Here is a 60948-nt window from a genome sequence, read left to right as displayed (position 1 = left end):
ATAGTCAATCACTGTACGCACACCCACACACGTCAGTTGTGTAACGAAACATAACAGTCCCCACCCGCAGTAAGCACTCAGCGCGTGACCACATGACCAATCACAAGCTGAGCAGCACCACAAGCCGAGCAGCGCCATCACAACCAGTGTGAAGTACACATGCCACATGGACCAAACATCAAATTTTCAAAAGTTACTTTTAAAACTTGGAAAATCTGTCAAAAAAGGGTGCCAGAACTCCGTTCCAGTGCATTCTATGAAAAAAAAGCACTGCTCAGCACTAAACTAGACCACTTAGGTATGGACAGATTTGGATTCAGCAAGCTGAAAACATTGTAAATACTCAAGCAAACAAATTGTCTCAAAGAGTCTCAAACTGGGGAATCTGTTCAGGCTTTCCAATTCTGGGTATGCTATTATTATTGCCATTGTGATTATTATGTGATTACATTAGTATATTTCATGGGAGGAAAAGAAGGCACTAGCCATACCCCCTCTACTCTTACACATTTTTGTCTGCACTTATGGAGGTTGATTCTGTGAAGAAGGGAGCTGCCTCTAACCATGGTGAAGGCCTCCCTCTTCACCGAGTTGCCCTCCATGCACAAAAGGCAGGGGAAACAATGGGGGCTGGGCTGTCAGGACATCCCCACTCCTTGCAGGTTGATTCTCCTCATATGTAGAAGCTCTGTGGTTTCTGAGTACCTAATAGGTGGAGACCTTATTGTATGAGGTTGCATAGCCTGTTATGTTACAGTAGTAGGTCTGTAGGCAGTATATATTATTATTATAATGTTACCGGACTCAGCCAGTGAACAGCTGGGGCAAACCCGGGTGGACCCAGACCCAAACCAAAAGGAGCCTGAGACGAGACTTAGAGCCAAAGCCAGCTTTATTCTAGTGCACTGTAGAATAAAGGGAGACAGAAGGGGACATTCAGCCCAAAGCAGTGTCTCGAAAGTTGCACCCCAGTACATGCGTTTTATACCCTAGGTAACCAATTAGGTCACCTAATACACATCTAATACATCGATACATCAGTGTATGCACCCCCTCCCGTGCTGGAGAAAGAGTCCTTTCTTCTGTCAAGGATCAGACATTTCCCATGTCTATTTCTTATCTGCTCGAGATTCACACAGGCTTGCCATGTTCTTGCTCCCTGCACATTTGCAACTTTCATGGCGGCTAGAGCCAGTTTCCACCGCCCCTTTGATTACCGTATTCGAGGTCAGTCTAGTGTGTTAGCTGTGGGTTAAACGAAGTTCATTTTGTTCTTATTCCCCCTCCCTTCTGGGACAGTATAACTGTGGTGTTTTTACTATGTGGCCTCCCTCTGGCCAGCTATTATTGGGGCCTTTCTCTGGCCAATTACTCTTGGGGTGTTTTGAGGTACTGCAATTGGCAACAATTATATTTCCATACAGGCTGTAGCCAAAGCTCTTTGGGCAATTCACTACATAGAAACAGAGCGAGTCAGAAGGGGTCTCCTGGGCCATCTAGTCTGACCCCCGGCTCCAGCCAGCTCTGCTCATGACATTCGACATTTAAGACACCCATCCAGATTTCAAGCAAGCCTGACCCTGCTTAGCTTCCAAGATTAATCAGGATCAGACACTTTGTGCTATATGGAAGCTCTGTTGTAGATATGAGACCGAGGATCTTTATTTTCAAATGTGAGCTGTGCTGAATAAAAAGAAACAAGCAGATATGTGGTGGGTAAGAGAGGGCTGTGCACCCTTTGTGTCTCTTAAGAGCTTTTCTCTTATGTTGTCTTCAAGAATAGCAATAAACTCTGTCTGGAAGTGTTATCAGGAAGAATCCTGTAGAAGCCTGGCACCTCCAATTCCACTCTTGAAATTCCCCACCCTGTGTTTAAGTGTGTTAGGCAGCTATCCATGTTTGAAACATGAATATGCCACCATCACAACTAGTTTTGTGCTGCGATTTCTGCACTCAAGTTTCATAGATCAGTACAGTCCCAAACATGAAGAATTCTGTAGTCCTTTTGGCATTCCTGGACACCCTCTAGGCTTCAGAGAAATACTGAAGCTTTGTGTGATCCACGGATGCATCCCCAGACTTTCCCAGAATTCAGTGTGTACTGAATCCATGGCTGATGCACAATGGTTTCTCAGTGAACAAGTCACCCACATCCCTGTATTTCAAACCACAGGTACTGGAACTGCCAACTCCTTTCCCAGTGTGCTCCATTGATGAGTATGATCAGAAGTAAGAAGGGCCTGCAAAAAGTGCCAGGTTGTGCCCACAAGTGACCATCCCTTCACCCGTTTCCTCCCTGGCACATGCCTTTCAATTTAGAGGTGGGCCCTTTTGAGGTGAGGAGTACCCAGATAACAGGATAACCATACCAACGCGCACATGTGAATGCGCCATTACAGATGCTCCTCAGACAAAGTGTTCCAATCATGTTTCCAGTATGGCACTGACAGCTGAAAATTGGAAAAGGTTTGTGATGAGAATTCAGGATCTCTTACATTTCCCCATTCATTCTCATAACATTTACCTCAATTCAGCCTTCAGAATTATGACTACTCTGTCATAATTTACAGGAGTATACTTTCTTGCCATTTCGGGAATTCTAAGAATGGCAGGGCTTTTTTTCTGCCTAAGCATGAATAGGCTTGTACCCTTGATTGTAAAAGATAGGCAGCTAGCTTGTATGTCTGGTTGCCAGGCAGTTTTGCTCATGTATAATTAATACACATTTTAAAGTAGCTTTTAGCGCCCCCATGTGTTAAACAAAATATATAGAACTTTATCTTATTTTAAACTGGTTTGATTCTTGACTCTCAATTAGTTGAGCAGCTCTTTTGACCCAGTGTCAAAAATCGGTGTCTTCTTTCCTGCAAGACAGGGTAAAATCTTGATTTTATGCACACTCTACTTAATAAGTCCTGATCATGGTTCATTACTAGGTTGAGAGTTATTGTGAACTCAAGCTGTTACGGTTTAGGAAAAAATGGCAGTCAAGATGTATCTATTTATGTGACACATATGTATGGAGAAGGAAGCTCAGGAAGATGAGTGACTTACATGTGAATGTTTATTTCCCCTCTATTTTCCACTAAGCATAAATATATTGCAATAGCTGCATGCATTCATTGGTGTTGTATTAATTCTGCTCTTCTATTAATTAATAATTCTATTAATTAATTCTTTCTATTGCAGTGTGCAATCGAGATCCAGTTTGTCTTAATTTCCAATTACACTTTCTCCCTCAATTCCTTGGGAAAACTGAGGAGGTTAAGTTCCTTGGATCAGCAGCTGCAAGGCTAGAAATTCCTCACTTCCATGCTCGTGTTCTCACAAAGACGTACGAGCCCTGCTCGATCAGGCTAAAAGCTATCGCACTGAGGAACAACGAAGCTCTAAATCCTTTGGGCTGCAATTCTACACATACTTAGTTCGGAGTAAGTCCCGTTAAACAAAGCGAGGCTAACTCCTGACTAGACAGAGAAACGAATGCACTTCAGATATCCTACTCGTTTTACTCCGTTGATTCAGCGAAGGATTTTTTCAGGTCGAGAAGAGGCAAATCACGCGCGTTTTCAGCAGTCTATGAAATAACTGTGATTTGTTTTTTAAGGCTGCAAATCTATAGACGCTTACACTGGAACATCGACACAGAATTCAAAGTGATTCACTTTCTAGTCCACATGGATTAGCTCAGGGGTAAAAAAGAAGACGAGAGCAGGGGCTATTGTGACGTCATTAAGGAGCTGTCCTGATTGGCTGCTCCCCCCCCCCGCCGCATTGCCTGGAAAACTGCAGAAAGCAGCAACTTTTGGGATGTGATACATGCCGTGTATATTAAAACGCATGGTCTAGGGATTTAATCATGTGACTAAGGGAGATGCTCGTCTGTTTGTGTCGTTTCTCAACTGTAACATAGAAATTTTTTAAAAAATAAAATGACACTGGATTCTTGAAAGTTTTAGATTCTTGTATTTATAAACTCTGAAATCAGTCTCCTTGAATTGACTGGGATTTAACCTCAAGCAAGAGTTCAACTCTGCACTTTCAGCCTCCAACATACTGGAGCGAAAGTGAAAGTTATCCACAGAATGCAACGGGGAAAAAATGTTTTGCACGCCTGTGACGAGAACAGCGTCGTGTCGCTCGCCTCAGCTATTAAAACCTAGCAGCAAAGAAAGAAAGAAATTGTTTCAAACCTTATCTTACTTTGGATGAAGTAATAGCAGTATTCAGTTTGGTTTTTTTATCGCTAAAAACTTAACATTCCAATGCTGTCTGTTAACCTTATATTGCACGGGAGAAAAGTCGTTGCGGTTGAGAGCCCTGCAGTTGTAGTTTACTGTAAATAATATTGCAGGATAGCTGTAGTTCGAAGCTGTTTGGGGTTTTAAAGAAACACACCCTGAGATCGCGGCAAAGTTTGACGAACTTAAATTGCTTGCCGCTACTCAAACTAGCCAGCAGCTTGCCTTGTGCTGCACTGGCTTTCGGGCGGAACTTCTGCAAATTTAAGGGTGCAATCCTGTATGTTTAGACGGGAAAAAATATCCACGTTGGCTCGGGAACGCTGGGGCTGGTAGGATTTTTTTTCTGTCCAAACATGCATAGGATTGTGCCCTAAATTTAAGATTTATCAAAATCTTCAGACGAACTGTGCTCCTTCACACAAAAGACTTGACTCAGAAAAAGGAGGAGCCCCTATCTTCATTGCTCCTTTTTCCACGTGATGGTCATGCCGCTGCGCGATCAACAGCTACACAAAACTGTCGTCTTTCCCAATTGCTTTAGCCACCCCTAAGTCCTGCCTTAGAAGAAAAGACAAACCCTCAAAAGGTTCGGGGCTGCCCGGAAGTCAGGCGCCCCTGAGCGTCAACGCTGGAACTCTATGATAGGAAGAGCGTGGCGCTGACCCGGAAGTAGTTGTGCACGAGGGCGGAAAGAGCGTCTTGTTTGGGGGAGTCGAGCTGGGGAGTTTGTTGGGCTGTGCCGGAGCATCTGGTCCAACATGTCGATAGAAATCGAGTCTTCCGAGTGAGTGCGCGCACCGGGCAAAAGGGCCCCGTTTCCTGCCGTCCCCCGCTTGGGCGCCCCGCTTTGCCTGGTTCTTGCCCACGACGCCTTGTGCCAGCTTAAAACACCCACCTCCTCGCGAGGGCCGAGGGCCTTTGTGTGTGTGTGTGTCCTGAGACTTTGTTCGAGCACGGGTGTGTTAAGCCCGTCCCGAGAGCCGGCGAGGGCAGCCTGCGTTGCACCCTCGTGCGAGGGGGGACTCCTGGCGCCTGAAACCGTTACGTGCTGCCTGTTCTTGGTATCGTGCCCGCCTCCCCGCGAGGGCTCAGAACGCTTCCCGTGAAACCTGACTTTGTCCTCGGTCGTATAAAGGGTTCCCAACGGATTACGTAGTTAAACGGGAGGGAGAAATGAGAAAGCGAAAAGAGAACGTGGAACACAAGGGGGAAACTGTTTGACAGTAAAAAGAAGTCTCCTAGTCCAGCGGAATAACGAGTTCTTAGGGGACAGAGAGACACCAGGAGTAATTTAGAGGAGCATCATATTGTTTTGTCAATGAATTTTCTGTTTCCACTGGTTTTCTCTGATAATGATTAATTTTATCATTATTTGAGCCAGTGTTATAACTGCTTATTGCTTTGATTATTATCCCTTATTGTGGATGGAGGGCTGAGGTTCAGTGACAGTAGCTTATCTAAGGCCACCTGGTGAGTTTTTAGCTGAGACATGATAAAAGCTAGGAACTGCTAAAGTGTACATACCTCCCTGGTGTGCCAGTTCACTTATTTACTGCTTGTTTTCTCCTATAAGCTAGGGTTAGGAATGATAGTTAATCATAGTTAAAGTGGGTCCTTACTTGCCTCTAAGCTTGTATTAGTGGCTTAATTAAGTAATGCAATGCAGGACATCTTGGATACACTAATTTGTGGTAGTTTTGCTCTTTGTATGTGTTGTAATGTAATAATTCATTAGTGGAGGTACTGTACGTGTGTACATCCAAGGGAAAGAAACTAACCAAATCAATACATTAATTGCACCTGCTATTTATTTTGCTCAGTGTCATCCGACTAATCATGCAGTATCTGAAGGAGAACAGCCTTCATCGTGCCCTGGCCACTCTGCAGGAGGAAACCACAGTGTCTCTGAACACAGTGGACAGCATTGAGAGCTTTGTGGCAGACATTAACAGTGGCCATTGGGATACGGTACTGCAAGCAATACAGTCATTGAAACTGCCGGACAAAACACTCATTGATTTGTATGAACAGGTCAGCCCACTTGCAAGAAAATAAAATCTCTTTCTGTAGTTTTGCAACACAATTTACATTTTTAGCAATGTTATGGTGTAATTGGTCTCTGCGGAGAACAAAATATATTACTTCTGACAGCAGTTGAGCCAAATTTCTTTTGACATTTACTGTTTGATGTTCCTTTTTAACATTTTTATTCCACTTTTGGGCATATAACTTAAATAATTTACTACTACTACTCATTACAAATTCATTTGGCATTAAATGATAGATAAACTGTGCTTAACAAAGTATAGTAGGAACAGCATTAAAATGGCTGGCAGCCCTCAGATTTTAAAAGCTTGGCAAAATAAATGAGTCCTCACCTGTTTTCTAAAAGAGACCTAGCCAAGTGACTTATAAGGGCAAGTATTCCTCAGCCACAGTGGGAATTGCTCTAGTTCTATTAATGGATACCAATCTGTTGGGAGATGGAGGGTTTATCTAGTAAAGTTTTTAACTAAAATGTAATTAGAATATTCTTCAGCTATTTTCATTTACTCTAGGATAGGTTTCTGTTTGGACTCTTGTTTGAATGTCTCCTTGTGTTTACTTTATATGGGGATCTAAAAAGTGAGACTGGGATGTTGGGTAATTGAAGCTTGCTAGTTTGGTTCTTAATTTATGTAAATAAGGCCTTGAGGTATGTCTCGAACGTCATGTAATAATTACTTTAGTAAATGTCAATACTTTGAATTTCTGACCTTGTTTGAAAATATTGCCTGTATCATTAGCATTAATATAAATTTCCCTCGTTGGGTTTCAGAGCTTGACTCTGATTCAAAAATTCCTTTTAAGGGAGTCAAGGAAGTTCCATGCTGACATTGATTTCTCATGTAATTACATGCTCCAACAACAACAGCACTAGAAGCATCTGTTCTTTATTGTATTTATTATGTTTGATGTTTGTTATGCGTTCAATATTTGAAAAGAATGGGATTGATCCAGATTAATGTTAACATTGACAACAATGGAAGTTAAGCCACTGTCCAATTGACTGCAGTGGATCAAATTCACTCAACTTATTCTGGATCCAACTGGATTTTCTTCTCGAGCAAACTGTGGGTTCTATTCACTGGAATAAGTCCAACTGTGTTTAGTATGAACAGTAAGCATACTTAGTGTTGCAGCCTATACAGAATGAGGTGGTAGAATGCTGGACTTCATGACTTCAGAGTGCATTGATGAAGATTATATTGTTTCTTGCCTCCTTTTGTAAAAACAAGGAGAAAGATTTAGTGTAGCTTTTTCCCTGATGTGATAAATGCAGAATGCTTTTTATGTAAGCATTAAAACTATGAATCCCCTACCATCTGCAGTCAGACGTGGGACAGTCCAGAATCCTGCCATCTCATTCTCATAATGTATAGCTGGGAGTTAAATTTATCAGTAGATTAGCTTTTTGTTATACATTGTATCTGGCAATATAGTAGTATCACCATGTGGTGTAGTCTATGAGATGTTACAGCATGTTTTTCTTGATTCCACTGCTTGTTCCTCCCTTAAAATCATTTAGAGTTTTCAGAGCTCTGATCTATAGCCTTTAGTATCCCAGTTCTGAAACCTTAAGCAACCTAAAACCTAATTCCTCTATTTGTATAGCTCTCTTTTAACTGAATTTCCAAGCCTTCTTGCATGCTAGTTTTAGCAGAAAGATTCTGTAAAAATGTGTACACAGAAAGACTGAAGCTTTACTAAAATATTTGTGTGTGCCATGCTGTTTCCCTTCTGATATTTCAGGTTGTTTTGGAATTGATAGAGCTTCGTGAACTGGGGGCTGCCAGATCGCTCTTGAGACAAACTGACCCAATGATCATGTTAAAGCAGACACAGCCAGAGCGATATATTCACCTTGAAAACCTTTTGGCTAGGTCCTATTTTGATCCACGTGAGGTATGCATACGCTATCTAAGAACATAGTGTGTACCTATTTTATGGGCTATTTCTTAGTTTCTGCTTTATTTGGCAATCTCTTTTACCATTTTGCCTTGCTATTCCAGTCCTTCTGAATAATAGTGCACCTGGCACTACATTTGCAGATACTTGTACGAAAGGAGGCCGCTTGACATAACAAGCAGCTTATCCTTCCACTTTCTTATTTTGGTAAAATGTGTTCTCAAAGCAGAATTGGGAGCACACCTGTGTAGCACAACCTGGAGCCAATGTAGAACGGGGTGGTAGTGCTTTCAGCACAAGAAAAGAGAGAAGGAGAATGCATGCTCCTGGAAGTCCTGACAGTTGAAAAATTGTTCTAGTGCTATATTCAGGTCAGGCTTTAGAGAATGTCATTCATATTTTTTGGCTATTCCTCAAGATAATGCATTTTGTGCTTTCCAGTTCTAAAACTGCTGCCTTGATTTCTTGAGCTCATTCTCTTTTATGTTTGCTTTTGGGTTCAAGTTCTTTGTACTAATGAAACTTTTGAGAAATGTGTCTCAGATCCAAAAGTGTTAGCCGTTCCATCTGTTGCAAGTTGCTTGATGAGGGGCTTTGCTTATTTTAAGGCTCAGCAAATACTACTTCCATATGCAGAAAGCATGTTATTTAAGAATATGTATAAATAATATGGAAATCACACATCACAGCAAGCTTTTATTTGGGGATTCAGTCCTTCTGCAGTTCTCTCTTAGTAACAGATTTCCATGCTAATTAAAAATTATCTTAGAATGGTGCTTGATCATCCTTAAATGTGCTCCCAGCAATTTGCTTCCTCAAAGAAATGACATGTTGACTATTGGGCTTCCTGGTTTATTGCTGACCAGCTAACATTCTTGGAAGAGTGAATCACTCTTTGGAGATAGGTAGGCCGTTAACTGGGAAGGCTCTTCTCCTTGCTCTTCTGTGCTCCAGATGATGTCTTCATGCACCACCTTCTCCATCAGTTGTGGGAGATGGAAACAGCGCAAACACTGCTTTTTCCATGAGATTCAGGAGCGGGTGTTTTCCCTTAGCTAGGTTAAACTCAGGGTAAAGTTTATCACTTTTTTTAAACAACAGCTGCTCCTAACAAATTTATCCAACTCCCAAATACTTAAATTGGTATTACTTTGGTAAAAAAATCTGTTATTTAATATGAATTAATAGTTGTATATTTACATCACTGTATACTCAAACATGCTGCTATTTAATAACTCTTACTGACTTTTAAGTTAGAGCTATTCTAGTAAAAATGTTACTAGCCTCCATGTTGCTTCCTGCTAGGCATACCCAGATGGAAGCAGCAAAGAGAAGCGAAGAGCTGCCATTGCCCAAGCTTTGGCTGGAGAAGTCAGTGTTGTGCCGCCATCTCGTCTTATGGCATTGTTGGGGCAGGTAAAGTTTTTTCCCCCCTAGGCCTGTGAAATTGAAAATGGAGTACCTTATTCCTCAACTACTATAGAGTATGCTATTAAATACATTTTGTTTTAGTAATAACTGAGTCTTCCACATCACAGCACAAAAAGTCTTTTCATGGAATGGGTCTAATCAAATAAGTGTCAGTTAAGCAGAATTCCTCTGGTGCTATCCTATGCATATTTAGGCAGCAGAAAGTTCTACAACTTACTGCTGTGTAAACGTGTGCCCTTACCTGCAGTTAGTGACTCTCCTGCGGTGTGATATCAGCAGTCAAGTCTTTGTCACCAAGAAAATGGTTTTATGTGACATTTGAGCTGTAACTTTGCAGTGTGAAGAATATCATTTAGATTTAGAAATGATAAAAGGCTCTTTTAATTTCAATCTCTTTGATTTCACAGGCACTAAAATGGCAACAGCATCAGGGGTTGCTTCCTCCTGGTATGACCATTGATCTGTTCAGAGGCAAAGCAGCCGTCAAAGATGTTGAAGAGGAAAAGTTCCCCACACAACTGAGTAGGCATATTAAGGTGGGTCCATAATTACTGTTTATAAGTAATGGGCTAGAAACTTTGATGATTGAGGGGAAGTGGCCAAATAAAAGAACAGAATGGAAAGATAAGAATGTACTGAAACTTAGAATTTCTTGCTGGGATGTTCAGATAAAGCAGGTGCAATTGGCCTACTGCTGTGCAGGCATTTTGGGTATGCCTACCTTCAGGGCCAGAATGTGGAGAACCAGCACACATGTGTGCTCGCAGATTGTGGTAGTGGTCATTATATCAGGACAAAACAGCTTTAAATGATTTAGCGTGCAGCCCTGTCTGGCTAACATCCACTAGACTGAAGCCACTGATTTCAGAGTCTTTCCAATATTCTTTGTCTCTGATGGTCCTCTCAACCCATCTAGAGAGGCATGCTAGTGGAGCTTGGGGCTAGAGAAGATGTAAGGGGAAGAATCTGACCCTTGGAGTCCTCCTCCCAAAGACACAGTAGTGTCTGCTGCTTTAGATAAGGGAATTTGAAAAATCCCATGCACCCATAGGACACAGTCCTTTTCATGTTTCAGTTTTTAAAAAAAGTCCTTGGGTCTCCCAACATTCTGCAGCCAGCATGGTTGGCTAGTGGGAGAGCAGTTGTGGGATTTTTTTCTGTCGAAGCCTAGGACTTCACCTTTAATGTATTCTCAGTTTAAAAGGCATCTATGTGCTTGTCATTCCAGTACTTTGAACTCTTCTTACTGGAAGCAAGTTTAATTCTTTCTGAGAAACTGAGTAGGTGCCCACATCATTTTAATTAGGGCGAGTAAGTACTTTATAAAAGTTCAGGGAAGGGGCAGGAATACTTCTGAGGACCAAAGTCCTTGAAACATCTTTCCCCATCCCTTGTACTTGTAGCAATGGATATTATTATGGCTGTTATTTTCATTTCATTTCTGGGTGCTTCACAGCAGTTCCTAAACATGGGTACAATAACAGATGAGAATAAAAATGCAAATACAACAAATTACAGCTTAAAATTCCAATATACAAATGTAAAACAGTTGAAACAACTAAATCCATTTCAGTAAAAACATTTACTGAAACAACTAAAGACATTTCAGTACATGTCCCATCATGTACATGAGTGTAGATGAACCAGCGTTACATACTGACATATTGAACCTGACTACTCAAGCAGTTGTCGATTTTTACTATATATTTGTATTTTGTTCACTTAAAACAGTTTGGCCAAAAGTCTCATGTGGAATGTGCTCGATTTTCCCCGGATGGCCAGTATCTTGTTACAGGCTCTGTTGATGGGTTCATTGAAGTATGGAACTTCACCACTGGAAAAATCAGAAAGGTAAAACAGGATATTCTTAGCTGCCAAATGGGATAATACACCTCCTTGATCACAGTAAATTAAAGTAAATAAGAAATACTCAATTACCTTCTATGCTGTTTTTTTTCCCCAAATAGAGTGGAATTAGGAAATTAGGGCGTTGTGCTAAACTGAACGTTGCTTTTCCATCAGTTAAAGCAATATCAAGCCACTTCGAGTAGGTTTTTTCTTGGCAAAAAGGGGGGAAAACAAATCAGACAAATTAATTTGGCATTAACCATCATCCTTTTCAAAATTGGGGCAAATACTAAACGTTACAAGCACAACATTCCAAACCAAATGTTTTATGTCTTTCATGAATTTGGGATACAAGTGAAGGGTTGGGGGACCTGTGAGGCAAAAGTGGGAAGTGGGTGATTAATTCTTCCCATATTGCTATTTCCGCACCCCTAGCTGTGGTCTGGGACTGGGAGGGAGCCTAGTGGTGGGAAAATTGGCCTGTGAGGAAGGCTTGCAGAGGAAAGTATGTGATTTTCTCAGATTTATATCAGTGGCAAACACAGGGTTGGTAGTCTTGCACTTGCCAAGTAATATCTAGTACCACATTCAAAAGAAACTGGGCAGCCATCTGAGTGGGATGGTGTAACATGGTGTCCTTCAGCAGCAGGGGGTGGACCTGATGCCTTCATGGCCCCTTCCAGCTCTATTATTCTATGTTTCTATGATACTTTTATGCTTGGTTTGATTGCATTAAGAAGAGAGAGAATGGCTTGGGGTTGAAAGCATACTTCCTGTGCGTATCCTCCCCCAGCACCCTCCATTACAGAAAGCCTCGTGTGGCAGGCCACAAAAGGCCTCCCACTCGGAGATCCCTCCCAGTCCCTGAAGACTGCTGCAAAGATAGGCTAATGATGTGATTTAGAAAAAGGCGACTCCCTCCGGAGATTTTATGCACACCCACCTGTTGCTGTTCTGGTTTCTCTTCCTTCTGAGGCTGATGCTTTGTTTGTTTGTTTGTTTGTTTGTTTGTTTGTTTAGGATCTGAAGTACCAAGCACAGGATAACTTTATGATGATGGATGATGCAGTACTATGCATGTGTTTCAGCAGGGACACTGAAATGTTAGCAACGGGAGCACAAGATGGGAAGATCAAGGTATGCAGTGAAAGGAACTAGAGGCCAGTAGACAAATCCAGGAGGATTCTCTTAAGGACCCATTTCCTAAACATCTGAGGGCAGAGGCTTTTCCTTCCTGAATTTAAGTCAGACGCACCCTTCACTGTCATACCCTGAAACAGCAAGAATTACTGCCCCACAGCAGAGTCCACCCCCTTGTGCCTCTGTAGCATCCTTCCTAATCGTAACGAGCGCTGGTCCATGCACTGAGGCATTGCAGAGAGATGCCCCTGGGGTTGACTGCTTTCCAGTCACATCTGGTGGGGGGAGAACAGCAGAATCGCTCACTTTCTCTCTCCACAAGTCTGATTGGAAGGAAGTGGAGCCAGCCATGCAGAAACGGGCTTCCTGAGGTGGGTATGTGGGATCTGTGTTAGGCTGCTTTGTGTTTCTTCTAAACCACATTGCTTGGCTGTTGATGCCTAAGCTTCTCAGAGGTTAAAGCATTACTTGTCCCTTTGAAAATGTAAAAAAGTAAGATGATACTGAATCTGCTGCAGTTTCTCATGTTTGAAGAATCATGGTAGGATTGACCTCTTAGAAGACTCCGTGCTTGCCTTGGAAGCTTAGTAGTTAAACAGAAACTGTTTTTGATGAGAATCTTCACACTCTGTTTGCCATACAGACCTTTGCTAAAATTAATAATTCTAGGCCAACCTGAGGCCCACCAGAGGTTTTCGACTTAAAACGCCTGTCAGTTCCAATCAGCATGGCTAATGGTTAGGAATACCTGGAGTTTGTCTAAAACATCTGGAGTGCATCAGGCTAGAGAAATCAAACTTTTGTAAATACCTGCTTATTTCCAGTCTGAATGTAGCTGCTCACTTGTGATGAGGAAGTACAGTGTCCATGTGATCAGACAAGGAAGTTTTGCAAGCTGTTGTAGGCTGTTGGTGCATTACAAATTACCAATGTAGCTATCTGTGTACAGGCAAATTTTTTGAAAAATGGTTGCTTGTTAGTAAGCTTTGTGGACTTCCCTGCTACACTGATTTAAACACAGAAATGCAGAATAAGTGTCTCTAGCTGTCCATTTTCTTCAGCTTAGTTAGCCTGTCCACAGGATTCATCCATTTAACTAATATCAGGCACTTAATGACTCAGAGTCCTACACAACTAGGTTTTATATTTGATCATAACTTGACAATGAAACAATTTCTGAAAGCAAGCTAAGTTGGCAGTCAGGATGGCTGGCAAATAATAGGAAATTTCAATGAGACCAGATTTATAAAGGCAACTGTTTCTTATTTTCCTCCAAGGTGTGGAAGATTCAGAGTGGGCAGTGTCTGAGGCGGTTTGAAAGAGCACACAGTAAAGGGGTGACTTGCCTGAGTTTTTCAAAAGACAGCAGTCAAATTCTTAGTGCCTCTTTTGATCAGACAATCAGGTATGTCTCACTTTTCTAAGTTTTGCTGTGTGGCCTGTCCTGGATGAATAACACTAAGGTAGCTTTTATTCTGCAACAGGATCCATGGCTTGAAATCTGGGAAGACTCTCAAAGAATTTCGTGGTCATTCTTCATTCGTGAATGAAGCCACTTTTACACAGGATGGGCATTACATTATCAGTGCATCCTCTGATGGCACCGTGAAGGTGAGTTCAGGATACTGATCTTTTTGCTTGTTTAACTTTTGTAATATTCCCATCACCTTGCATCAGGTAAGTGAGGCAAATCTTGTGAATTGTCTTGGCAGAATGGTATAGAATCACTTAGGGGCACATCTGTGCATAAATTAATAAAGTTAATTTATTAATTAACCAATGAATTGCTTCCAGTTGCCTTTGTTACCTGCAAACAAGGCTGTGGACTCTTCATATATATGCTCTGCCTGTCACATTTAGGGGAATTTTATTAGTTTAAATAAGGATGAATCTCTGAAATCATAATCCAGAAAGCTGAGTTCAAACTTGAAGGTCAAGTCCATCAGTATTTAAAACAAAAATTATTATCTGCTAACCCGTAGCTTAAAGAAATTTTACAATAATAGCAAAAGAATTGGAAGGAGAAACAGGATCTTCAATTAATTCAATAATATAAAGAAGTTTGGAATATAGCTGTTGATGATAAATTGATGTGGTGGATTAGGATGAAAAAAGGATTGCTAAGAATAGTTTTAGTGATATATGGGGTTTGTTTATTGAATATGTTTATTCTTGTGTTGTTTCTTTTTCAGTGTATAGTGTGCTTTGTAATTTTATTCTTTAAAAAATAAAAATTAAAAAGTACAATGGTGGCTATCGCTCATGGAATTTTTTGGGCTGTTTTGTGTAAATTCACAGAGGGTTGCACCCTGAATGGTTTCTCTTTTTTTCTTCATATTTTTTTCCTGGCAATTGCAGCTCTTTCTGATGTATATTCCATTCAGAAACCATCTTAATTTGCACCTAGCTGTCTTCTAGGAACACTGTACCTTTTTTAAAGCTACTGTTTAGCAGCCTGTAATTTAATAGTTGATGCTGTTTTAAATATTGGTACAGAAGAATTTGACCCCCAATTTTGGATTCTTTTTTGGGGTTAATTAGTAACCTATGAGTTACAAGGACATATACCACATGTAAGCTGCTTCCAATTTCTAGCAACCATCTAGCCATGCTGCGGGAACAAGCCGTACATTAATTTAGGGTTGTTTCATCCACAACCAAACCAGAGAGCTCAGATTTGGATGTCAGAGTAACAAGCTATGCATACGGATGCATACGTTGCCCCTGGAAATTGGGTGAAGCACGCGTGTGGTGCTGAAGTGGCAGGTGTCCCTGCAATTCATGGATTATTTCATGAATTGTGAGCAAATGCTACTGTTACATGCCAGCTCTCCCTATATATTGTGGGGACCTGAGGGACATAATGCATTCTCCCCTCAGGCATCCATGCTTTTATCTACATAGCTTGAATTCCATGCAAATGGCACAACATGGGGACTTGCTCATATGTATCTGCAGTGATTGTCGTTCTTGCTTGTTTGGTTTTCCAGGTGTGGAACATGAAGACTACAGAGTGCTGTAACACCTTCAAATCACTTGGCAGCACCGCTGGGACAGACATCACTGTGAACAGTGTGATTCTGCTGCCTAAAAATCCAGAGCACTTCGTTGTTTGCAACAGATCAAATACAGTGGTCATTATGAACATGCAGGGACAAGTATGTGATGGGTGGCTAATAGTTTTGGCATGACTGAGAGCACAGTTAAAGTTGCTTTTGGGCTAAAGCTTTCTATGGTTTTGACTTTGCTTGGTGAAACCAGGTCATTATAATTCAGTCTTGCACTCGTCTGACATTAGGAAGCTGCATTTACATGCTGGGATTTGAAGTAATAATAGCAAACAATATTAATTTTCTCAGCAGTATCTTGGAAAGGAATGCATGGGTCAATATTTCTGTTTTCCTTTATGCCCAATTATCTATTGATCTGTGGGAATCTTGGTTGTATTGGTACTTGGAAGCAAAAACATAGCTGCTCAGAATGCTCTATATGTTCCTTACTCCCTCCCCCACCAAAAAAACCCAATAATTTGTTGTCTTATAGCCACTGATAAGGCTGCTTACCTTTTATATATATATATTTGAGCATTTCAAGTGCTCAAAACTTTTCTACATATATTTCATTTTGCAAGCACTTTCCCAGAATAGGGCAAAGACTCTTGGCCAGCCTTAACAGTTGGCCATTAGCAAGGTTACTAATTTTTGGTTTTCTGCACTTGAGGTTGGGCTCTCTCAGTTCTTACTCTGTATTCTCAGAAGGCATTACAGCGAGAATCCCATAGAATCCCATACAGTGGCAGCTGATGTGTGTGTATGTGTATGTATGTATGTATTTTTAATGTACTACATAGATTGTGAGAAGCTTCAGCTCCGGTAAGAGGGAAGGTGGTGACTTCGTCTGCTGCGCCCTTTCTCCCCGAGGCGAATGGATTTACTGTGTGGGTGAAGATTTCGTGCTCTACTGTTTCAGCACAGTGACTGGCAAGCTGGAGAGAACGCTGACAGTGAGTAGCAGAGAAAGGCTCTTGTGCAGGTGCTGTGATCTGAGATGTGATTTTTCCCCAGCTTGGATGCTGCAGTGTTCATGCAAGCAGTTGGAGCATTCTGTCCATAGACATTTGGCTTGGTTTACATAAATTGATGCATTATCTTTTAAAATAATTTTTAATGTTTCATCACAGTGTGTAAAATCCATACACTATCCAAAACCTTGGTCAGAACTATGTTCAGTTATATGACGTGGTTACAAATATTTTCCTGCCCAATTTTCCATGTTTTTGGAGTGACAGGAAGCTTCTTCTGATCATCAGTGTGCCCCTATTTGCATACCAAAGAACATCTGTAGGCTGGTAAGCCTGAGAAACTGAAAGTTTGGGATGCTGTGTAACATCCTCTTAAGCCCTATCCCCTGAATCTTCTCCTCAGCCCTTGCTTCCCTCTTGTAGACTTCCTTCAGCCATCATATTATTTCTTCTAAATCCTGATTTCATAACCTCTGCATCATCTCTACCTGATGTAGCCTACTCCACAGCTCTTAACTACAACCTGGTTGGAGGTGCCAGTTTACAGCCTGAGTCGTACACATATATTCCTCACTGTAAACTCTGAACATGATGATTCAAACACTTCCTACATACTCTCTGAAATCTATTTTTCAGGGAACAAGTAAGTATTTCACTTGGGTTTATATCTGGGAGAAAACTTTAACAATTTTTTTCCTGTTCTTATCTAGGTTCATGAAAAAGATGTAATTGGTATTGCTCACCATCCCCATCAGAACTTGATCGCTACCTATAGTGAAGATGGGCTGCTGAAGCTGTGGAAGCCATAAAACTGAATAATTCCGTTCAGTGCATGGATCTTGAATACAAGGAAGGTTTTTATGTTGTGGAGAAGTTTCTTTCTGTTCTTAATAGGTCCAAAAGTGTTGTTTAATTTGTATTATGTTTCATATTCATATGTCCCAAGAAAGAAGCATAGATTGCTTTTCAGCTAAACATAGTGCTAGTCAATGCAGAATTTGCCCAGGTAGCAAAAGCAGTTAAGCTGCAAAGAAAACTTTAATTATTGTAAGATGTTCCTCTTTGTTGCTTATTATGGAAATTAACCATAGTTCAGTTTTTAATTATACCTGAAATAAAGATACTTCTAGATATGGCAAAATTAGGGAAAACAAAAGCATAGAGCCTTAGTAATGTTTAAATTTCTGAGCTAGAGTTCTGTGTCTTAACATTCTCTGTCCTTAATACAGTAAAATATTAAGCTACATTATATTCCATCTTTGGCTGGAACATCTGTTTCAAACACTTTAAAATCCTGCCTATTTTAATGAGAATGTTTAGCAAATACTTAAATGTTACCCATTAGAAGGCATGGGCATTCAAAGAATTCAACTCTGGCTGGATGGACTCCTACAGTTTTTCAAACTGAGGTGTTATTCCTACTAAGTAAATCTTCTGAGCTTCCCAAAATGAATATGGCAACATTCCTGTAGCTGTTTTTCTGCTCTGGGCAAAATGTTTGACATTAGTCTTGAGTTAGAATATAGGATTATTCTTAATAGCATAGAAAATTGTTCATCATGAAATTTTACAGGCTTTTTAATATCCCAAAAGATATTTACTGTGCAAATGAAGAATCTTCATCCAGCTATTTTCAGAGAAATTTCTAGCTGTGATCTGAAGACTTATTGAATAATTATTAATTTTGCTGTTGAGTGACCATTTCCTGATACCTAGTTTTTATTAGGAGCCATTAGTTTGGTTGTTCCTTTATTTTTAAAGTCTTCTGCAATAAAATCTCATTTATTAGACATCAAGGGCTTTTTTTTAATCAGCTTGTAAAAGTTGTTCAAGAAAGACCACAGTTCTCAGGTAACTCTTTTAAGCTGCTGACAGTTATATACTGTAGAGCCACTAAAGCTCAGCAAGCCAGCAGCTACTGAAAACATGTCATATGGAATCTACCACTGTGAATTACCAGCTTAATGAAGCTAGCATTTGCAGCTTCCCTGTAGCTTTCAGCAGGGCTTGTTCTTTGTAAAATCAAATTCTACCTTGAGCATTTTATCTTTTCTTCCTCAAGTTAAGGGAACCATGTAGGTCAGTTGTGCAATATTTGTCCAAGGCCTAAATTGTGTTTCATAGAAGCTTTTAGAGACTACACTATAATGGTAGATGAGGCCATGATTATAATGCTTGCATTAGTAAATAAGGGATTTCCAGGTTAACTTCTCTGATAATTTATTACGCTTATAGTTTCTACTTTTTTTGAGGAACTCAAGGGGGCTTACATGATTCTCCTCAATCTTATCTTCAAAACCCCGAGTCTTGGGTTTTAATTGGAAATTGCCTTAGTACGCAAGTCAGGTGGTAAGGACAAATTCTTGCTTGACTCCTGGCTGTATCAGTTGCAGTTCAACAGATAAGTATAGGCTGATTAGTAGAAATGAAATCCAAAAGGGACAGCATAATTAGTTGGTTGAGTGGGGGAAAAGCTGGTCAAGGCTTTAAGGCAGACAGCCATGCTTAACCCTAAAAACAGTAACAGTGGACAATAATGAAACCATCCAATAGCTTGAGAGAACCCATAGGTGTTGCCTAAAATGTAGGTACCTTACTTTACATGACTAAGCCTGGGGCATGAGCACTCACCCTGGCACAACTGAAGATGTGAGGCATTTGCTTTTGCTGATCAGTTCATTATCCTGCCCTAACCAGTTGTGATTAGACTTAAACTGGTTTATGAAGTAGGCTTCCTTTCTTAAACAATAGTTGAAAGTAAGTATTCATGGTTTGGACAGGTCCAAGCAAAAACTTGAAGAGTAGCGCAGTATACAAGCCTGAGATTATGATTTTCTGGCCCATGCAGTTTAGTATTATGGCTGAACTAGGCCAATGCCAAGAGACAGATGCTATAACTGGTACATTGACTCTAAGGCTAATGTACCTTAAATGGTGCATCAGAAAATACAGGTCAAAAAGAAGAGAAATGGAGCTGTTAGAAGTAAGGACAGCATTTATTTTCCCACTATGGGTTGAAACTCAGTTTAAAGTACAATATGCAAGCATTTTTAAAGTCACATACTCAATCCACTAACTCATCCTTATCACAAGGACCATGATAATCTGCTATATAACTTGATCAAACCCCTGCCAGACTTAAGTGACTAGGGAAAAGTTGTACATTAAAGCCTGAAAATGGGTAAGACCTGTGTGGAAACTACGTAAGGAATTGGAATGCTGTATTTGTTAGCCAGCTTGGTCTGTATATACAGCATTAGTGCTGGACATGCCTGTCAAACATTAAGAACCAAACTTTTAGAAAGATCAAGTGTCACCTTAGGTACATTGGAGTCTCAAAAGAGGCACTTGCATCAAGCCCTCTCCCAGTTAGAGGTTCAGGCATGAACTAATACAAGTCCATAACAGGCTATCCATGTAGTTACAATTACCAAGTTTGCATGTAATGTAATTCATGGCTTGTTTAACCCAGGAATTGCCAGAAATGAGTGGAGCACTTTAATGCACTAAGAACAGTTCTCCATGGTTGTGCAGCTCAATCAACTCTGAGTTAAAAAACCTGAACTACCCAAGTTTTGGATTCACATGTCATGAAATAATTGAGGAATGGAATACCCCAGGATTGTTAATCATAAGTAGAGCATAAACTATTCATGCATTCCCCCATTACATGCAAACTAGGTCACTATCAGGTAGCATTTTAAGATGACCAGTAGTGAAAATAGCCCTTTTAAGAAACTAACTGTACATAAAGTGTCATTATGATGACTAATTCAATGATGAGCCACTATTAGTAAGCTTTCTGTAAGTACTTGTGCAATTTAAGAATCTGAAAATAGGATCACTGAAACTATGTAGCTCAGTTGGTCAAGCTTTCCTAACCAGAGCTTAAAGTTCTACCGAGTTTTCTACCATTACTAAAAATAATCATGCCACTGCTCAGTTCATGACTTCCAGTGTTGACTTGTCAAGCATATCCTATTCAAAAGCTTAAACAACTTCGTTTTCATTCCCACAGGAGCCACTGCACATTTTCAGCTGTTTTTCCCCAAGTAGTCATGCTAGAATTCAGCATTCTAGCTTAAGCTTTAGGATGGGATGGGGCAGAGCTTTATCTTTTCAGGGCAGGAAGGTACAGTGCCATGCAGATGCCTTGTGAAGCCTGAACCAACCACAATACAGCCAAACACATCAATGTATCTAGGAGCTGATGAATACAAAACTTTAATTTCACATCTTTAACATGAATCATAAATACATGTGCATACTTAAGGATGAATATAATTTATAATACTAAACAGAAATCACTGAATACTAAGCCAGTGCATTTGCACACAATACACTAATGATACACAAAATAAAAAATCCAGAGCAAAATTGGCTTCTGGTTTCCTTAGGAGGCCATATGGAAATGTGAACATCATTTTAACTTGATTAAAGTGTTGAGTTTTACTGATTTAAATTTGTTAACTTGATTTAAAAACAAGTAAGTTTAAATAGTACAGGGACAATGGCAAGTTTGAGAGTTTAGCAACTGTAGTCCTTCACTCATCCACAACTGACATACAGGACAAGCAGCACAAGGAGAATCATGAGGCCATTTTAAGATGTCTGGCACTGGACACCGCCTCTGGGATGGTGTTCATCATCTTCATAGGCTTCCCCATTGTAATGCTGTCGTCTTTCCTGAGATGGGTCAAAGTCCACCAACTCTACCTGATCCATATCTTCAGTTTCTTCCACTTCTTGCCTTGGAGGTAGCAGCTTTTCCAATAGACACAGCTTATCTGAGGAAAGGAAGCCACTATCTGGAAAGATCACCTGAAATTAGGAGACATAATTATGTAGTATCATGACTCATGGTATGTTAAATATGTTTCGGCAGCCAGCACTTTAGAAGACATATGTCTTTAATTTGCTTAATGTCCCAGCACTCCTTGGACTATATATATGGAAGAAAATTGGAAGATATCTCTAATCACCAGCAAGTTCAGACTTATGTCAGCTGCATCTTACCTTAAACTCAATGATCAGGCGACCCTTTTCATATGGCCTACGATAGATTGGCATTCCTTCGTTCAGTACACACTTAATATCTCCATGTTTGACAATTTGACCTAGAAATTGAAAAGATAGGTATTTGTCAGTAGGCTACACATAATGTAATTGATCTGAAATTTAGATGTATGCATTGGAGTTGGCTGAAGAGAAATTCTGCACCTTATCCTCCCCAATCCAGCCTCTCAAGAATTGGGAAATACCCTGCTAAATAGGGTGAACTGTAGTGTAAGGAGAATTGCAAAAAATGGGGGAGAAGGCAGATTCTGAATCCAAATCGGCAGCAAAGCCACATTAAAATGTCATGAGGAGGCTTGGCAGCAGTTGCTGAACTGGCAGCTGATCTATAGAAGCACAGAGAAGAAGCCTTACATTCCTTAACTGCCGAGATCTAACCGAAAGCTTTACTTCTTGTTCATCATGATAAAGACACGTGCAATTTCTCTAGCAACTAATCCAAACCAACAGGAATTTATTAGTATAAATACAAGAATTCTAAAACTTAAAAATGCATCACTACATGTTGAATACTAGTTTTTATGAAGAGAGGATTGGATCCGTATTTAAGCTGGATCAATTGTGCTGCCAAAATTGATTTTCCCACACCAGCCTCTCAGCCTCCTGAAAATACTTCAAAGAGCCAAGAGACTTTGCTTAATAAAGTGAGCTTGTCAGGGAGGTGGGACACCCAAAAACCAGGTACAGGGACCTTCCATGTACAAGGCCCTTTCTCTCATGAAAAGCTGATCCTGAATCCAACCAATATTACAGTTATACCACATCGGATGAATCATAAATTTGCACTTCTTAAGTTTGAGTAGATTTCTAGCAATCATAATGATGATTTGCTTTACAACGTTCATTGAAGTATGAAAATTCTAGATATTTCCCAGGTTTTAACTGTTTACTAGTTTTTATTATCAATACGCAGTATACCCAACCTGCATTTTTTCAAAGCAACACATACCAGGATGGGAAGTAATTATCAGTGTTCTGTTATCCAGCATTGCAATTGGTTTTTGAAAGCCACACAGTGCCTCAACAAGTTGGATATCCATTGACATGACCAGGTCTTCACCTCGTCTGCAGAAATAGAGAACGGTTTACCACCAACAGTAGGGCTGTATATTACAAATGGTGCAGGACAGCAATTCCAGAATGACAGGGCACAACCAACTGTATCAACATAGGTCAAGTATGTAAGAGTAGTGTTGAAAAGAGAGGAAGCAGGTAGAAATCCTGGTGTTAATACTGACAACACCACACACATTTAAATGTAGAACATCTTGTTCTTGCAGAATTGAAAAAATGTTGCTTTGCATTAGCCTAATCCATAATTTTCTATGATTCCAGGTTCTTCCATTACACATTACAAAGACAAAGGTTTTATTTTAAAATACACCAAGCAATTCCTTTGATAACTGACCATGAAGTTGCAGTAGACCAATTTGTAGCAACATAATTTTGAAATTTTCAGAGGCACCAAATCTGTAGAAAGACAGCAGGAAAGAGGGTAGAATGATAGGGCACAACCAATGTTTCTCCCAATGCTGCCTCCACTCAGTCACACACTTGCTTTTTCCTCGTCTTTCTATTTCTTTTCTAAGATTTCATTTCTAAGTTTTCACCTGGTGCTAAAAAGGCAGCAAGGACCTCTCTGGGGAACATGTTCCAGAGACAGGGTGTCACTACTGAAAAGGCCCTTCTCCTGATTGCTATCCTTACTTCTGGGGGGGGGGGTTTCCCTAAGAAGGGCTTCAGTGGATGAAGTTAAATGTTGTGTAGGAACACAAGGCATTCCTTCTAATAAGCTGGCTCCAAGTCATTTAGGGCTTCAGTTAGAAAAGCACTCTGAATTGGGGCCAGACGTCAACTGCCAGCCAATGTAGCTGAAAGAGGACTAGCACAATGTGATCTTGTGGTCCAACCTTCATTAATAGATGCGCGGAAGTTTCCAGACCATTTTCAAAGGTAGTTCCGTGTAGAGTACAATAGTCCAGACAAGAGGTTACAAGAGCATGGATAATTGTGATCAGCTTCTGCCTATCCAGATAGGGACATGGTTGTTAAATCAGCCTAAAATGACAAAAGGTGCTCCTAGCCAGAGCCCACTTTTGACTCCAGGGACAATTCCAGGTCTAGGAGCATCCCAAACAGGTTCTGGACAGGTTGAAAATCTCCCAACTGGACAAACAATCTGCCCACCAACAGTACCTCCATCTTGTCTGGATTGAATCTCAGCTTACTGGCCTGCATCCAGTGCATTACTGAGCTCAGGCACCGATTTAGAATGGCTACTGCCTCTTGAATTCAATGAAGGAGGTAGAGGTGATTGTTATCTGTATACTGATGACAACTTAGCCCATATCTCTGTATAACCTCCCCCAGCAGTTTCACATAGATGTTAAATAACGGGATAAAATGGAACCCTGTGACACCCCATGGCATAGCTGCCATGATGCAGAACAACAGTCCCCCAGCACCAACTTCTGGAATTAGTCAGCCAGGTAGGGACAGAACCTCCTACTCCCAACCTGGCCAGTCTATCCAGAAGGACACTATGCTCAATGGTGTCAAAAGCCATTGAGAGGTCCAGGAGAATCAATAGGGTCTCATTCCCCTTGTTTCTCTCCAGGCAAAGGTCACCCCACGGGACAATCAAAGCAGTTTCTGTTCTAAAACCAGACCTGAAACATGACTGAAATAGATCTAGATAAACTGTTTCATCCAAGAGTGCTTGGAGTTGCCTGGCTACTACCTGCTCAAACACCTTGCCCAGGAAGGGGTTGTTAGCAACAAGTCTTTAATTATTCATATCCATCTGGTTCAAGTTCAGGTTTTTTAGATGTGGCTTGATCACCATCTCCTTTAAAAAGGCTGGTACCAGTCCCTCTCTCAAAGAGATATTTACAGCTTTCTGAACCCAGGGGCAAATACCTTCCTCAGTTCTTCCAACTACTGCCACATTAAGTACATGGCTCCCTGACCAGAATTAAGGAACTTTTCATTACTCGGCTAAGAATCTATCAACTGAATAAAAACCCAGAATTTTATGCTAAGTTATGGGTGCTATTGCAGTCCTATGATTCACGGCAAAAAATTCTAAGAGCATGTAAGTAACTGAGGGTCAACTATATCCAGTCACTCCTATTAATTTTCATGGAAATACATGCACATCACTACTTTTAGGAGATTGCCTATGCAAGCTTGCATAGGCAATCTAAAACAAATTGGCACCTGCAGGAGATCTGGTGGCCATCTCACCTGCCTCAATTTCCCACGGCCATTACAGGCCAGTCTGCAGCACTCAGCAGCTTTCAAGCAGGTACTTAGTTTGTTCACAAATAACACTAAGAAGGACAAATTCAGTTTGCAAATTAGCTAAATGTGACTTTTAGTACTCCACAGCCATTGCAGTGTGCCATTTTACTTTTTAAAAATTAAATTTTAGAGTACATAGGAGACAGTGGGGGCTGCATGTAACACAGAGACCATATATTGCCCACCCTGATCTAAACTTCCGCACAAAAGATGAAATGCAGCTTTAAAATTAATATAAATAGCAAATCAACAGAGGGCTGATTATTTTCCTAAGGAACTGAGAACGACTTCAAAGAAAGAAAACTATTTTACTGACGGTTCCAAAAACAACATTATTGCTAAAAGTAAACATTTAATACTATGAAATATTAAGGTCTGTGACTGTAATAAAGAATGTAAATACTATGAAAACAGTATCTATTTCAGTAAACAAAGAATCAGAAAGTTATGAGAAAACAGTACTGCAACAATGCATGGAAGGATAAATCTTCAGAGTACAACAATTCAGTAACCAGGGACAGAACTACACCAACCCCAGAAGACAAGATTACAAATGATTGTAATCAAGTGTGATTAAACATGTACCTTGTAAAGAGAGAATGGTCTTTCTGATCCAAGACAATTATAATATCTCCTGGCTCCAACCCTGGTTCTTGGTCACCTTCACCATGAAAAGTTATCTTCTGACCGTCTTTCATTCCTATTGCAAAAGCACCATATAAACACTAAGAAACAGCCCAAGAATTCCACATAGTCTAGCCTGTACTGTAGTATTAAGAGGTTGCAGCTTTCCTTACTCTCGCACATGAATTGTAGAATATTATTATGTTTGCATATACCAAAATTTTAAGGAGCACAAAAGCAAGAAGAGAAACTAGGAAATTGAGAAGTTGGTGTGGCAGAAATATGAAGCAAAGTGAGAACCAAGAATGGATTAGAAACTATTCCTTTTTGCATGCTAAGAACTAGGTGTTCCTAGAATTAACCTGTTCCTGTTTTTTTTTTTTTTGGCAAAGGAGTGACAGATTACACATTTGATGGTGCTGGTTGTTATTAACATTATGAATTATTATTTTGCCTACTGCCTCATGCTATTTTTTGCTCTTTTAATTGTTTGGTGACTTTCAATGTAAGTAACTTTGACAATCTCAAATTTGAACTGGAAAGGTGGGATATAAATATATTAATTTTCTTTGGCAGAGAAATTTCCATATTATCACACTCTAACCTCTCCAGAACTGCTCCCATCCAGGCACTACATGCTTGCCACAGAATCCCATGCTAAATGTCAACAACCATTGTGAAAGCCCTTGCATCATTCCTTATTTCTTAGGGCCCATTAGGTTCCTCACAATTAATGCAATGATAAAGCACTGACCATCCTGTTTCTTAATTATTCCAAGTTGCCCTGCCAATGTTTCTTGCAAAACAAGATAGGCACTACAGTCATTCTATCTCTGAATCGCTTAGCTAAGGCAAAGCCTGTAAGAGTTTGATCATACAATATTACATGTTTGCTAAATGAAGAGTCAAATGATTGGTTTATAGTGCTGTTGGCTTCAAGAATCTAGCACTTCAGGGAAATTAAGCTTATGCTGCTTTTTATGCTACTTTCTAGTTGGAAGGTGCTCCAGAAGATATACAAATACTTTTGTTCAGAAAACCCAGAGTAATTTCTTTAAGACACCTCCTTCATGTTATCAGCTGAAAGTATGGGGTCTCTATGTTTTTGAACCAGGAGCAGGCAAGGAGGCAAACATTTGGATCACTGCCTCTCCCCATCATACTGTAGCAGAGCAAGTCAGCTGAATTCAAGGACTAGATGATTTAAGCTTTCTGTTCATTTAAACTCCTGAATTTCAGTGGCCTAGCAATATAGTGTAATTTCCCTAAACAGCTGAGGTTCAAGGCAAGGCAACTAGAAAGCCTCTCATCTAGCTCTAAATACTACAGTATGGGAAAGTGACTATTCTTACCTTCTGTTCCCTTTGTTGTATGTCATTTTTGAGGGAAGAAAATCAATGAGGGGCTCTTTCTTATTGTACATATCACCTAATTTAACTCCCATTTCAAGGATATTTTGAATTATTAGAAGTCCTGTTACCCTCAATTGAAAGTCTCCCTAATCACAGGTGATGTGATTAAGCTGGATCTGGAAGTATGTTGCCAAAAGCAATACACTTTCTGCAGGACTCTTTAAGAAGTTACTTTGTTCATTATAATAGGCAGATGAATTCTGTCCCTTACCCTACAAGTTTGCATGGATTTGATTTAAATTACTAGTCTGTAAGAATAGATTTAAATCATGGTTTTCTACATAACTTGCATGCATGCCCATAAGTAGAGGAACTTCCATGCTGCCACTATAGATTTTCTCCTCTAGGGAAAGAATATGATAAACCTCAGGCTATACACAAAAAATTCAGACTTGTGGAGTATTTTGCTCAAAAGGTTTCACTTTTTTACTGCTTGCCCCTCCCTCTTCACACTTGCTTCTTGTGCAGCTCTTTTCCACTCCCAATGATCTTCTTCTGCTCATTTAATTTTTTGAAACTAAGCACTTAAGAGGTAAGGAGCTTTGTATTCTGTGTACATAGATTTGCAAAGGATCAATGGAATTAAGATCTTTTTCTCATCTCTGTATGTTTATTTTATAGCATTTTTGCATTAAGAGGCATGTGATTTCTGCAGACACAAATTCAGTTTGAGAACTGTAAGACCAAGCATTTGTGGCATTTTCTAGATACAAAAACTTCCCAATAATGTTACAGAAACCTCACAATGTCTGAACATGACATTGTGAATGGATTAATAGAATTCAATTACCAAAAAAATAAACATGACTATACAGCCTCATGCAACACAATTAAAAACTAATCCTTATTTCATGATGAATAACCTTTGGACTATAATGGATCTTAAATAAAAAGCTATCTTTAGATTTTTTTCTCCTTTAAAAGCATTTTATTTTTAAAAATCTGATTTAAATCTTCAGATTTTTAAAAAATCATGATTTTTAATCCACCCTGCTACAAGTGGTGCACAAGTGCTCAACAATCACAGCTTCTGAAGGGCAGTGACCATGATCAGCCTTCCGGGTCTAACTGTCTCACTCACCATAGTAACTGTTCACTCAGTCTCTAGCCAGTGAAACAAGCTCAAGGTACCCTCCCAGCACTGCAGTATGGGAAAGCTACAACAAATCTCCAACTGCCATCTCTGGTTCAGAGATGGGGGCAAAGTGAAGATGCATTGCCTTGTCTCTGCAGCTGCTGTTCAGCTCAAGTTTTCTGTGCGCAGCAAATGCAGAAGCAGAGCAAACCTTCCTGCTCCAAGCTGGAGAGGGATGAAAGAGGCACAGTGGCTTGTTTCTAACCTTATGTCACATTTCAAAGCTGTACTATAAGGTCAAGAGTTGGGGTTTGGCTGACAACCAAGCATTAGTGGCTGGCCGCTGAACCCAAATGAAGTTTTTCAACCCCTCTCCATACAGTTTCTAAGAAAGCTCAGAAAATTCAAATATGAATTAAACTCATGCCTTGTCTGTAGATTGGCCTATGTCACTGTCCTACCAACAAGCATGAGACTATGAAGTTCAGGACTAGAAGCAACAATTGCTTTGTTTTCCGTGGAACTGTTGCATAGGGCTATTTCTACAGTTCTCTCACCTCCCTAGATGAGACCTCCTTTGGTGTCTGATCTAACACCAATGACTGACTAATATTTCAGGCTGCTTCTGTAACCAAATACGCTATAACAGTAGTAGCACAAATTCTACTACAGCTTTTGCAGTTACTACTAGGTCTGGCTAATTTTTGCAAAGAAAATATAACTGAATTTGGTACAGGACTGCAGATCTAAAATAAAACATACCTTTATCAATATGGACTTCCAAAATTTTCTTTTCTCTAACAATCTTCCTTCCATTGCAACTTTTACACCTGTCCTTGGGGCTGATACGCTCCCCATGGCCTTGACATTCCATACATACAGACTGGATCTGCTGAACCATTCCAGGTCCTATCTGGTGAATTCTTATTTGCATGCCTGTTCCTCTGCAATTAACGCAGCACTCCACTGCACCTTTCTTACCACCTCGGCCTAGAGAACAGCATAAAAAGAAAAAAAATACAAGTGACTAGTTTCTTGTTTCCCTTCACTTACTCGTGAAGTTAGTTTCCCATCCTGCTAAGAAAAAACTGCAGCTTTTTATCACCATACCTTCACATTTGTCACAAATCACATTTTTCTGTAGAGCTAGTTTTCGTGTTGCTCCATTGTACAAGTCTTCTAGAGTTACTGACAACTGATGAACAACATTTTTGCCTGTGAAGAAAGAAGTGTTTTTGAGAATGAAAAAGGAAACAGGAGAAATGCAAGTCAAACAAAAATTTCTGTGGATCAAAGCCATCAATATTTTATTTTACATTCTCACTCTAAGTTTGCAATTAGCTGATTATTAAGCAAGGACAGAATGTTTTTTCGCATAGTAATGTGAGAAAGTAAATATAAAACAGGATAGATATGAGAAAGCAGGTTGAACTTATTGAGAAACCAAGGTTGCAATCCAATTCTGTGGCATCTTTCCAAATCAACCTGTGTAAGAGCAGACTGTAAATGGACTATGAGGAATGTCAAACAGTTTGTGTTTTCAAAACCACTCGTAGGCCAAAGGTTACAATTTGTGTCTTTGAAAATTTAACCTTAATTAGTTAATGCTAACTAGCATTTGAGAGCCTTTATAAATGATAATTAATGAGTATTTAATTAAATGTTAATGCATCCCCATTGAGGTTTCTCTCCACTGCACCCCACAGTGCAGCAAATGTTCATCAAATGAAAGATTCATTAATAATATGAGAATGTAAAAAATCATTCCAGCTGAAGCAAGAGCAGCCATGTAAACACTTTGGGGGATATCTTATTTGTCAAATTCAAAAAATTACCTCTCCTCTCTCTTTGCATTCTTCCACCTCCTCCAAAGAACATATCAAATATATCCATGGGTGATCCAAAGCTGCTTCCTGTTCCACCCTCTTTTATGGCTTGTTCACCACCTTTATCATACAAATCTCTTTTCTTGGGGTCAGAAAGTACTTCATAGGCTTGAGAAATCTGTTTGAACTAGAATATTAAAAAATCAAAGAGTTTAACCATATTGTGGAAAATCATCTATACTATTGTAACATTTCATGCTACTAGCTGAGCTTAATGCTATATGAAAGTTTAGCGGGTCATACACAAGTGTAAACTCCTGCAAGATAGTTACTAACAAAAACCCATCCTGTAAACTCTAGCTCTATATTTAAGAATGTCAAATTTTTAAATTCATGTATGACTTCAACGTGAGATGTTAAACACTTTCAAGCTTTCCAATTAGTGAACCTTCAGAAAACTGTTTGCAGCCATGCTCTGAATTTCTCTATGCGAAAGTTTGAATGTCAGGCTTTTCAAAGCTTCTTAAAAGCAAAGACATGGAATTTGGTGTTTAGTGGATTGTGAAAAGAAGTATGCTTCAATAGTCATATTCAGCAGAAGAGGAGATGGCTTGTACACTTGCCTTTTCACCTTCATTAGGATTCTTGTCAGGATGATATTTCAATGCCAGTTTTCTATAAGCTTTTTTCAGCTCCTCTTGGGAGGCATTGGGTTTTACCCCAAGTACATCATAGTATGTGGTCTCCTTCACCATGATGAAACTGATACCTGGATGAGGTAGAGAAGGATAATAGTAAGAATGAGAGCAGAAACATACATCAGACTAGCCTAGTAAGCTAAAGAACTCACCAGAGTTCACTCATCATGCTTCTCTCACTCTCAAACACCCACGAACCTATTTCTTGTAGAAGGGGCAGGCAAAACCCTTTACCTTGAACATTGCTCCCCCCCCCCCAGTTAATCCAACCTGATCCCAGGTGAAGAGGCCACCCTTGCATTTTCACACTTTCATGTGAAAATATGACTGTAGGAAACCACCCCACCACTACAGCATAATTTCTTTTTCTCAAGCTTGATCTGGTAACCTACCTTCACGTCATTATGTGAACAAAGCCCCCAACCCACTTCCATCCCACGCACCTGTCTGCTTCTCCCAGTACTACGAAGATACCTCTTTTAGACCTGGCAGCCAGATGGCCCTTATCTTAAAAAGGGCTTATTCACTCCCCTCCCCCACCTCCCTCCCGGCAACATCACCTTTCCCCGGCGCGAGGCAGAGGGCCCCGCTGGCATTTCCACACCGCGTGCTTTTCAGACAATGGGCTGCCACAGCACCCCCCTCCCCGAGGCTCCAAGACCCCTTTCCCAAGCCTGGGCTAGTCACCTCGCGTCCTCCAAAGCCCAGCAGAGCCGTCCTTCCCCCCGCAAAAGGTCTCGGTCCCCTACTAGCCCATTTCTTTCTCCCACCACGCAAAAAAGCTGCTGGTGTCAGCTGACCCGGCACGAGCTAGACTGCCCCCTCCCCGTGTCTCATCCACACGCGCACAACCGTTGTTCGCGAGAGCGCGGGAACTGGGGGGAAGGGGCGAACCCCAACCTTCTCTTCTTCCTCTTCTTCTTCTTTGGCCTTACACTCACCACACGCTCGCGCTTTTCGCTGAAACAGAGGCTGACTTCAAGGCAAAGCTATCCCCACAGCAGCCGAGTCAAGCCCCTGCCCGTCCCTTTCTCTCGCACCGACAAGACGACCGCGACTTTTCTGGAAAGTTCCGAGCCGGTCTCAGGCTAGGCAGCATCCGGGGAGTTTTTCTTTCAAGAAAGCCCCGCCCGTTCCCGGAAACACCGCCTCCCCCTCTCCAGTCACTTCTGTCGCTGGTATTCGCCAGCTTTCTTTAAGCGATGACGTAAGAGCCGCTCTCTCCCAATGAACTGCCTGGCAATTGCGTCGTGGCCGAACACTACAAATCCCATAATGCCGCGAGAGCACACTTCAATGCCGTTCTTTAGCGCAGGAGAGTGACTACAATCTCCAGAATGCACAGGGGCAGGGAGAACATTCGAGCTCACAAAGGAATCGGAGTTTCAGCTCTCTTCTCGTACAGGGAACGGTACCTCCCAAGCTTTCAGTACCTCAAGGCAGGCGTGATTCCTGTTATTCCTTAAACCCCAAAATCCAAAGGCAGTATCTCTAGCAGACCAATCAAACTGAATGTATCCAGCCTACAATAACTGGAATGTGTGTTTTTTTCCAAACATAATGTCCTACGATGGGCGAGATCACAGCACTTGCCTAGATGTGAAATGCACTTTTATGTTTTAACACTGGAGCTATTTGTGAGGAAAGGCAATTCACAGGCCCACTCTTCTGGGCTTGAGCACATGCCCTATAGCCATATAGCTTCTGCAGCCATATAGAGTATTTACCACACAAGTTGCATCAACCTGCTTCCATGAGCATCTTATTAATACTGGATCAGATTGATTGACCTTCACTGAGTATAGGGAACTGAATGTAGCACGGCAGCTCCACTATACATTCAAACTTGCAATCCTATGCATGTTTAGAGAGAAAAACGAATCCCTACAAACTCTTACTGTGCTCTATTCAACCATGCTGGAAAGTATAGGATTGTTTATTCTCTTGACTAGGTTTGTGAAGGATTACACTCAAAAAGGGATCATTATAGTTGGATAACTTAGTTCAGTGCTTTTGGCCATGTTAGCTAAGGGTTGACAGGAGTTGTAGCTCAGTACATCTGGAAGGAACCACAAAGTTGAACATGAGTGAGGTAATTTAAGAGCTGTTCTAAAGTGTTTTAATACATTTGAGGTTGGTTTGAAGGACAGCAACAAGGGACCAATACAGAGGTGCTCCCAACACCAGCACCCCCAAGTTAATGCTTTTCCCAGTGAGGATTGCCGGATACCAACATTGTATTCTTTTTGGCACCAGGTTAAGTTTTTTCTATACACCCATGCATCTGATTGCATAGAATTATTCTGCATAACTATATATCACACACATTTTATTGTATGGATTTTAAAGTCAACTTCTATATTACAAGTTTCTGCCAAGCCAATATGCACACTTATTTTGGAATGCAAACTCTTCAGACCCAAACTCTTCTTTCTGAATGAATAAGAATACTCAGGACAGAGGTATACATGTTATCAATTACACAATTTGCTGAAGTACTGGATGCTTCATAGATACTTCAGGATCAGCAAAAGGAAAGATTTTAAATATCCCTTTTAGAAGGGGTTTGCAGCAACTCCCAAACAGTACTTCCAGATTGCTCTTCTAAAATGAACAACTCTGGAATTTGGAATCCTGAAATGGAAACATTTGTCACAGAAAAACTGTATTCAGTTTATTTTTGTAACCTTTATTACATTCAACAAATAAGGGACTGTGCTTCACAATGCAATCCTTTGCATATCTACTCAGAAGAACATCTTATGAATTCAGCTGTGCCCTTCCCTGTATACATGTTCATAGCACTTGTCTTTAATTTTAGCCCCATCCTAAGCATGTTTACTTAGATATATGTACCTCTGTTCCCATATAAGTGAGCAAAGAATCACCTTCTTAGGCTTCGATCCAAGCCCCGTTTAATTCAAAGTTGCTTGTTTATGAGTAGCCATTACAGGATAGTGCTATTAATGATAGCATGTTTTGTAATATACATTGTATTGTATTCCATATTGTACAATCTAAATGTAAATTGGAGGCTTGTGAACTTTCGAATTCACATGTGTTTGCTTGTTTCTTAACTACACATAAAACTGAGATTACGAGGATGGCTGTCTAAAATAAATCTAGCACACTTGCTCCAATTTTTAACGTTTGTACTAAACATTTTACATTGAACAACCTGAGAAAATATAAAAAGAAGGGTCCTTATGCGATCTAACTTACGCAATACCTAGGTAGCATTCGTGGTTTGAATCGCTACCCCTGCCCCCAGGAGCAAGCGCCAGCCAGAGCGAGCACGAGCGAAAGCTGGCACCGCGTCGCAACCGGCGCGCGGTGGTCGCGCACTGTCAACGGAGCACATTTGATTGGTCCCGGGGCGGCAAGGGAGGCGCCATTGGCTACGGAAGCTGTCGCGAGGCGGGGCGAGGGGGGCGCGCGGAGGGGAGCGGAAACGGGCGAGCGCAGTGTGGCGACAGGAAGGAGGTGAGGAGGGGTGCGGACAAGTAGGGGGCGGCGGACGCTGTGGCGGGGAGGGTCACACGGCCAGTGTGTTTTTATTGCAGTTTCTTCAGCCCCATGTTTTTAGGAAGTTCCTCTGTACACGCAAGCAAAGGCAGATTTCTGAACAAAGGGCCAGGTTCCAAGTCTAGCTGGGAGCTTCCTTAATTTTTAATTTCCTTATTCCTTTCAGACTGCAATCCTTTGTGCATGGAGCACAGTGCAAGTTACTTCTGGGTAATCATATACAAGATCAGGCTGTGAGAAGCAAAAATCTATGCCCTGAATAAAGAAGTGGGATATAAATGAAGTCCCATTCCAAAAGCACTGCTCCAAACAATATATCTGTACTTCCAGAACTGGTTCTTCTTATAAGCAGCTGCACATTCACAGTTCAGCTTGTGTGCAACCCACTGTCGAATTTGCAGTGTGGATATTTAAAAGGAGCTTTGCCTTCCCTTAGGCAGTTATCTTTGGACCACTCCATACCTGCTGACTGCAGATGACTAATCCAGAAAGCCATTTGTGTTCAGTCAACTCTTACTTGTTATTCAAATTGTACCTACATTTTTGAACTGAATACAATATATAGGGATTACAAAGAAGGATCTGACAACCAAGTTCAGCCTTATCTTTTTCTCCAGATCACAAAGCCTGCCAGTGTTTTTTTAGTGGGGAAAGAACTAAACACTGCCCCTACTCATATTCACTCTCTTCTTATAGAGTGGTACCTCTGCTCACGAATGCTTCAGTTCATGACCAAATCGGGTCGCGAACCGAAATTTCGGAAAAATTTTGCCTCAGTTTGTGAACTTCGCATCAGGTGACGACCACGATCGCGGCCCTGTTCCCGCACAAACACGATCGCAGTTGTGGCCATCTTCCGAGCACGACCGCGATCGCGGTCATCTTCCCCGCTCGCAGTCACAGACAAACCTGTGGTCATTTGCTGTGAAGCTTATTGAATAATGGATTCAGAGAAAGTGCAGAGCAAGCATGGTGGCAAAAAGTATGTGCAGAGCAGTAATGAAGGTGACCAGGATGTGCAGAGCAGTAATGAAGGTGACAAGAACGTGCAGAGTAAGAATGGTAAGAAGAAGGTTTCAAAGAAAATAACCATTGAATTGAAGAAGGAAATTGTAGAAAAGCATGAGCGTGGTATTCGTGTGACTGATCTGGCCTCTGAGTACAAGATGGCGAAGTCAACGATCTCGACTATTTTAAAGAGTAAAGATGCCATCAAAGGAGCTGATGTGGCAAAAGGAGTAACGCTGTTTAGCAAGCAGAGGACTCAAGTGCTGGAAGAGGTGGAAAAACTTTTGTTATTGTGGTTGAATGAGAAACAGCTTGCAGGGGTTAGCGTTACTGAAGCGATGATCTGTGAAAAAGCCAGGAAATTGCACAGTGATTTACTGCAAAAAAATCCCTCTACAAGTGCAGCAAGTGTTGAATTTAAAGCCAGTAGAGGGTGGTTTGATAATTTCCGCAAGAGAAGTGGCATCCTCCGTGTGATAAGACATGGTGCGCCTTCCAGTTCTAACAAGGCTGCTGCAGAAGTGGAGGAGATTCTGTCCCTGGGCAAGAGTATGGGTCTGGACGTCAATGGTGCAGACATAGAGGAGCTTGTTGAGGACCATAAGGAGGAGCTGACGACGGAAGAACTTGCTGAACTCCAGAGTGAGCAGCAGAAGGCACTTGCTGAGGAGGATTCCGCTGAGGAAGAGGAAGACAGGGAGGAGGTTAGCAGTGATGTGGTACAATCCATTATGAAAAAATGGAATGAGTGCCAGGATTTCTTTGAGAAGCACCACCCCAACATAACTGTAACGAACAGAGTGTTGAATCTGATGAATGATACCGTGGTCTCTCATTTCCGTAGGGTTATGCAGCACAGGAAAAAACAAGTGACTATAGACAGATTTTTCACCAAAATTGACCCTGCAGCTAAGAGACAAAGAAGAGAGGAAACCCCTGACAGAGATCTCTCTGATGTCCTTATGGTGGGGGACTCTCCTCCAAACAATAACCTCCCCCCCACCTAGGTTAGTGTTCTCTACTGTACTGTACTTTGTTACTTTCTTGTTCTTTGTTACTTTGTTTTGAATTTTTGTGATTAAAAAAATATTTACTGAACAGATTAACCTTATTTACATTGAACCTTATGGAGAAATTTGACTTGGCTCGTGACCAATTCGGGTTGCGACCAGGATCGTGGAACAGATTAAGTTCGTGAATCGAGGTACCACTGTAATTCACATTTTTGTGCGCTGCCTTTGAAACGGGTCCACTGTCTGAGTCAAGTCTTGGTTAAAATTAATTCATTGAACTTTTTACAGGTGGATCTAAAATAGCTCCCTGAATTTCCCATGTCTAAAATCAAAACTGTCTGTGTTTTGTAATCAATGTTTGATAAGCTACCTGTTGGATTCCTCCAGGTAGGATCATCTTAATAAAGTGTATTCCACATTTTTCCTTAAGCATTTTAACTCAGAATTTCCACTGAGTTCAATATGGTTTACTCTCTAGTAAATTAATTTGTGTCAGCAGCCCGAATTCAGTAGCTTAGCTTCTCTCCTCAAAGCTACCTTCATATGAATAGTTCCATTTAAGAAACACTTAACCTGAGTGCATACACAACTCAGCCAGTGACAAAATGGGCATGTGAAATGCTGGTAGTCACACGTCCATTTCTAAAGAAGTAGATTCTCAAACTTCTCCTACTAGAGAAAGGTAATGAAATACATTCCTCCTGTTCATGAGCAACTAGTTCTCTTGCTGGAGACCATTACTTATTTGTGGGCTGCTTGTTGAAAAGTATTGGCATATTTCAAAGCTGGGGCTAAACAAAGATCTTAAAGTAATAGACACTAAGTAGATTTTTCTATGGGTTAAATGCAAGTGCATAACACTTTTATATAAATTAATGTTTCTTATTTGTTTAGTAAAAAGCCTGTTTCATGTTCTCTTAAGGATACAGAATTGTACAGTTTTATTTTACAGATCCTTGCAATTCACATGCAATTAAGTCTTACCAAAGTTCCAGTGTGAATATTTCTAGTAAAAAAATTAAGCTTGCTAGGCTTTGTTCTGTATTTTAATGCTGTTAAGAAGTACTTGTGTTCTTCCTTTTTCTGGTGAATTCCAATGATTATTCTAATACCCACATTCAATCAGTGTTCTGGAATAAAATAGAGGATTTTCTGTATAACCTGTGGGTTATTCTCCTTAGCTGAATCTATTCTTAGTAAAATTGAGTATTTCCTTTTCTTTCTTCCCACCCAAAGCACAATGCTGATGTGCTGGCTAGTAAGAAAAGACAGACCCTGTCAGCGAATTAAACTGCCACACTTAGAAATGGTGGTGATAGGGCGAAGCCCTGAAACAGAGATAACAGACAAGAAGTGTTCACGAAATCAAGGTAATGTAGCAATTAAGGTTGCAGACTGAAGCTTGCTAGGGAAAAGGTCCCATTAAATGTAAGAGTCCTTAGTTTTGAGTATATATGTTTAGGACTGCACTATAAGTTGACTTGGATTCTTTTTTTTGGGCATAGTGGCATAGGTGTTTTGATGCTAATTAGTTTGCCAGGGTAGGTGATACGACATAGTAAATCCAAGTCTGAGCCTCAGATTGGGAACACTCTGGATCGCAGACTCACCTGATGACCTTAGGCAGGCCATTCCTAACCTTCCCCAAACTGGTGTCTCCCAGATGTGTTGTATCACAACTCCCTTCCTCTCCAGCATACCTCTGGATGATGCATGTGGGACTTGGAAATGCTGTATAAATGCTAAGTAATATATCATGCTTTCCAGCTTTTCACAGATGAATGTAGAGACACTTGTGCAATATAAGTGTTCTCTAGAGTAGGATTTCAGAAACTGGTACAAGACAAGTTGCTGCAGATTATAAAATAATATGGAGGGCCCTTCGGCAACTGATAAGGAGGCAGGGGGAACCCAAGCATCTAGAGCAGGGCTGCGAAAGAGGTAGTTCTCTGAATGTTGTTGAATGACAGTTCCCATAATCTTTGACACTGGTCATACTGCCTGGGAATTATGGGAGTTGAAGACCAATAACTTTTGGAGGACCCCCCTCCATTTGCCCCAGCCCAGCCCTAGATTCATTGGTTCCCCATATCCCCCTACTCTATATTTGTGGTGCATTATATTCCTTTATATTCTGCAGTAAGATGTTTTGTATTGTCTTCTGAAATAAGATGTGCTAGTAAACTGGTCATAATGATTTGAAAAATGAAGAGCAAGCAAGTGTAATATCTATTAAGTTCACTATCATTCACTATTCATGTTGTGTATTCCTTTCCATATGTGTAAGAGCCTAAGGAGGAGTACTGAAACCAGGCAATGGAATAAAATAATGGTTCTTGGCAAATAGGGTCAGATGTTGAACTGTAACCATAATTTTGCTCCCTGTGTCTATGATTCCATTAAAGTTGCTGGGCCACATTTATTTTCTAGCTTGGCAAGATGAATTTGATTTTCCTGGCTTAAAATAAATTGGTGAAAAGGAGACCCTTACTTTCTGATTTAGTTAGTTAACTATCTAACTTAGTTAAGTTCAGTTGTATCAACTCATTTGAACTGACCAATTCTGTCTCCACTCCATGCATTCTAGTATGCCAAGTTCCACACCTAGGAGAAGGGAAGCAAATGCACCGTTACAAAATGGGTAACAAGTGAGAAGGAGCTTGGAATTGTCATAGATTATAGGTTGAATAAGAGTCAACAATGTGATGTGGCTGCAAAACAACAACAAATCCCTCTAATGGTATTAGGCTATATTCATAGGAGTATAGCTTCCAAATCATGTGATGTACTAGTTTCCTTCTGTTAGGCCCCCTCTTGAGTACTGTGTCCAGTTCTGGGCACCGCAGTTCAAGAAAGATGCAGACAAACTGGAAAAAGCTCAGAGGAGGGCAGAAAAGATGATCAGGAGACTGGGCATGTTTGGCAGAGAGTCTGAAAGAACTGGGCATGTTTATCCTGGAAAAGAGAAGACTGAGGGGAGATGTCTTCCGAGACTGAGGATAGCACTTTGTAAATACTTGAAATACTTGAGGAGGGCCAGGATTTCTTCTCCATCACCCCAGAGTGCAGGACACAGAATAACAGGCTCAGGTTATGGGAAGATAGATTCTGACTAGATATCAGGAAGAATGTCCTCATTGTTAGAGCAGTATAGCAATGGGACCAATGACCCAGGGTGGTGGTGGAGGCCTCTACCCTGGAGGCATTCTAGATACAGCTGGACAGCCATCTGTCAGGGTTGCTTTAAGCTGGGGTCCTGCTTTGAACAGGGAGCTGGACTTGATGGCCCCTTATAAGCCCCTTGCAACTTAACTGTTCTATGATTCTATAGCTTTCCTCCCTTTACAACATTCCTGGGTATGGACTTAATATTGTTTTGTCACTTTTATTTTCAGTGCAGCTAAAAGCAGACTGCAACAAAGGTTATGTCACAGTTAAACAGGTAGGTCCTTTCCTCTCTATGTAGCATTCCTGAGTGCTTTCCTAGCACTTTATAAAGTTTGAACATTTATAGAAGGATAAAGTACTTGCATCCTGCAGTAACCAGCCTTTGGTACTGTGATTTGAAATGCATTGTATGTATTCCACATGATGTCCTTGATCTCCAGTACATCACATCTTGTTGAACATGACATTTCTTAATGCTTCCATTTATACTGCAAAAGAAAGAGAAAAACAAGCCCATTTTTTTTTGGCAGGGCTTAATCATTAACAAAAAAAGATTTCACAAGTATTATTCAAAGCATACCATGTTTTCATTGGAAGGCAGTTCCTTTGTCTAAACTCCTTAAGAGGCACAAGCCTAAAGTAGATTTTTTTTCTTGCTATTCAACTTTTCTGCCTGGTAGAAGTGTTATAATGTGTGAGCCACCCCAAGGCTTTGTTGCGATGGGGGTGGCATAGAAATGTTTTAAATAAAATAAATAATAAATATAATTGTTGTTATGTGTCATCAAGTTGTTCCCATTTTATGTTGATCCAGTAAATGGTGATAATGTCCTCACCTCCTTCTTGATACACCTTCTTTCTAAAAATTTTTGCCCTTTCCTGATGCAAATCAAGCATTTGATCTCTGGCAATTGTATGCAAATTAGCCTATATGTAGTTTTACCTTACTAGAAGGGCACACTTCTGTACCTGCAAAAGACCAACAAAATAATAATGTGCAGTTTTCAGGGGTATATTTGTGAAGGTTTTATTTTTTAGCCAAGGAACAAGCAGTGGTCTTTCCAGAGTGTCTTTTCAGCCCTGGTGGAAGGGCAGTCACTGATGAGATTGAAAAGCTGAGCAGCAGGAGATTTTGCTGCTCTTGCCAAGCAGCTGTTTAGCCTTTCCCAACCCGCCAGGCAGGTTTCCCATGGTGGGTTGTCATGTAATGTCAGCCAGATCACTGACTATGGAAAGGACGACTGTATGTAGCAGTTTTGTTCCCCAGATAGTAAGCAGTTTGCACAGCACAAGAGTGTTCAGTAAGCCATAGTGACTTGTCAAGCACCCTGCATGTGCCAGCCTGAATTACATAATTAATTACCCCTGTGGGTAATTATCTGAACATCATCTGAACCCAGAGGGGTGTCTTGTTGGGGTGATGAACAAGCTGCTCAGAAACCATGGCACTTTGTGAAGGTTGTGGAGTGGTTTGAGAAGCAAACCGTGGTACCTCGGCTCACAAACGCCTCAGTTCACAACCAAATCGGGTCGCGAACAAACATTTCATAAAAATTTTGACTCAGGTCACAAACTCCGCATTGGGTGGCTACCGCGATCGCAGCCATCTCCCCCCCCCCCCCGCAAGTGGGGAGATGGCCAAGATCGTGCCGTCTTTCCTGCAGGAGCGGCCTGTGATTGCACCTGTCTTTCCTGCAGGAGCGCAACTGTGATCTCGGCCATCTCCCCCACTCAGCATGCCCACGTTTGCACCCGTCTCTTCCCCCCACCAGCGCGCCCCATTCGTGCCCGTCTCCTCCCCGCCAGCGTGCTTGCATTCACGTCTGACTCCCCCCTCCCCGAGTGCGCCAGGATGACAGGCGCGTGCAGGGAAGACGGGCACCATCGCGGTCATGCTGGAGGGGGGGCAGGGAGATGGCCGCGCTTGTGCTGGGGGGGGGGGGGGACGGCCGCGACCTTTGTTGTTCTTTGTCACTTTGCTTCACATTTTTCTGATTTTAAAAAATGGTTACAGAACGGATTAACCTTATTTACATTGAACCTTACAGGGAAATATAACTTGGCTCACAACCAATTTGGGTCATGACCAGAGTCCTGGAACAGATTAAGTTCATGAGCCAAGGTACCACTGTAGTTTTATCATAGCCTATAAAAGTTATTATTATGTGGTTGTTCACAGACAAAATTGCTCTTAGATAAGATTGTTTTAGTTTTGTTATTGAATTGATTGTTATTTTATATTTTAAAGTATCTTCTGTATACCTTTCTGAGAGCTCCTCTAATCGAACAGTATAGAAATACCTTAAATATAGTTTAACCCATGAATTGGTGGGCTGCACTAGAGTGAGTAAATGTCCTCATCACTTTTACTAGGCTTATATAAACAAGTCAGGAAAGCCCAACATGTAAACCTGGAACTCCAGATGATTGTGAGACAAACTACCAAGAATTTTAATCCAACAATAAATCATGGTTTGAGTTTGAACAAAACTGGCTGCAAAGCAGAAGTAGCAAGAGGCAGTTACCTTTGCTCCTGTGCCAGCCATAACTGATGATGAGTTATCTAACTCACAGTTATCCATTACAGGGAGTCTGAAGTTTCAGTACCAGTTCGACAAAAGAATAGTTTTACAGCAGAGAATCTCATTAATTGGGGCTTTTCCCTGAATGTTCAAACTGGCTTTAAAAAGTTTGTATTTCCTCAAGACCATCCAGTAGATGCTTCCTGCCTTATTCATGCCTATTGACCATCTCCCTTGGTCTCAGAGCCAGCAGCTCATACAGGGCTGGGCTGTGGTCTCAGAACATTTGTCTGGTTTTTCCAATCCAATTAAGCCACACTCCCTCCTGTATGGAACATGGCCCTCAGTTTCAATTGGCCCTTGGGAAAAATGCGCGCGCGCGCGCGCTCTCTCTCTCTCTCTCTCTCTCGTTTTCAAGAGCTCTTTTTGAGCATATTCAATGGCTTGGTTTGCATTACATGCCTCTCTCATCAGGGATTGTTTAACCTATGATGAACTAGGGTGTATGCTGGGCAACATTTTCAATATTCAACCTTAGTGTGGGGGTTGTTGTTTTTTGCAAACCCAGCCACTGAGGGTTATTTGAGGGTTAAACAACCCTCGTATAATACTACAACAAATCAATGGTCATATGAGGGTTGTTTAACTCTCAAGTAATCCTCAGGGTTTGCACAACATGGTAATGCTTAAGAATTCAGAATTTCTTCCATTACACACTATGGTTCATCATGGATTGAACAGCCTACAGTTCGCTCAGTGGGTCATGTGAAGTGGGTCAACAAATCAAATGGTTTAGTAGGGCCACACTGAGAAACTGACTTCTTCATGAGCAGAAGATTTCAGCTGATCCCATAATGTGCCCCAAAAGGAAATGTTCATTTTCAGCTATACTTCTTATTGATAGTTTTACTTCTTATTTTGCAGTTACGCTCATTCACACATGCATAAGCCTATTATAGATAAATGAGTGTATCATATAGGCACACTCCATTCATTGAGGATGCTAGGTTCTTGAGTTGCTGATTGCCTTTTTCACCTCCTGATACCAACCTGATACCAGGCTATTCCTAAGCACAAAACCATGTGCACTGCACCTGGAACAGATTGTCTGGCTCCGGTATCAGAAGGTGGCGCCTGGAGATTCCTGCTGCATGACACGGCAGCCACCCTATGGTGTCCTCCAGAGCTGCACCTTTTCCCCCTGTGGTATTCAACATACAGTTGAAACCATGGGGTGAGATTGGAGGATTGGTGTTGCCGGGTTGTTGGCCTACTGGTTACACCAATCTCTCTCTCTCTCTCTCTTTCTCTCTCTCTCTCATTTCTGCTGAAATTCAAGGAAGCTGTATAGTTCTAAACCAGTGAGTGATACTATGTGAAGCTTAATTCTGGCAAGACAAAGGTCAAAAGGCAGATCAGGGAATACTATTTATTTAAAATATTTATATACTGTTCAATAGCCAGCAGCTCTCTGAAATGGTTCACAAAGCATTAAAAATTTACAAACACCCATAACTTTTATAGTTTTCTAATTCAACATGATACTTGATTGGTCCCTCCTAGACTTAGGATTTTTAAAGACCTCAGACTTCGAACAAGCTGAATGCATTTTCTGTGTCCTATTTTAAATTTGTGTGTTTTATCCTGCAACACTGTATAGTATTACTCGGGAATAATGTTCTTGGAAGTCAGTGGGTCTTAATTCTGAGCAGACATACCTAGAATCCTGTTATACATAAACATTCTGAGTACCTTGAATAAAACCACAGTTCCCAGAATTCTTTCAGGGAAGTCAAGGCAGATAGACCAAGTCAATAGTATGAATGTATAACATTGTTGTAAACTCAGAAACTCAAAGCCAGTAAGAAGGAGGGTGCTGTTTTCCAAGATCAGGAGCTAGCCTTGTTAGTGTCAGGGCCACTGTAGATGACCTCCCTTCCTTTTTTGCCCATTCGTTGCCCTGCCACAAACCTCCTTGCTGCAGTTTATTGAAAAAGCAGCCAACTTCAGGAAGGAAAATACAGTGGTACCTCGGCTCATGAACGCCTCAGTTTATGACCAAATCGGGTTGCGAATAAAAATTTCATAAAAAATTTGACTCAGGTCGCGAACTCCGCATTGGGTAGAGACCACGATCGCTGCCATCACCCCCTGCCCCCGGAGTGGGGAGATGGCCGAGATCGCGCCCATCTTTCCTGCATGAGTGTGCCCGTGATTGTGCCTGTCTTTCCTGCACGAGCGCAACCGCAATCTCTGCCATCTCCCCCCCCCCACCCCCATCCCCCCCCCCCCCCCCCCCCACCCCCCCCCGTTTGCCCCCTCCCCCCCCCCCCCCCCAGTGTGCCCATGATCGCACCCGTCTCTTCCCGCCCCGCCCGTGCGCCGGGATGATGGGCGCATGCAGGGATGACCCTAATCCAGGCCTCCCCAACCTAGTACCCTACCGCCATCCCCAGCCAGCATGGGCAAATGAATCTGGGGAACATGGGACCTCTATTTCAAGCCATCTGAAGGACACCAGTTTGCAAAAGCCAGATGTAATCCTTAGTAATTCAGGTGTAGAGTTGTATATATGGAATGTACTGGTTTGCAGCTTATGGAGTGCTGTGCATGATTGGCCTTTTCCCCTGAAAGCAGCAGCTCCAGTTGACAGAAAGAGGGGGATGGGAAACCTTCTGTCTAAATCTCCTGAAGTTAATTTTTCTTAGGTTCCAAACCAAAATATTCATTTTTAAACTTTCATACTGATACCGAGAATGTGCCAGAACTCTTATTACAGAAGAGACTTATACTGGTTTCCTTCTGATTCAAGTTATGGTCTGTTGCTAACATGTTATGCTTTGTGATTGAGTAAATAGCTGATGATATCACATCATTCCAGGCAGCTGTTTTTCTGGAAATGTCAGTCTAGGTAGAATGATTAAGGCCAATGCGGTGTTTTCTTTTGCTCCCAAGATAGGAGTCAACCCAACTAGTGTTGATCTAGTGGATATTGGCAAGGATCAGGAAATTAAACTGAAGCCAGGACAAGTTCTGCATATTGTCAATAAACAGTATCCATACATGGTGCAATTCTCAGAGGAGATGGGAGCAGGTGGCAGTCGGGAAGCACCGGAACCTAAAGGTAGAAAAGTGCCACAGGATGGATCCGAGAGCAGCAATGTGGGAAGCAAGCAAAGAAAACGCGTAAAAATGGACCTAGAAGACGGTACGACATGTTACAAGCTGAATGAGGACAGTAGTTCTGTTTCATCGTATGAAAGCTCTTCTGGCCAAAAGGTGAGCCAATACATACGTGCCAGTTGGCACTGTACCTGAGGTGGCTGGATACTGCAGGCCAAGCTGTGTTCTTAGCACGGACTCTAAGAGTGCTTCCAGAAAGCAGGCTGCTCCCGCAAATAGGCACAAGACATTATTATGTAGCAACTCCATTTTTTCATCCATACTGGATTTTTTCTGGTAAGAAGAAAAAGATGGAAGCAGATGGGAGAATATGGGAGGGGTACAAATAGAAGTCAGTGTCATCTGGAACCACTCCCTCCATGAAATTATGTGGATCTGGCAGGAGAGTCGCATAATAAAAGCCTTCCCTGGAAGCTCCTGCCCTCAGTGGGAGGTGAGATGACTTTGGGAGCGTATCTGCATTACAGGGTTAAATTGATTTAATAGTAATTTGCTTGCTGTGCAAGGAGCTAGAGATATTTAGCAGAGAGTTCTCAGTACTGCTGCCACAGAGTGCCCAGGATTCTTTGGAGGCTGCCAAAACTGTTCAGTGGGGCTAGGGTGAGATCCAGTCTAACTCGAGCTGACTTCTGCTCGTGCCGTGGGACTTCCCCACACCCCAGAGAGTCCCTCAAACTTCCAGAACAGCTTTTGATGGCAAAGAAGAGGAACTGCCCACTCCAGGTTATGCCGGCAGGAGGAGTTTCGGGATTCCTCTGGTAATGTTGATTCTTCTGTAGTGTCACTCTGCCCTGGCTGTCCCTAAATTCTGTGCCACTGCCAAGCTGTGTGGCCAATATCAGCCTGCTGCTTAGGTTCCTCTATTCCTAGAACCGGAGACACACTTTGAGAGTGCGTCCAGGTGACTGGGCTACATTTCTAGTACAGTTGCCCCCAGGAACTCTAAACCCATTGGAGTTATGCGTACTTGCAAAATGTCTCCCGAAGTCTTCAGTTATTTTAATTCTCCTTGCAATGTGACTTTGACTAAAACCATGTGTGGATGGTCTTGTTTGTCCTTTAGGAGCGTTTAGAATACTGGGCTCTAGGTCTGAAGGCTTCCATGCAAAACCCAGACATGCAGGTAAAGATTTCATGCTTTCCTTGGGTCAGGGTGGCGTGCCAAGTGCAGAGTTGTTCGCTTCATGACTGTAGAACCAATGTGAGACTGCAACATAGACACATTTCTTTGTCCCTTTGCTAGGTCTACAAGGACGACAGGGTTGTGGTTATAAAGGATAAATACCCCAAAGCTCGTTATCACTGGTTAGTGTTGCCGTGGGAGTCCATCTCTTCACTGAGTGCAGTAACTCAGGAGCATCTTGAGCTGCTGGAACATGTGCATGCTGTCGGAGAAAGGATGGTCCAGCAGTGCCCCGAGGAGGACAGTTTGCGCTTCAGGTTGGGCTACCACGCCATTCCCAGCATGAGGTAATGCACGGCTGTGCACTGAACAATCAGCCCATGATGTGTGGGACCCCAGGGCTCCCCGGGGCAGCTGTCCACTTGAGGCTGGCACGTGACAGGTGCTCTCTGGAGAGAGATGCTGCCGTCCTTTGGCTGACACCTCTTGTTGCGGGGAGTACACCTTTCGCAATTTGAGTTCTGTCTGCTCCAGTAACGCACCGGCATGCCTTGTTCTTTTCATTTTATGCTCTCAGCCACTTACACCTTCATGTGATCAGCCAGGATTTTGATTCAAAATGGTTCAAAACCAAGAAGCACTGGAATTCTTTTACAACGGAATACTTCCTTGACTCCAAAGGTAATAATTCAGGCTGTTGAAAAAGAAATTCACATACCTTTAAGTGTCTACTTGTGTTCATGCTTTTTGGTTTCCTCCATGAACTGAGGGTCCAGCTGGCACAAGGGATGCTGGTGAGTCCTGCATGACACAGTGGAGCTCCTCATCCATTGCAGCTTTCTTTTTTGGAGCTTGGCAGGAACTATCCATGACATGCCACAGCATTGAATCTATTGGGGGGGGGGTCAGCACCACGAACAGCTTCGATCAAGCCCAGCATTGATGCTGCAACCCCACTGATACAGGATTGATTCGCCAGCCTCGCCTGTATCTGTACCACATACATATAAAGCTGGGGGGAGTGGTACTGGTCCATTTTAACATCAAAAGAGTCATGCCGGTGAGCTGAACTTGGCCTCGCAAGCTGTCCGCGCAGCCCTCATTTCCTCAGTCTTGCTGCAGTGCTAGAACACAGCTGCACTGGGGAAAAAGGACCATGGGAAGGTAAGGCAGGGGAGGCTCCAGGGATTGTAAGGGAGAAGGCAAGATGGTTAACATTCATAGGGTCCTCGTGTCCCTAGCACTGCCTTCCCTAGTCAGACGTCCTCCAGACATGTTGGACCGCAGCTGTGATCATTCCCAGACATTATTGTTGGTGGCAGCTAGTTTTGCCAAGCATGTGCCCAATATAAGAGGGATTTGCTTATTTGGTTTCCATGAACATGGAGCAGAACTCTGCCTCTGTGCAGTCATATAAAGTCTGGGCAGCTAAGCCTTCAGCACAAGTTGCATAAGTTTAATAATATGAAAGTCACTGATCCTGTAATTGTAGATACCTCACGCCTCTTCCCCTTCCTCCTCCCTACTCAGATGTGATTGCGATGGTGAAGAAGAAGGGAAGAGTGTGTGTAGACAAGAGCACCCCGCAGCTCTTGAAACTGCCTCTCAGGTGTCATGTGTGCAAACAGCAGCAACCAACGATCCCGCAATTAAAGGAACACCTTAAGGAGCATTGGCCAAAATGAATGGGAGAGTCTGTACCCTAATGTGTTTGCAATAATCCATTTCTTTAATTATCGGGTTAACTTCAGTTATGGTATGTTGACTTCTCTAAGCTATCTTAGTAGCTGTACATGTTTGCGACTGTTTAAAATTACACCTGACAGTGTGCAAAAATGGCTGATTTCTTAAAAACCTTTGGATGGTGGTTACACACAGGAGACATGTGGTGTGTAAGTGAAGCTCTTGTACAGTGAGTTGTGCAGTGCCGTTCAGTGCCCAGCCATGGCGTGCCTGTGTGCCCCGTGATGACGAAGCTGCTTATAACTGATTGACGAGCCAAAGTGAGGCCTGGTTTAAGCCACCCATGGAAATATTCTTTTCGTTCCCTTGTTACACTACATCTGTTGCACATGGAGATGTTGGAATAAAATTGAGTGGTGCACGCATTCAAAACATTGTTCTGTGTTTCAAGTCTGCACCCATTTTCAAAGGTGGGAAGGGAATTGGGGTAAAAAGCACAATTTATTATGAGAGCTGCTTTGCAGCTTGAAATATCTGAGGGAAGTTCACTGTATACATTTGTTTGAAGTTGTTTGAAGTTTGAACCTTGCACCCAGTTTAGGGAGGGGGAGGGGTTTGATGCAAATTATATTGCAATGTGGTATTTTAGGCAAAACCTCTTGAGTACTGTTGCTGTATCCATCCCATCTCAGGACAGCTTACACAATCCTCTCCCCCATTTTATCTTCACTACAAGCCTGTGATGTAAGTTAGCTTGAGAGTTAAGAGACTTTTTTCCTCAGCTACATCATTTGGTAAAAATGAAATAGTTCAATTCCAAAAAGCAAACCCATTTCTAATTTTCTCTGGATTATTGCTATCACTAGGTTGCAATTCTATTCCTACTTTGCTAGGAATAAGTACCATTGAACTCAGGGGTTTACTCTTTGAACAGACTTACATAGGATTATACAATTAAGTTGCAGTTCACTACACGTGCTCACTTTGGAGTGTCTCCCACAAAATTCTTGACTGCCTTCAGATTTGATTTGATTTTAAAAGAATATCCTGCTTCTCAAAAGTATTCACAGCAGCTTACAGTTAGAAGGGATCAAAGCCAAATTTAAAAGCTCAAGCCTGGCCCCAATAAACAATGCTTATGAGCAAGGCTCTTGCTGTGAAACCACCTGCCTCATTCCTGAAATTCTTGAGGAGGTTCCATCACTGCTGTCTTGTAACCCTTCAATATACATGGTCTCTTGACTGGTAAATGCTAGGAGCCTTTTCCTCTGGAAGGAGCTAGAAGAACAGATCAAACAATTCATAAATAATGTGCCAGTCAACTGACCAGATGGAATGTCTCTAGGGATGAAGGCACCTTAAGTGGAATGATAAAAGGATGAGGGCAGATAGGTTGAGGCCGTGGGACGGGCTGCCACATGCTGGGTTCCACTGTGGGAACGGCATTCTCATATAGTTCTGAAAGTACCTCAGAGCTAGGAGGCAGGCAAGAGCTGCCCCAATTCATCTCAAGGCCTGAGTGTGATTATACTGAGCTGGGGAGAGATGCAGCTGACACACCTGCTTAAGCTGGGCAAAAGCCGACCTGCCCACATCTGCCTTCTGACTATCCAGTATCAAACCTGGGTGAAGGCATAATGCCAAACTGCAAACCTAATTCTTTAAGGGGAATGTAGCCTCAACCACAGGAGGCTGAAATCATAATCCCTGGTTCATACTTTACTGGCCAGAAGCATTTGTGTCTCGTTGAAATTAAGCTTTAAGTAGCCCTTATCCAATCTTTCATTGACCTAAGGCACCACTTAGAATGGCAAAGGACAGAGCTGAGTATCACCATCATATTGTTGACATTGGAGTCCAAATTTTCTCCATTAGTTTCATGCTGAAAGGCATCCAGGAGAAGACACAGTGAGGGACCACCCTAGGTCAATGGCTGTGGTGACATCAAGTAGATTTCTGAAATGTACTTTCTTTCAGGAAAGGCCAAAGTCTGTGTAAAATGAGACTTCAAATGGCAGTCCCATGGATATTGTAGTATCAAAAGATGTTAAGAAGTGCAGCAGAATCCATCATGAACTAGAAAAAGTTCTGACCCACCAGTGGGTCAAGAATCAAACTGGAAAGGATCCAGATAATCACTTTAATCCAGAAAACCTTGGAACTGGATCACCATCCTGCTCAAATTAGTTGTGACTAGATTTCACTGAAAACAATGATCCTTGTTTTATCAAGTATTTGAACTTGGTCCCAACTAACTTTACTTGGTTTGGGGTGGGTGTAATTTACTTTTGAATAAATATGCAGAGGATCCGTTCCAAGATCTCAATGGCAAATGTCTCATTAGTGGCAAACATGGAGTCCAAGATACTCAGAGTTTGGTGATTTTGTGCCCTGTCCAAAGAATCCTGCTGAGAGACAAATAATGTGTATCTGACAGGCTGAAGGATGAAATTCCTCACCCAGCAACAGACCTTGGTCATGCCTATTATTTCAGCAAGGCTGTAGATTCCATTTGATTTTATTTATCTCAGTTGTACACCAGTTGGAAATCTAGATGGTTTTTCCTACAATTCTGATAAATTACCTGCTGTAATGGTATAAAGAATCAGCCATGGATGCTGCTTTTCCTTATATAAAAGTTTGCTTCCTATCCCTGTAAATTCTCCAATAATTTCTGAGAAGAGTGGCAGAGTGTCTGTGGACCATACTAATAACCCCTAAAGACCTGATAAGGCCTCTGGTTCTTTTGATTTGCCACCACTGGAATAAACCAAGCTCACAAGCTGAATATGAGTCAACCATGTGATGTGGCTGCAAAAAGGGCAAATGCTATTTTGGACTGCTTTACTAGAAGATTTTATTTTCCTGGGCTTCAAGATCACTGCAGACGGGGACTGCAGCCAAGAAATTAAAAGACACTTGCTCTTTGGAGGAAAACTATGGCAAATCTAGACAGCATACTAAAAAGCAAAGACACCACCCTGCTGACAAAAGTGCGTATAGTCAAGGCTATGGTTTTCCCAGTTGCAATGTATGACTGAAAGTTGGACCATAAGGAAGGCTGAGCACTGAAGAATTGAAGCCTTTGAATTGTAGCGCTGGAGGAGACTCCTGCGAGTCCCTTGGACTGCAAGGCGATCAAACCAGTCAGTCTTAGAGGAGATCAACCCTGACTGTTCTTTAGAAGGCCAGATACTGAAGGTGAAACTCAAATACTTTGGCCACCTAATGAGAAGGAAGGACTCCCTGGAGAAGAGCCTAATGCTGGGAACAACAGATGGCAAAAGGAGGAGGGGATGGCAGAGAATGAGGTGGATAGATGGAGTCACTGAAGCAGTTGGTGTGAGCTTAAGTGGACTCCAGGGGATGGTGGAGGACAGGAAGGCCTGGAGGAAAGTTGTCTATGGGGTCGCGGTGGGTCGGACATGACTTCGTGACTAACAACAACTAGAAGTATCACTTCCAAATCATGTGAAGTACTTGTTCCCCACTACTCAGCACTGGTTAGGCCCCATCTGGAGTACTGTGTCACGTTTTGGACACCACAGTTTAAGAAAGCTGTAGGCAAACTGGAAAGAGTTCAAAGGAGGGCAACAAGGATGATCTAGGAACTGAAAACAAAGTCCTGTGAAGGGAGATTGAAATAACTGTGCATGTTTAGCCTTGAGAAGACTAAGAGAAATATAGCTCTCTTCAAGTACTTGAAAGGTTGTCACAAATAGGAAGGCCAGGATCTTTTAATTATCTCAGATTGCAGGGCACAGGTAAACGAGCTCAAGCTATAGGAAGCCAGATTCCAGCAGAACAGAAAGAACTTCCTGGCTGTTAGAACAATATAATGTAATCAATGACCTAAGGAGGTTGTGGGCTCTCCTGCACTTAGAGGCATTCAAGGTGCATCTGGGCAGCCATCTGAGAGGGCTGGTTTAACTTGGAGTCCTGCACTGAGCAGGGGCTTGGGCCCAATGGCCTTCTTGGCCCCTTCCGATTATTCTGTGAAACCATGTTGAGTCCACCCTGTCTCATTCCTGGGAGAGACCAGGATATTTGAAGCAGGAGTTAGCTCACCATTCTCAGGCATACAGCTTTACATTATTTTCCTAAGGAAATGCCACAGATGTTAGCAACAGGCAAGAAAAGATGCTAGTAACTCAGATACCAGGTATTTGCTCCCTTTGGTACTTTGGCGCACACAACACACACCTAAAACACACACAATATATTTGAAATCAAACAAATAGCACAAGCAATTATATTCCTGTAGCAAACCTCAAATCCATCTTAAGTCCCTTTGAACAGGCAAATTTTATTGCCTATTTCCTGTTCAAGGCCTCAGTGTGGATGATGTCATAATGCACACTCTTGGTGTCAAGATTCTGAAACTCATGGGCATTCCTACCCTTTGAAAATGGTGGTCAGCAAATGTCTGCAGATGAGAACCAGGAAAGAAAATGTCAAGTAAAGGAAGTGCAAGTTTTGGCTCCATGCCATCAAAAAGAGGCACAAAAATAAGGCCTGAGAAAAAACCTAGAGAGGAGGCAGAGTCAGCTCGTAGGATGATTGTGAAAGAGACCAGGGCTGTTGTTGTAGATATTGGTACTGGCTCCTGTAAGTGTGGGTTTGCTGGAGAACCTAAGCCCACCCATGTTGTCTCATCTACTGTAGGTAAGCATTTCCAGGAGACCGCAAAAACTGGAGATAATAGAAAGGAAACTTTTGTGGGTAGAGAACTTCAAGATGCAACGATACCCCTGAAGCTGGTCAACCCGTTGAGGCATGGGATAATAGTGGACTGGGATACTGTTCAAGACATTTGGGAATATCTCTTCCAAAAGGAGATGAAGATTCGGCCGGATGAGCATGCTGTTCTAGTTTCAGACCCCCCTCTGAGCCCTACCACCAACAGAGAAAAATATGCAGAGATGCTCTTTGAAACTTTCTGCACCCCTGCCATGCACATTGCCTACCAGTCTCGATTGTCAATGTATTCCTATGGAAAGACATCAGGCCTTGTTGTGGAGAGTGGCCATGGGGTCTCGTACGTGGTCCCCATTTATGAAGGCTACACCATGCCAAACATTACTGAAAGGGTGGACTATGCCGGATCAGATGTCACCCAATACCTCAAGAAGTTATTAAATGAGTCCGTAAGATTGTTCTCAGAGAAAGACTGGGAAATCTTGGAAGATATCAAAGAGAACTATTGTTTCACTTCCTTGGACTATCAGCAGGACACAGCTGCACCTCCCAGGAAACACGAGATTGAGTATGAGCTTCCTGATGGCCAACGAATTATTATTGGCAAAGAGAGATTCATGTGTTCTGAAATGCTCTTCAAGCCATCCTTGATCAACTCGCAGCAGCTGGGACTTCCGCTCCTGACCATGACTTCCCTCAATAAGTGTGATGTCACCCTTAAAAAGAAGCTGATGGGCAACATCTTGCTGTGTGGGGGCTGTACCACAATAAAGGGCTTTGCTGACCGCTTCCAGAGGGAGTTGATTAGAATGTGCCCAAATGATAATCCCATTTCCTCAGCCTCCTCTGAACGAAAAACATCCGTATGGATTGGCGGTTCTATCCTGGCATCCCTCAAGACTTTCCAGCAGCTCTGGGTTCACAGGAGAGAATATGAAGAACGGGGGCCTTTCTACATCTATAGGAAATGTTTCTGAGTTCCCGACATTGAGGAATCTCTTCCTCAGCACCCATACCCTGCTTAGCTGGACCTCGATGGGTTGAAGAAGTTCCCTCTTTCCTTTGTCAACAGTACCCAGCAAAACAATTTTGTGACCTATGACCTGTATTAAAAGTTGTAACTGCAGCGTGTGTGTTAAGTGGTTTCCCATTTTTGATGCAAGTGGCAGACATAAAGGCAGAGCAAAAATGCACATGGGTGAGAACTTTCTGCCTCATGATCCTTTACAAGTGTTTTTATGGCTGCGGTCTTAGCCTCACTCAACTCAGTGGACTTAATAGACCACGCAGGATTGCACTGTTCTCTCACTGAAGTCACTGGGCGCACTTTCTGGGCTGCACTTTTACATTGGAAGAGAAAGGGATGCAGAAGAGAATGGAGAATCAGTATTTCCGGAGGGGATACTCACATTCATTTGTTGCAGTAAAAATTAGCCTTGTGGCACCTTAAAGATTATGGCATAAACTTTAATCCAACATATTCTGTAACAAATTTGTTATTCAGGTGCCATAAGGTTCATTTTTGTCTGTGGAATTATTATTCCATATGCATCAAATTATAATAGGGCTAATAGAGGAAATATATGATGAGATTTAATTTGCCTACATCTATCAAATATTTATGTATAATGGAGGTTCTGAATTACTTTATAAGAGGAATGTACAAATTAATTCACTCCTGAACAAGCACACAACAATTGCCTGTTCCCTGGAGGATATTTTTCTCTGTTCCAGGCTGAGAAGAGCAATGTGCAGCTAACCTTATGCCACTTTTAAAAACAATAATATATCCAAGATAGCTTTTAAAAGTCAGGCATAATTCAGCCATGTCACTTATCTGTAAGTCCCATGGACTTCAGCAGGGCTTACCACTGATAGGATTGTGTGGTTAAACATCCCTTGTGATCTCAGAGGAGAGATCAGGGGACGTATAAGTGCTTTATGTTTGCCAAATTGTGGCCAACATCTGTCTCATCCAGCACCAGATTGTGAGGGAATCATTATCGAGAATATTCACACTTCTGCTCCTAGCACAGACAATCAGTGTAAAACCTCAAAACAGCAAATAGGCCAGCGCTCCTCAGCATCTGATAACGGAGGCACACTTTTCTTCTGAACTGAACAACATGCCACTATTAGCACTGAAAGGCCTGTGTGTTACTGACTGGGTTCAGACAATATGATAACCTGCACTCAAGGGGTTGTTGAGTTAGTGCTGAAATGTGAGTTAGGTTGCTTGGATTCAACTGTGCTAACAAGCTGTGCTAACAAGCCATGAAGGACCTCACCCAGTGAACGAACTGAAGGAGTTCATCTGATATGCATCTATCCACATTGGTGCTAACTGGCATTTGTGTCACAGTGTTGGGAACAGGTTCCAGGCATGCTGCAATGTTGATGGAGGACATTTTGAGCACCTAAGAGACTAAACATGGACCAATCAGTACTGTATACCTACTTTTGGCCCACCCTGTGTGTGTGGGGGGGGGCAGGGGGGGGAGAGAGAGAGAGAGAGAAAGAGAAAATGGGCCAGAATCCAATGCATCTCAATTCTGCAGCAAGGAAATCTGAAGTCTGCGACCCATATGCATTTTGGAAATGTCACAAATTCTTAAAATCCCATGTTGCACAATTCATTCTGCTTTTGTTAGTCAGGATTTTGCAGGCCTGCCCTGAGGATTCTCCTCCCGCCAGTCCTACCAGCAGGAGCACTGGAATGTAGTTCAAGCGGGCCCTCTGACCTTTTAGCAGGCATTATTGCCAGTAACTGAGTGTGGACGGCGTGGCATTCCTGGATTGCGATGATGAGCCATGATGCGTGTAAGTGCCAAGTTGCATCCTGATTTACATATTCAAAATGGCACACACACGGCAGCCTCACACGGCTTAAACAATCTACAGTGGGCTGTCATGTACCAGCAGCCCCTGTGACAGGTGGCTTTTTTGGTTAAACATACAAGTAAAATCCAAATGTGAGCTGCTGCTGGAGTGATGTGCATTACAATAAAAGGGCAGCCCTCTTCAGGCAGCAGATGAGCACCAAGGGGCAGGCAGGGGTTTGGGCAGAATCAGCCTCTCACTCAGGCTTTGGTCCAGGTGTGTCAGAAAATCCTACTCTGCGTGCCAACAGAACCCACACATGCTTTACTCACTTACTGGTTTAACCATATCCTTGTAATCATAAGGGCTCAAAATTGCTCTCAAGTAAAAGGAAAGCAAAGATTTGTGTGATGACAGTCACAGGTAATTTGTTCCCCAACCCTTTTAAAGCAAGCCAAACAAAATGCAGCTGAGGAAACTAGTCCTCTGTGGTATAGTGTGATACACACCCCTGTTGTTAAGAGTTCATCAGCCACTGACAAAACAGGTAGATCACACAGCTGATACAATAATCACAAGAGCATAAAGGGTACACTTCCATCATTAGAAAGCAGATTCCCAGAAAAGGACCACATGCTTCCCAACTCCTCCACCTAAAGGCTACATTGTGTATGTCTTTAAAAATATTAAGTGATTCTGAGCACCTGCAGATGCTGCGAGTTTCATCAAGAACAGAACCAGATCCAGAGAGAAAAGGTTACAGCAAAATTTTATTGACCAGTCCCCACTTCTCTTTAGCTTCGAGAAATAATTTCCATCAGCACACTGTGTCAAAGCAAGGTATTTCTGGGTTAATATCCATAATTCGAACTCAACTGGAGGTTTATCTATATGTTGTTGAGCCCTTGACAGAATTTAAAAGAAACATAATCATACCTAGTTCAGTGGAGGTCTTGCTTATACCACTGATGTCCAAAAGTAGTTTGGGTTGTGTACCCTCAAAAAAAAATTAAAGTGCTATGAACTTGGTAGCTGGCACTGAAAAGTCCGAAAAGGTTGTTTGTGTCATCAGTTGACAAAACAGACCCAGACAAAAACACTATGCAGAATGTTTAAAAGTAACCAAATTTGCTAGTTTGGCAGCTGCTACAGCACAAGCTGTTTCTGGTCACCCAGGCAGCACATGGGAAAAGAGGTAAATATAAGGAAAGCCATGGTCAAAACTAGTTTGCATTTGTTTGGCCTCCTCCTTCCCTTGTTGCTTCGGGACACACGACCTGTTAACTGCAAGGCATGGAGAGGACACAAGTTTCAGAAAGAAAGACACGTTTTCTTAAATACAGATCCTTAGTCCATCAACAGATGTGGAGTCTGGATTATTGGAGAATGTGCAGCTTCCATTGGATATTATTGTTGAGTTTGGGAGGTATAAAGAGCTCAGAATCTGGGAAGGGGAAAAGGCACTTGTTAATAATTCAGTTTGCAGACAACAACAAGAATAGCATTCCATGTTATATATTATATGGAAAATACAGAAATCAAAGATTGAATTACCAAACTGAATGGAAGAGAAAAAACAAATGTGAAATCTTGCTATGGTGACAATAGAGTGACTCTGGGGCGATACGTAATTCTACAAAGAATCACCTAAAAAAGTGGCAATTCCTAATTCCCCCCCACCCGACAGTCTAAACCAGCAAAACTGGTTTTCCAAACTTTGTTAGCTGGCATGTTTCTTGCAACCAGAACATGATCTAACACATAACTCTCTAGCAATCAGTTGCATGACTTGTTTTGAACCTTGGAAAACATGAAAAAATAAAAGTTCCTCTAAGCATACATAGACAGTATCTCTGTTTGCAGAAAGCAAGCCCTGGGTGCCACGCAATGCACAATTTTCCTCTCACCTTGTACTGCAGGAGTTATCGCCTTCTGTTGATTGTAGGCAGCGGTGATGCTATTGGCAGTTGAATTGGGACCCAACACCTGACATTGGAATTGGCAAAAGAAAAGGCTTATCTATGTATTGTAAAGAAGCTACAGCATGATAGCAGGAATCAAACTTAGCTTGAGCACTGCTGCGCTTCTTGACCTTTCCACAACAATTCCATCAGAAAGTATTCATTTTCTGATGGGATGTCATTCCAAAAGATTTTTTGTTTACTTCTTTATCTTCTAGCCTCAGTGCTCACAGGGAGCTCTTCCTAAGCAGGAGCTCTCTTTAGACCAGGGACGGAGAAACGGTTGTTGGACTCCAACTCCCATCAGCCCCTGCCAGCACTGCCCATGAGTGGTGCCGATGGGAATTGAAGTCCAAAGCCATCTGAGGGGCAGCAGGTTCTTCATCTTGCTTTAGACAGTGCAGAGAATCCGCACTCCATTCAAAGAAGTTGCTGGTGTAGATAAACTGCTGAGAATAAACCAGGCTATGAGGCACGGTTCTCACAGCGGCTCCAGTACCCCTTGTTTTCCTCCCTCTAGGCTGATAACTGTATTGAGAAATATTGTTTTAAAGTGCCATCGGAAAGAGGATTGTAGCTGCAGTATTTGTCCCCAACTCAGGACTGAATAATTGCTAACTGATGTGGGGTCCTAATCTGGATTAGGAGCACATCCAAGATCAGAGGACCCACAACTGCTTTTTCTTAGAAAGGGAAGTGACCAACTGAAGAAACTTTCTGACCGTGTGACCGACATAATGGGGAGACTGGCCCTCGGTAGTGTGCCAACAAAGACACCAGCTGTGTTTAGGCCCTGTACAGCAGGCGTCAAGGCTCGTATGTGGAATTCCTTCCTTACCGGGGTCGCTGGGATCTGCTGCAGGTCTGGGTTCCAGATCTCGGGGACGGAGTGCTCCATCAAGCGAAGAGTCTCCTCAAAGCAGTGTTGCAGTTCCTGGGCTTGTCCATCATAGCCAAAGAGGACTAGATACTTCAAAAGGCTATGTACCTCACCTTAAGAATAAATTAAAGACCCCACCCCCGACAAAAAAATAGTTTTAAAACATAATACTTTAAATGCGGTGGGTAAAACACAAGCCTGCTATTTTGCCTTCCACTCCCAGCCTGAAAATAACCCAAGACTTTCTTCTCTGAAAAAAAAATGAGCACCAATCCCTTCTGAGGGTCAGGATCATTGCTCCCAGAACAAATCGCCACAGGCAGATCCTCAAGGACATCACAGGTCCATTCCCAAAATGTGACACTTTCATTTGTTCTAAAACTACACCTGTCTTTTGCATACTGCAGTCCAGTTTTCCAAAGGCTTTCTCAAAACAAGTTTGGGAATGGAGCCGTTAACATTTAACATGCTTTGCAAAGATTGCTTAGTATATTAAATATAGTGAAATTAGAAAGTTACCAGACTTATAATTAGGGTTTTGCCATTGAGCCCTTTACCCGTAGGCCCCTCTATCACAAATCTTTTGACTAAAGGCCTGGCTATAGGCCTGTGGTCTTGAAGGCAAACCATTTGGGGTGGGGCAGAAGGGAAAAAGCAGCCCAGTAAATGACCATCACCACTGTTTTACAGTTATGAGTCAGCCTGGCTCAGGTTTTACAGGTAACCTGACTTCTTAACAGAAGCTGGAAATCAGACCTCTCTAGTACTGTGATGAAATTGGTTGCAACACTCAGGCTTCTAAGAATGTTTTTACCTACCAAACTGAGCTTGGAGTCATTTGGGACTATGTAGATTTAGCATTTAGCCTCATCATGTAATGAAGGGGGACTTTAAGTCAAGTAACTGTTAGCACAAGTCTACTGGACCTCACTATCCAGGACCTCTCCCTGGAGATCATCAGTAGCCTTTGCACTTTGGGAGTTCACCCAGCCCACCCAACAGTCCTTTTCCAATCTTCTTTCTTCAGACTACATAAAAGAGCTTAGAAAAGCTCTGTGACCAACCTTTCAAACTGTCAATACTCCGAATTATTTCCCCTAAAACTTCCAGGAGTGCCACATGTTCAAGGGGGCTCCCTTCCTTTAGGCTGTGTTTCTTGCGCTCCGCCTTACGACGGTTCTTTGAAGAACGCCTACAAAAGATGAAATGCCAGGTAACATACACACAACGAAGCTGCTCTTGGCAGCAGATGGGGGAAGCTGATGTGGAGGAAACAGCTTTAGTCATGCTTGGTTGTGTTGTCACTGCTTTTGGTGCACCTAGACTAAACTTAAGTTGGCCCTCAGGCCTTGTTCTCACTGAGGTGGTAAGCCTTGTCTGGGCTGAATACTTCATGTGATGGAATTTAATTTAATTAAAACATTTATATGCCGTCCTTTGCAGCAGCCTCTTCCATCCCCCATCCAACCTACTGCTTGCATATGGAAAACCTGCATATTAGGAAGAACCTAGAACTCTCTCTCCTAGCATACTTTTTCCATATGTGCTGCAAGTTTATTCTTTATTATTTTTGTTACCATTATTAAACAGATCATAAACTAAATTTCTCTGAGCATTTTATTATAATGCTACATTATAGAACTATAGCATATAATTAGTATAATTATAATTGATTATACTCTGATGAGAAGCATTTCCTAACATGAGCGCTCCCACAGAGTAAAGTGCTAAGGATTCATGTTTAAGCATTTATTCCTTTGTTCCTTTTAACACTTCAATATTATATTTTTTCACAAATGCCTGCCAAAGATTACTTCAGCACAGGCATCCATATTTCTCCCACCTCTGGGAAAGGAACCCTTGGGATAATGAAGGTAGGAGCATCACCAACAGAACTTCCATCTCCACAGAGGGAAGGAATTGTCCGTATAAATCCATATTTCCCTCCACTTGAGACAAGAACAGCAATGAAACTGGCGAAAAAAATGATGTGAAGACAAATACATACGAAGATATTCTTGAGTTACTGTGAGTGTATTTGGAACTTGTCTCACTAGCTGTAACCACACTGCTGACATCAGAAAAGAGGTCCGATTCTGGGCAATTAGGTCGTTCAAAATCTGCAAAAGTCAATTGCCTAGATTGGTAGGAGAAAAAAGGAAGACTCCCAATCCTTCCTCATCAATCATTTCCCCACAACCATGTTTCCACAACACCTTTAGTGAGCACAGTGCTTGTTAATCCTCACATCCAGAAAGGGTCTATTGGGTAGCTAATTTCTGGGGTTCCTGTCTCCCAAATGGAGGACCAAAGCCAAGGGGAGAAAAGGGACCTACTAAGGGTGCTAAGCAAGTGAGCGGCAATTTGAACCTGGAACGAAGCAGATCTGATCCCAGAGCTGCAACCTGAACCTTGGTCTCCCAGGCTCAAGAGCTGCCCTGCTGGATCAGATCATAGGTCAATCTAGTCTAGAATCCAGTTTCCTGCAGTGGCGAACCTGATACCTGTGAGAACTTGTGAGAGCCAGTGTGGTGCAGTGCTTAACAGCATGGGACTGGGACTCAGACGATCTGGGTTCGAGTCCCCGCTCAGCCATGGAGCCAACAGGGTGACTTTGGGCCAGTCACAGACTCTCAGCCCAACCTACCACACAGGGTTGTTGTTGTGGGGATACGATGGAGGAGGAGAATGATGTAAGCTGCCTTGAGCCCTTTGTAG

At 42.0% G+C, this 60948-nt stretch overlaps 5 protein-coding genes across 10 annotated transcripts in view; 3 read left to right on the top strand and 2 right to left on the bottom strand.

The window, feature by feature from the left end:
• The first annotated feature begins 4899 nt into the window (after positions 1-4899).
• On the top strand, positions 4900-18422 carry SMU1 (SMU1 DNA replication regulator and spliceosomal factor). The gene is made up of 12 exons (XM_044418894.1): positions 4900-5028; positions 6065-6275; positions 8037-8189; positions 9498-9608; positions 10031-10159; positions 11355-11474; positions 12492-12608; positions 13889-14016; positions 14096-14222; positions 15602-15769; positions 16462-16614; positions 17343-18422. The coding sequence occupies exons 1-12, from the start codon at positions 5003-5005 to the stop codon at positions 17439-17441; spliced, it is 1542 nt and encodes a 513-aa protein (XP_044274829.1). The 5' UTR covers positions 4900-5002; the 3' UTR covers positions 17442-18422.
• A 1187-nt stretch (positions 18423-19609) lies between these two features.
• DNAJA1 (DnaJ heat shock protein family (Hsp40) member A1) lies at positions 19610-31744 on the bottom strand. Of its 2 annotated transcripts, none has more exons than XM_044418895.1 (9): positions 31588-31744; positions 30572-30717; positions 29958-30135; positions 29233-29337; positions 28885-29112; positions 25597-25711; positions 22658-22773; positions 21649-21749; positions 19610-21453 (listed from the first exon to the last, which is right to left on the bottom strand). In XM_044418895.1, the coding sequence occupies exons 2-9, from the start codon at positions 30701-30703 to the stop codon at positions 21235-21237; spliced, it is 1194 nt and encodes a 397-aa protein (XP_044274830.1). In that variant the 5' UTR covers positions 30704-30717; positions 31588-31744; the 3' UTR covers positions 19610-21234. The 2 variants fall into 2 exon arrangements, with proteins under 2 accessions (XP_044274830.1, XP_044274831.1); XM_044418896.1 differs by having other exon boundaries at positions 31547-31733.
• A 2332-nt stretch (positions 31745-34076) lies between these two features.
• On the top strand, positions 34077-48303 carry APTX (aprataxin). Of its 3 annotated transcripts, XM_044418929.1 has the most exons (9): positions 35786-35883; positions 36024-36186; positions 37429-37562; positions 39588-39634; positions 44838-45161; positions 46129-46188; positions 46309-46535; positions 46766-46869; positions 47719-48303. In XM_044418929.1, exons 2-9 carry the CDS (start codon positions 36134-36136, stop codon positions 47871-47873), a joined length of 1104 nt encoding a protein of 367 aa, XP_044274864.1. In that variant the 5' UTR covers positions 35786-35883; positions 36024-36133; the 3' UTR covers positions 47874-48303. The 3 variants fall into 3 exon arrangements, with proteins under 3 accessions (XP_044274865.1, XP_044274863.1, XP_044274864.1); XM_044418930.1 differs by lacking the exons at positions 35786-35883; positions 36024-36186 and adding an exon at positions 34077-34129; XM_044418928.1 differs by lacking the exons at positions 36024-36186; positions 37429-37562; positions 39588-39634 and having other exon boundaries at positions 34271-35883.
• Positions 48304-51550: 3247 nt separating this feature from the next.
• Positions 51551-53695, top strand: ACTL7A (actin like 7A). Its single transcript, XM_044418912.1, has one exon. The coding sequence runs from the start codon at positions 52323-52325 to the stop codon at positions 53544-53546; it is 1224 nt and encodes a 407-aa protein (XP_044274847.1). The 5' UTR covers positions 51551-52322; the 3' UTR covers positions 53547-53695.
• Positions 53696-56141: 2446 nt separating this feature from the next.
• The window catches only part of ELP1 (elongator acetyltransferase complex subunit 1), a 54399-nt gene continuing 49592 nt past the window's right edge, over positions 56142-60948 (bottom strand). For all 3 annotated transcript variants that reach the window (XM_044418900.1, XM_044418902.1, XM_044418901.1), the window contains exons 33-37: positions 60239-60350; positions 59295-59422; positions 58189-58343; positions 57297-57375; positions 56142-56833 (exon numbers count right to left, since the gene is read on the bottom strand). In XM_044418900.1, coding sequence (XP_044274835.1) covers positions 56766-56833; positions 57297-57375; positions 58189-58343; positions 59295-59422; positions 60239-60350 — 542 coding nt within the window. In that variant the 3' untranslated portion in view covers positions 56142-56765. The remainder of the gene's footprint in view (positions 56834-57296; positions 57376-58188; positions 58344-59294; positions 59423-60238; positions 60351-60948) is intronic.

Source organism: Varanus komodoensis, unplaced genomic scaffold (assembly GCF_004798865.1).
Source record: "Varanus komodoensis strain SLA01 unplaced genomic scaffold, ASM479886v1 scaffold94, whole genome shotgun sequence".
Classification (NCBI taxonomy): domain Eukaryota; kingdom Metazoa; phylum Chordata; class Lepidosauria; order Squamata; family Varanidae; genus Varanus; species Varanus komodoensis.
Note: the sequence above shows the minus strand (reverse complement) of the source record. Positions and strands in the feature narration are given on the sequence as shown.

What these genes read in the sequence shown, in the direction of transcription:
- ACTL7A (XM_044418912.1), top strand. Translation starts at nt 52,323, where the DNA reads ATGTCAAGTAAAGGAAGTGCAAGTTTTGGCTCCATGCCATCAAAAAGA.
- APTX (XM_044418928.1), top strand. Translation starts at nt 35,113, where the DNA reads ATGGATTCAGAGAAAGTGCAGAGCAAGCATGGTGGCAAAAAGTATGTG. An exon ending in AAAGCTCTTCTGGCCAAAAG is followed by an intron (nt 45,162 to 46,128) that starts GTGAGCCAATAC and finishes TTTGTCCTTTAG; the next exon opens with GAGCGTTTAGAATACTGGGC. An exon ending in ATACTTCCTTGACTCCAAAG is followed by an intron (nt 46,870 to 47,718) that starts GTAATAATTCAG and finishes CTCCCTACTCAG; the next exon opens with ATGTGATTGCGATGGTGAAG.
- DNAJA1 (XM_044418895.1), bottom strand. Translation starts at nt 30,703, where the DNA reads ATGGTGAAGGAGACCACATACTATGATGTACTTGGGGTAAAACCCAAT. An exon ending in GATTTGTGACAAATGTGAAG is followed by an intron (nt 29,113 to 29,232) that starts GTATGGTGATAA and finishes GCTGTTCTCTAG; the next exon opens with GCCGAGGTGGTAAGAAAGGT. An exon ending in GCCTGATCATTGAGTTTAAG is followed by an intron (nt 21,454 to 21,648) that starts GTAAGATGCAGC and finishes TCCTAATTTCAG; the next exon opens with GTGATCTTTCCAGATAGTGG.
- SMU1 (XM_044418894.1), top strand. Translation starts at nt 5,003, where the DNA reads ATGTCGATAGAAATCGAGTCTTCCGA. An exon ending in TCATTGATTTGTATGAACAG is followed by an intron (nt 6,276 to 8,036) that starts GTCAGCCCACTT and finishes CTGATATTTCAG; the next exon opens with GTTGTTTTGGAATTGATAGA. An exon ending in TCTTTTGATCAGACAATCAG is followed by an intron (nt 14,017 to 14,095) that starts GTATGTCTCACT and finishes ATTCTGCAACAG; the next exon opens with GATCCATGGCTTGAAATCTG.